Source organism: Zea mays, chromosome 1 (genome assembly GCF_902167145.1).
Source record: "Zea mays cultivar B73 chromosome 1, Zm-B73-REFERENCE-NAM-5.0, whole genome shotgun sequence".
In the NCBI taxonomy this organism is placed as follows: domain Eukaryota; kingdom Viridiplantae; phylum Streptophyta; class Magnoliopsida; order Poales; family Poaceae; genus Zea; species Zea mays.
Genome location: NC_050096.1, coordinates 32956229 through 33027841, shown reverse-complemented (window position 1 = coordinate 33027841; position 71613 = coordinate 32956229). Strand labels below are relative to the sequence as shown.

General features: G+C 47.0%; 2 protein-coding genes across 3 annotated transcripts; one reads left to right on the top strand and one right to left on the bottom strand.

The window, feature by feature from the left end:
- The first annotated feature begins 39852 nt into the window (after positions 1-39852).
- LOC100272940 (26S proteasome non-ATPase regulatory subunit 4-like protein) lies at positions 39853-45116 on the top strand. The gene is made up of 11 exons (NM_001147392.1): positions 39853-39926; positions 40012-40125; positions 40236-40341; positions 40508-40622; positions 40704-40913; positions 40994-41297; positions 42418-42541; positions 43346-43443; positions 43536-43604; positions 44509-44582; positions 44906-45116. Exons 1-10 carry the CDS (start codon positions 39915-39917, stop codon positions 44557-44559), a joined length of 1203 nt encoding a protein of 400 aa, NP_001140864.1. The 5' UTR covers positions 39853-39914; the 3' UTR covers positions 44560-44582; positions 44906-45116.
- A 157-nt stretch (positions 45117-45273) lies between these two features.
- Positions 45274-52423, bottom strand: LOC100304319 (uncharacterized). Of its 2 annotated transcripts, XM_035963204.1 has the most exons (3): positions 51130-52423; positions 46311-46411; positions 45274-46199 (listed from the first exon to the last, which is right to left on the bottom strand). In XM_035963204.1, exons 2-3 carry the CDS (start codon positions 46388-46390, stop codon positions 45875-45877), a joined length of 405 nt encoding a protein of 134 aa, XP_035819097.1. In that variant the 5' UTR covers positions 46391-46411; positions 51130-52423; the 3' UTR covers positions 45274-45874. The 2 variants fall into 2 exon arrangements, 1 of the variants encoding a protein (XP_035819097.1); XR_004853084.1 differs by lacking the exons at positions 45274-46199; positions 46311-46411 and adding an exon at positions 47583-50647.
- Positions 52424-71613: the final 19190 nt, after the last annotated feature.

Below are 71613 nucleotides of genomic sequence, written 5' to 3'. Positions count from 1 at the left end.
CAGCAGAATCCCTCGTTCGAGCGTGAGTTACTTTTCGCGGAAGGTGATGAGTGAGGTATCTGTATCCCGGAGGCGTAGGAGTCCCTCGGCTCGGTCGGCCTTGCCGCTTACGTGTACTCTCGTCGTTTTCAGGGCCCCGCTATCGAAGCAGTCAAAAAGCGCGAAAGACGTTCTGGCAAAAGACTTTTTCGAGGAAAATTTTGACGCAGAGGGGGTTTCCCCCTTCTAGCCCCCGAGGGAGGGTCGGCTTTGCCGAGGCAAGGCTGACCCTTCCTTGACGGTTAGACTTTATTTGTGTATGTGAAGAAAAAACGAGGTATATGAACGACTTGAAACATCTTAAGGGTAGAAGCGACGTAGCTGTTGGATGTTCCAAGCATTGTTGTAGACCTCGCCTTGATCGTTGGCCAGCTTGTATGTTCTGGGCTTCAAAATCTTGGCGATGATGAACGGCCTTTCCCAGGGAGGAGTAATCTTGTGGCGTCCTCGGGTGTCTTGCCGCAGCCAAAGTACCAAGTCTCCCACCTGGAAGCCTCGGGGCCGAACCCCTCAGGCGTGGTAGCGTCACAGAGACTGCTGATACCGCGCCGAGTGTAGTAAGGCCACGTCCCGAGCCTCTTCGAGCTGGTCCAGTGAGTCTTCTCGGCTGGTCTGGTTGCTTCGGTCGTCGTACGCCTTTGTCCTCAGGGAACCATATTCTAAGTCTGTGGGTAAGATAGCCTCGGCCCCATAGACTAGAAAGAACGGCGAGAAACCTGTGGCTCGGCTCGGCGTCGTCCTCAGACTCCAGACCACCGAGGGTAGCTCTTTCATCCACCGCTTGCCGAATTTGTTGAGGTCGTTGTAGATCCTCGGTTTAAGTCCCTGCAGAATCATACCGTTGGCACGCTCCACTTGCCCATTCGTCATGGGGTGAGCTACGACGGCCTAGTCCACACGGATGTGGTGGTCCTCGCAGAAGTCCAGGAACTTCTTCCCAGTGAACTGCGTGCCATTGTCAGTGATGATGGAGTTCGGGACCCCAAAGCGATGGATGATGTTGGTGAAGAACGCCACTGCTTGCTCGGACCTGATGCTGGTTAAGGGTCGGACCTCGATCCACTTGGAGAATTTGTCGATGGCGACCAACAGGTGCGAGAAGCCCCCGGGTGCCTTCTGTAAGGGACCGACGAGGTCCAGACCCCACACTGCAAATGGCTAGGTGATGGGTATTGTCTGCAGGGCATGAGCGGGCAGGTGCGTCTGTCTCGCGTAGAATTGACACCCTTGGCAAGAGCGTACAATCCTAGTGGCGTCAGCCACTGCGGTTGGCCAGTAGAAACCTTGTCGGAAAGCGTTCCCGACGAGGGCCCGAGGTGCTGCATGGTGACCGCAAGCCCCCGAGTGTATTTCTTGCAATAGCTCCTGTCCTTCGGCGACGGATATACATCGTTGGAGGATGCCTAAGGGGCTGCATGGTAGAGCTCCTTTTCATCACCCAGTAAGACGAACGACTTGGCGCGCCGCGCCAGTCGCCGAGCTTCGGCCTTGTTGAGGGGTAGCTCTCCTTGGAGGAGATATTCCAGGTACGGGGCCTGCCAGTTCGGGTCAGGCGTGACCCCATTCCGCTCCCCCTCGATGCGCAAGGCCTCACCCTCGGCGGCCGAGGATACCTTGGGCTGGGCCGAGGCCTCCTCGGGCTGGGCCGAGGCCTCCTCGGGCTCGGGCGTGTCGTTGATCTTGACGGATGGTTGATGTATGTCTCTAGAGAAGACGTCAGGGGAACCGTTGTCCGCCCTGAGGCTATTTTCGCCAGCTCATTCGCAGTCTCGTTGTACCGTCGAGCGATGTGGTTGAGCTCCAGCCCGTAGAACTTGTCTTCCACGCGTCGAACTTCGTCGCAGTAGGCCTCCATCTTCCGGTCACGGCAGTGGGAGTTCTTCATGACTTGGTCAATGACAAGCTGCGAGTCGCCACGAGCGTCGAGGCGCCGAACCCCTAGCTCGGTGACGATGTGCAACCCATTAACCAGAGCCTCGTACTCGACCATGTTGTTTGACGCCGGGAAATGGAGGCGCAACACGTAGCGGAGATGTTTCCCGAGGGGTGAGATGAAGAGCAGGCACGCACCTGCTCCTGTTTTCATCAGCGACCCATCGAAGTACATGGTCCAAAGTTCGGGTTGGATCGGAGCTGTTGGCAATTGGGTGTCGACCCATTCAGCCACGAAGTCCGCCAAGACTAGGGACTTGATGGCCTTCCGAGGAGCGAACGAGATTGTCTCGCCCATGAGCTCCACTGCCCACTTTGTTATCCTACCCGAGGCCTCTCGGCACTGGATGATCTCCCCCAAGGGGAAGGATGACACCACAGTCACCGGATGAGACTCAAAGTAGTGTCGCAACTTTCGCCGCATCAGAATTACTGCGTACAATAGCTTTTGAATTTGCGGGTAGCAGATCTTGGTCTCGGATAGCACTTCACTGATGAAGTAGACCGGCCTCTGGACGAGCAGTGCATGCCCTTCTTCTCGTCTCTCGACTACGATCGCGGCGCTGACCACCTGAGTGGTTGCGGCTACGTAGATCAAGAGGGCTTCTCCCGCAGCGGGGGCACCAAGATGGGCGCATTTGTATGGAGCGCCTTTAAGTTTCCGAGGGCTTCCTCGGCCTCGGGGGTCCAAGTGAAGCGCTCGGCCTTCCTTAAGAGGCGGTACAAGGGTAGGCCTTTTTCACCGAGGCGCGAGATGAAGCGACTCAGAGCTGCAAGGCATCCCATGACCCTTTGTACTCCTTTCAAATCTTTGATAGGCCCCATGTTGGTGATGGCCGCGATTTTCTCTGGGTTGGCCTCGATGCCCCGCTCGGAGACGATGAACCCCAGGAGCATGCCTCGGGGGACTCCGAAGACACACTTCTCGGGATTGAGCTTCACGCCCTTCGCTCTCAAACACTTGAATGTCGTTTCAAGGTCGGAGGCTTTCCTCGTCTTGACAACGATGTCATCGACGTAAGCCTCGACCGTTCGGCCTATGTGCTCTCCGAACACGTGGTTCATGCACCTTTGGTATGTTGCACCTGCATTCCTCAAGCCAAATGGCATAGTAGTATAACAGTACATGCCAAAAGGTGTGATGAAAGAAGTCGCGAGCTGGTCGGACTCTTTCATCTTGATTTGGTGATAACCTGAATAGGCGTCGAGGAATGAAAGGGTTTCGCACCCAGCAGTGGAGTCCACAATTTGATCGATGCAAGGCAGAGGGTAGGGAACCTTTGGACATGCCTTGTTTAGACCAGTGTAGTCTACGCACATCCTCCATTTCTCACCTTTCTTTTTCACAAGCACAGGGTTGGCTAACCATTCGGGATGGAATACCTCTTTGATGAACCCTGCAACCATGAGCTTGTGGATCTCCTCGCCTATGGCTCTGCGCTTTTCTTCGTCGAAACGGCGCAGAGGCTGGTTCACAGGTCGGGCACCGACTCGGATATCCAGTGAGTGCTCGGCGACATCCCTCGGTATGCCGGGCATGTCCGAGGGACTCCACGCAGAAACTTCAGCGTTCGCGCGGAGAAAGTCGACGAGCACTGCTTCCTATTTGGGGTCGAGCTCGGAGCCGATCCGGACTTGCTTACAGGCATCGTTGCTGGGGTCGAGAGGGACGGACTTAAACGCCTCAGCCGGTTCGAAGTTGCTGGTGTATCGCTTCGCATCAGGAACCTCCTTGGAGAGGCACTCCAGGTCGGCGATGAGGGCCTCGGACTCGGCGAGGGCCTCAGCGTACTCCACGCATTCCACGTCGCATTCGTACACGTGGCGGTACGTGGATCCGATGGTGATGACCCCGTTGGGGGCCTGGCATCTTGATCTTGAGGTACGTGCAGTTGGGTACGGCCATGAACTTGGCGTAGCATGGTCTCCCCAGCATCGCGTGGTAGGTCCGTCGGAACCCGACCACCTCGAACGTGAGGGTTTCCCTGCAGAAGTTGGAGGGAGTTTCGAAGCAGACATGCAAATCGAGTTGTCCAAGGGGGAGGACGTGCTTTCCGGGGATGATCTCGTGAAAGGGCGCCGCACCGGCCCGGATTGTGGATAGATCGATCCCCAAGAGCCCGAGGATCTCAGCGTAGATGATGTTGTGGCTGCTGCCCCCGTCCATGAGGACCTTGGTGAGCCTGGCGTTGTCGATGACAGGATCGACAATGAGCGGGTACCTTCCTAGGCTCGGCACGCAATCGAGGTGGTCTCCTTGGTCGAAGGTGATGGGCTTGTCGGACCAGTCTAGGTAGACTGGCGCCGCCACCTTTACCGAGCAGACCTCCCGGCGCTCATGCTTCCGGTGCCGAGCCGAGGCGTTCGCCACTTGCCCACCGTAGATCATGAAGCAGCCATGGACCTCGGGGAACTCCTCTTCCTTGTCGCCCTCTTTCTTGTTGTTGTCTTGGCCTTTGCCATCTCCCGTCGGTGGCCCGGCCTTATGGAAGTAGCGTCGGAGCATGACGCACTCCTCAAGGGTGTGCTTGACGGGACCCTGGTGATAGGGGCACGACTCCTTGAGCATCTTGTCGAACAGGTTGGCCCCTCCGGGACCCTTCGTGGGTTCCTGTGCTCGACAGCAGCGACGAGATCCGCGTCAGCGGCGTCGCGCTTTGCTTGCGCCTTCTTCTTGGCCTTCTTCTTCGTGCCCCATTGGGCGGACGCCTCGGGGACGTCTTCATGCTACCGTCTCTGAGGCTACTTGTCCTTCCGAAAGATGGCTTCGACCACATCCTGACCAGAGGCGAACTTGGTAGCGATGTCCATCAACTCGCTCGCCTTGGTGGGAGTCTTGCGGCCCAGTTTGCTCACCAGGTCGCGGCAAGTGGTGCCGGCGAGGAACACCCCGATGACATCTGAGTCGGTGATGTTGGGCAGCTCGGTGCGCTGCTTTGAAAACCGTCGGATGTACTCTCGCAGGGATTCCCCTGGCTGCTTGTGGCAGCTTCGGAGATCCCAGGAGTTCCCAAGGCGCACGTACATGCCCTGGAAATTTCCAGCGAAAGCCTTGACCAGGTCGTCCCAGTTGGAGATCTACGCAGGAGGTAGATGCTCCAGCCAGGCCCGGGCGGCGTCAGAGAGAAACAGGGGGAGGTTGCGGATGATGAGGTTGTCATCGTCCGTTCCACCCAGCTGGCAGGCCAGCCGGTAGTCCGCAAGCCACAACTCCAGCCTTGTTTCCCCCGAGTACTTGGTGATGGTAGTCGGGGCCCGGAACCGGGTCGGGAACGACGCCCGTCGTATGGCCCGGCTGAAGGCTTGCAGACCCGGTGGTTCGGGCGAGGGGCTCCGATCCTCCTCACTGTCGTAGCGTCCCCCACGCCTGGGGTGGTAGCCTCGGCGCACCTTCTCGTCTAGGCAGGCTCGACGGTCGCGGCGGTGATGCTCATTGCCGAGGCGATCCGGGGCCGCAGGTGTCGCGTCCCGCGTGTGCCCGGTGTGGACCGAGGCCTCCCGCATGAGTCGGGAAGTTGTTGCGCGATGCTCCGGGGGGCACCTTGCCTTCGGGAGGCAGAGCTTTCGGCCCGTCGGACCGCAGCATCCTCCAGGAGATTCTTGAGTTCTCCCTGGATACCCCGCCCCTCGGTGGTGGATGGCTCCGGCATTGCTCGGAGTAGTATTGCCGCTGCAGCCAGATTCTGACCGACCCCGCTGGAGGCTGGGGGCATCCTTGCCCTGGCATCGTCAACGATACGGCGCTGGATGTCCTGGGCCTGATGACGCGCTTCTCCGGCGAGTGCTCGGCCTGCCCACTCCCGCTCGATGTTTTGCCGGAGCTGCACAAGTTGCCCTGCTTCCTCGTCGAGCTTGGCCTGCATCTCGCGAATTTGCTCGAGCTGTGTGTCCTGACCCCCCGCAGGGACTGGGACCACAGCTAGCTCCCGCAGGATGTCAACGCGAGGCGCAGGCCCAGGGGGATCATCATCCTCCGGCATACCGAGGTGGTTGCCTTCGTCGTGACCCCCTAGATCGACGTGGAAACATTCGCGACTTGGGCCACAACCCTCATCGTCAAGGCTGTGGCCATCATCGGAGCAATCAGAGATGCAGTAGTCACATGCGGTCATGAGGTCTCGCATGGCACTAGGATCGCGGAGCCCGGAGAAATCCCAACCGGAGTCGGGACCGTCCTCTTTCTCGGAACCCGGGGGCCCATAGGTTGAGACGGCCGTCAGTTGGTCCCAGGTTGACCACATATGGTACCCCGGAAGGTTAGGATATGCCTTTACAAAAGCGCTCACCGAAGTGGGGTCGCTTGGTGGATCGAAGCTGAATCTAAAAGGCACAGGGTGAAAAACGGACGGTACCTCTTGATCGATGGACGGTGACGAAGTCGCGTCGGGGACGGACTGCACCATTATCTCAGGTACGAGGCTAACAGCCAGCAAGTCCTTCGCGAGTGTGCTGGCTTCATCTGTCCGCTTGGGGTTGGCATATTGCGGGGAAACGACATCTGTCGTTGTCTCAGGTGCGAGGACAACGCCCGACACGTCCCCTGCTAGGGTGCCGGCGTCGCCGACTCGCTCAACAGCCGACGAGGTGCCGCCTCCTGCCTGGCCACGGTTGCCCCGCCTCCTCCTCCTGCGGCGAGGAAGGTGGCGGAACAGACCCGGATGCTGCTCTTCCGCCACGGGGGGAAGCCGTCGTCGAGTTCGCCGCCGCCGAGCGAGCTGACGACCGTCGTGGTTGCTGTCGCGCTGCGGGGGGAGGAGTACCATGTCGTAGCTGCCGTCGAGGGACATGAACTCGAGATTCCTGAAGCGGAGCACCGTCCCGGGCTGAAGAGGTTGCTGAAGACTACCCATTTGGAACTCAACAGGAAGTTGTTCGTTAACACGCAGCAGGCCCCTACCTAGCGCGCCAACTGTCGGCGTTTTGACCCCGGGGGGTCCCTGGACCGACGAGTAAATTTGTCGCTACGTGTCCCAGCCCAGATGGGTTGGCGCGAGATGGAACACAAGGGAGAAAACGTGGCTCGTGTTATCCCGCGCCAGGGGGGTGCTCGTAGTAGGGGTTACAAGCGTTTGCGAGAGAGAGAGAGTGAGCCTGTTCGTTAGCTCGTTCTCCCGCGCGACCTTCCCGCATGAAGGCCCTGGACCTCCCTTTTATAGATGCAAGGAGAGGGTCCAGATGTACAATGGGGGGTGTAGCTAGGCGCTAACGTGTTTGGCAGGGAAGTGCCTGAGCCCTGTGTACATGCCAACGTGACTGTCAGAGAAGTGCTTGAGCCCTGCATAGGCGATAACGTGGCCGTCGGAGAAGTGCCTGAGCCCTGTAGAAGCACAGTTGTTGGTGCTGCTGGGATTTTGCTGACATCTCCTTCCTTCCGTAGGGGGCTAAGAACCACCGTCGTCATGGACGCACGCGGGGAGCCATCATTACCTGTTACCGGGGCGAGCCAGATGGGACGTCGGTCTTGTTCCCCGTAGCCTGAGCTAGCTAGGGGTAGGGTGTATCCCCCGTGGCACGGTCGGTCCGAGCCCAAGGTCGGGCGAGGCGGAGACTTCTCCCGAGGCCGAGGCCGGGGTCGGGCGAGGACGCGATTCCTCCCGAAGCCGAGGTTGAGGCCGAGCCCTAGGGTCGGACGAGGCAGAGACCACCTTCCAAGACCGAGGTTGAGGCCGAGCCCTGTGTCGGGCGAGGCGGAGACCTCCTCCCGAGGCTGAGGCCTAAGGTCGGGCGAGGTGGAGCTTCCTGTTGCGCCTGAGGCTGAACTTGCTGTTGTCAGCCTTGCCCGGGTGCTGGCACAGTAGTCGGAGCGGGGTGAGCGACGCTATTTTCCTGTCAGATCGGTCAGCGAAAGGGCGAAGTGACTGCGGTCACTTCGACCTTGCCGACTGAGGCGCGCGTGTCAGGATAAGGTGTCAGGCGATCCTCGCATTGAATGCGCCTGCGATACGGTCGGTTGGAGAGGCGATTTGGCCAAGGTTGCTTCTCGACGAAGCCCGCCCGAGTTAGGCCTCGGGTGTGCCGAGGGTGCACCCACTGCCTGAGGAGGCCCTCGGGCGAGACGTAACTTCGTGCGGGACTACAGTTCCCGCCCGAGGCTGGGTTCGGGCGAGGCGAGATTGCGTCCCTTGGGTAGACGAAGCCTTGACCTGAATCGTGCCCATTAGTCTCTGTAGCTTGTGCTGATGGTGGTTACCAGTCGTGTTTAGGAGTGTTGGGGGTACCCCTAATTACGGTACCCGACACCAAAATATACTAGAAATGGCCCAAGGGCACATTTCCCTTTCAAGATTAGCATAAGAGCCCCTGGGTTACCACTAAGTCAACCTGCCGTCCACTCTAGTTGTGCTCTGAGTCTTGGGATTGTTACGCAGAGGCCCCTGTGTTTCTGTCTAATATACGCGCAGTTCAAAGACCATTTAAATTGTATAAATGAATTAGAAAATGAATTTTTAATATAAAAACAATTCCTAGAAGTTGTTTTATTCATATAAAAATCATATTGAGTCCAAATTGATCCATTCATGTTTCTATAATTTTGTAATATTATTGTTTATCAAATAGCGCAATTGTTTTGACATGAAAGCCGCATTAAAATTTATATCCCAATTAATCACGTATCAAACACATAAAACCTTTGCAAATTCATAACTTAAAATCTATAAATCCAAAATTAACGATTCATGTTCCTATGATCTTGTTTAAATATGTAGATTATTAATGTGTATTTTGTATATATGTTTGGTGTGATGTTAATTTCTCCTTTATACTATGCTTGTTTGTATTGTGGCGAATAGAAGAGCTAGTGGCTGAGGATCCCGGTGTTCAGCAGATAGAAGTTGCTGAGCAGGAGCTCATTGAAGGCAAGTTGTGCCCTTGACCATTTTATTACCCAATAATGTTCTTTAATATCACTTATCCATGCATAGGTTTAATTTTGATGGGACCCAATAGGTTGCCCTAGTCTATTTATCTTTTATCTTGTTTATCCCTGAATCATTTGGGTAGTTATGCTATTGCTTTACATGGTTTTGGGTTAATATTTCATTTATCCATGTTCCAATTATTCTGTTATTTTATTTATGTTCATGTCAATATCATTATCTTTAATTAGAACATGGAGCTTAACTTGAGAAACACGTGCCACCATGAGGATGGAATGGGACGCCCTTGGCTCACTAATTAGGAAAGATAGTGGAAGACTACCTTACCCGAAGGGGCAAGGACAGTAGGGGAGTAGGCATGTAGGGAGGTTCTCGGGTTGATTTTGCTGTGATGGCGGTCAGACGAGGGATTCCTACAATTGCTCTTCCCATAAACTGTAGCGGGTTTTTGGAAGCTAGTGGAACTTTGTAAAGGCCTCATAGTGTTGCCCTGTCTCGATTTCTTGGTAGAGGTGTATAGGAGTCGCGATCCCTTGACAGATGGGTAACATGACTTGTGTCTTCTTTAGCGCATATATAAGATGCACCCGGCTTTATCCCTTAAATCCGGGTGTGACACATTCTTGTGTGGATGATGAGCGCCAACTTGTTTTCCTGTCTAGCATGCACTGCAAGTCCTGTCTTTCTCAAAGTGCACATTTGTTAGTCCTAAAACGTGTTCCCCTTTAGAAGTTTATTAAGGTTCTTCATCCCAACATGGGCAAGACGATGATGCCAGAGCCAATCCATATTGGTCTTAGCGATCAAGCAAGTGTCAAGTTTAGCCTTGTCATTTGAGAAATTCTAAATATAACATTCCCTTTAACACTTCCTTAAAAGCAACTGAACCATCACTTCTTCTAAATACGGTAACATTGGTAAATAAACAATTGTAGCCCATAGTACAACAATTGGAGACAAAAAGTAAATTGTAGTCTAGGGAATCCAAGACATTGGAAATGAAATGCTCGGTGGTAATAGCAATTTTACCTAGACGTCTTATCTGACCTTGACTCCCATCCCCAAAGTTGATAGCATTTTGAAATTCTTTATTTTTCTCATAGGAGGAGAACTTCTCCCCTGTCAAATGGTTTGTGCATCCACTGTCCATTACCCAACTTGTCCCACCAGATGCATAAACCTACAACACAGATTTAAGCCTTGTTCTTAAGTACCTAAACGGTCTTAGGTCCTTTGACATTAGAAATAAGCACCTTGGGCACCCAGACATAAGTCTTAGGACTATTGTGCCTAGACCCAACATATTTGGCAACTACTTTACCAGATTTGTTAGTCAACATATATGATGCATCAAAAGTCTTAAATAACAAATGAGGTCCAGTTGACGCATCAATAATTTTATTCTTAGGCATTTTGGCAGTTTTAGCATGTGTAGTTGTATGACTAGGATGAGATGCTTAATTTCCATAAATGTAAGCATGATAATAAACATTAGCATTTTTAGCATGAACATTCTTATGATAGTTCTTAGGATAAATAATGTAAGCACTATCATCATTTACAATTGGAGCCATGCCCTTTGCAACCTGAGGAATTCTCTTTCTTTGGGCAATAACTTTGGTGTTTTATTTGCCCTCAGGTTGGAAGCCTACACCATCCTTAATGACAAGGGTCTCCCATTATAGAGCATACTTCTAGCAAATTTAAATTTCTCATTCTCAAGCTCATACTTGTTAATTTTAACATCTAATATTGCAATATGCTCATAATCATAGCAACATTTTCAAGCATAGCATCAACATCAATGTCTCTACATCTAGTGTAAATAGAAACATGTTCAATGGAAGATGTAGATGCGTGTAAAGCATTCAATTTCTCAATCTTAGCAATTAAAACAACACTCTCAGTTTTAATACAAGAATTGAATCATTGCACGATTTTAGCTCATTAGTGAAGTTTTTGCATTTTTCTACTTCATGAGCAAAAGCCTCTTTTAGCTTAAGATTTTCTCATTTTCCCTAACGAGTAGACCTATTGGCTTTCCAAGAGTCCATCCTTCTCGTTAATGGTTTTACTAGTTCATTTATTTTCTCAAATTGTTGGAAGCTAAGGCCTTTAAAGAGCAAAGATAATTAATCATCATCATCACTAGAGTTACCATCATCATCGAAAGTAGTATACTTAGGGGTTTCTCTAGGTTGTACCTTCTTTTTGCTCTCCTTGGCCATGAGGCATTTGTGGCCAACATTGGGGCAGATAAGGCCCTTATTGACGACGATGTTGGCGACGTCTTCGTCGGAGGAGTCGGAGGAGATCTCGTTGGAGTCACATTCCCTCCTGACATGTGCATCGCCGTCCTTATTCTTATAGAAGAATTTCTTCTCCTCTATTCTCTTCTTCCCTTTCTTGTCATTGTCCCTATCATCATCACTAGCATATGGATATTTTGCAATGTAATGACTGAACTTACCACAACGGTAGCAAAACCTCTTGGAGTGTGGCTTGTAGTCCTTGCCCTTACTTTGCTTGAGGATTTGCTGGAAGCTTTTGATAATGAGAGCCATCTCCTCACTATCAAGCTTGAAGGTGTCTATTACAAGCCCCTTGCTTGGAGTGGTCTCCTCCTTCTCTTTTGTTGCCTTGAATGCAACAGGTTGCAGCTCGGGTGTGGAGGAGTTGTCTTGGGCAATGTTTTCCACATGTCTAGAGTCTTTGACCCTAAGCATAAAGTTCACAAACTTCCCAAGCATCTCTTCGGGGGTCATCACCTTGTACCCAGGATTTTCAAGCAATACTTGAACAAGTGTAGCATTGCAAAATATGAGTGACCTTAACATGAGTGTAACAACTTCGTGGTCGGTCCATTTGGTGCTCCCGAGGTTGCGAACTTGGTTCACCATCATCTTGAACCGATTGTACATCTCTTGCAGCCCTTATCCTTTGTTGAGGGAGAACCGTTCAAGCTCTCCTTTGATCACCTCCATCTTGGTGATTGTTGGGGGCCTTCGTCTTCCAAAGGTCCTCAAAAACACAACTAACATGTTTTCCAAGTATAATATAATGTTACAAGAACCTTCGGCTTTGAGATGAAGGTGCGCATGGTATGAAAGGCGTGGTCTGGAAGAAGGATGAATAAGTTTCGAAGTTATGAATGAAGAAGCTTCGGCTTAGCGCAAAGACGGGGATGGAGAATAAAACCGACCTAAAGGGGAAAATACTGCTTAGTCCTCGACAGATTACTCCTTAGTCAATAGTAAATGTCAAGGACGTGGATGTAATTTTACCCAGGCTGCGTCCTGTGTCTATAAATAGATGAACAGTAACACCGTATTGTTCACGTTGACTTGTATTCACTCGCACGTCACTCTTGGATTCTTACCTTCTGTCAAGCCGAAGGTATAAATGTAATTCAATATCGTTAATGTTTATTCATGATTATATAATGAGAATATAGATAATCTAATGATTTGATATGATTATTCATATTCTTTATATGTATCATATGTTCCTACTTTTCATTACATATTGAGATGATGAAGGTATGTCCTTCATAACCTTCGTCTGAAGATAATTATATCCTAAGGGAGATAATGCTTCGAAGGACGAAGGTCTTTAACCATTAACATTTGTGTTGCCTTGTTCTTAACTCGTAGCATTTGAGAACAAGTAACCAACAGTGATCCTATCACCTTCCTGCGTTGGCTTGAGGACATCCCAAATCTCCTTGGTGCTCTTCAACCCTTCTACCTTGTTGTACTCCTCCCTACACAAGGAAACAAGGAGTATTGTGGTTGCTTGTGAGTTGAAGTGCTGAATTTGGGCGACCTCATATGAATCATAGTCATCGTCTCCAACTTGTGGTACCTGCACTTCAAACAATATCTCATATGCTTTCATGGAGTGAGGTTAGGTGGTACCTCATTTTATCACTCCACGTTGAATAATCTTCACCATCGAATTGTTGTGGTTTGCCTAATGGAACTGAAAGTAATTAAGTGCACTGTGGAATGCGAGGACAACGAAAAGGAATCCGGTTACTCTTTTGTTCTCTTGGTGCTTGGGGGAGGTTGATTCAGTGTAGGATATCAAAGGCAATAAAGAATCGAATTCATAGTAGACCACCTTCTTCTTCATCCTTTTCTTGTCGTTCTTCGTGTTGTGCGTCTTGGAGGAGCCGATAGATTCTTCTTTCTGCTCTTTGTGCTTCTCCCTCGAAGACACCTTGATGCTTCTCAATGACATATTTTTTGTGCTTCTCTCTCTCTCGAGTGGGTCTTATCGCTCATGGCGACTTCTCCCGATATCACTTCGAGTGGTTAAACTCTAGATGAAGTGTCGGCTCTAATACCAATTAAAAATCACCTAGAAGGGATGATTAGGCGAAATCTGAAATTAACAACTTTAAAAATGCAACTTTAAACCCCGGGTTAGAGTTAGAACATAAATAAAGACAATAGGAGTGCGGGAGAGATGCTCTTCTTGCTTAGAGTTGCACTAATGATTGTAGAACTACTTGGGTGCAACTTAAATCGATATGAGATTAATCGCAAGCAAGAGAACAAGAGAAAGGAGAGAGGAAGAACCAAATCACAGATGAGGATCAACACAAAGACACGGTGATTTGTTTCTTGAGGTTTGGTTCCAAGAAACCTACTCCATGTTGAGGAGTCCACATAGGACATGTTCGTTTCAACCCTTTCCCTCTCTCAAATGGTCACTTAGACCGATTGATTGTTCTTCTCAATCTCTAGGAACATTTATCCCCTTCAAGGATCACCACACACTTAGGTGGTCTTTCTACCTTTACAACTTTGAGTGAATGGAGTTGAGAATGAGTAAGAGCACAATCAAGAACACCAAGCGAAAAGAGCAAGAAAATCACAAGATCACACTTTCTAGAGTCTCTCCAAAGCACTAATCACTAATGATCTCTGTAACACCCCTGGTGTTACTATAACTAAAACTTGAGCATGACATCATAAGCATTTGCATTGCATATGTTTGACACACCTAGAGTGCATTCACTAGGCAAAAATTTCAAACAAGTTGTATTGTTTTGCAACTAGAACCCTGGTTAAGGACTTAACCTTAAATAGTGGTTAAAGGGGTAAAACTTAACCCAAGTTAAGAAAACCTAAATACTTTAGGGTAAAAGTCATAAAATGACCCTAAGAATAAACTTGAATCACTTTTATACCCTTGGGATACCAGAAACCCTAATTGGAACCCTGGAAAACCCTGAACCCAAGCCCTAGGGGCTTATGTGCAAAATTAGTCCTCTTTTGGACTAAAGTGCAAAAACCAAGCCAAATAAGTATCTTAAGTCCTTTGGTTCACAAATATGTGGACTTGAAAGCAAAACCCTAAGTTTTGGGTTTATTTGCAAAAAGTACCACTTGACCTCTATATAGCCTAAGTCTGAAATCAGTGTTGTGAGCATAACTTTGAGCCTTTGTAACTTTCAAATTATAGGGTTTTTGCCCTAGGTCACCACATCAAGATTGTAGCTCAACTATAGGAGAACAACTTTGCTTAAAGGTGTGAGCATTGTTGTTAAGGAAAAACTGAAGATAATCACTCCTGAAGTTGGACTGTCAGGCTGGTAGAGACTGAACTTCAGTTGGACAGTGACCTTGATCCAACATTAAGGGACATCTAGACTAAGATCCAGTGGGAATCTACCTTGGGTTGTTATAACCAAGTTGTAGAGCTACCATACAAGAACAACTTTGTTGCAGAAAGCAGGCTTAGGTTCCACATAAAAATTGGAGAAAACAGGGCTCCAATTTGATCTGTCAGTCGAGCTTTTTACTGAATCCAAAGCACTGTTCATTGGTTCTCAGTAAAAATCGCCGTGGATATGGATTGGCTCGCCGGCGATAAGGATGCCGCCGTGGCTCGGGTAAGACGTCGGCGGCCACGGCAAAAGTTACCGGCGACGTGTCAAAGTCTCCCTGAGGTGGCAAGCCCCGGTTAAACGGCGGTCACCGCGCTGTCACCGGAATCCGCCGCGCGGGTGTGCTCGCCAGCGCAGTCACAGCTCAGGGATCTCATCCCTCCTCGGCCGGCCGACTATAAATTGGACCCTGGTGTTGCTTCGTCGTTGCATTCCGCGCATCGATAACTAGTCACTCGACTCGAGCTCACCGGAATAACCCCCGAGCCTGTTTCCTCTCTGTTTTAACTCCGCCGCGAAGAACATCTCCGTGGCTAGCCTTCCTCGAGTGAGTACTTGCCCAATTGCTTCATGTTCTTGCTTGCTATTAGTCCCCTATTGTTCCCAGTGCCAACCAATCGAACTTAAGCCTAGAGCTTTCACCGGAACGTGTGCTTGCTCTGAAAAACACCGCCGTGACCCCCTCGCCGTCGACCCGCTCCTCGGGCCTTGTTCTGCCCAAACCAACATGTGTCCATAGAACCTGGTGAACCCGTGAAGCTTTGCCCAGCCCCAATTTGGCCATCCTCATCTCTGTTTGATCGGAACACGTTCATCCCCTTGCCCATCCGCTCGGACACCATGAACCGATTGATCTAATGCCCCCTTGGTGAAATTAATGGAGGGGAAATGCTCGGGCTTGGTTCAATTTGACGTTCGCCGCTCGGGAACCCCAGTCGTTGCCCTAATCGGCCGGCGTGGGTGCTCGCCGGAGCTCTGCTGGACGTGAGCGCAGTCGGGGACTGGGTGTGGTAAAAGATTAGAACGCGAAGGGTCTTTCTGCAAATGTCAGCGACTCACCAAAATAGTGCTCTAACCCGGTTTAAGTTATTCTGTTTGTCAGGGCCTTTTCTGCAAAACCCGCAGCGCGGGCGCGCGCTGGCGCGTTTCTGCGCTAGTTGGGCCGACTTGGGCTGATTTCGGCCCGCGTCTGTTTATTATTTTTCTTTTTCTATTTCTAGCAGGCTTTGGAAATCTGTCATAAATTGTAGAAAAATCCTAAAAATATGAGACCAATTTTCTTAGAACCCTGATTTCCTGTAGTATTTAATAAAAATAAACTCATGATTTTTAGATCAAATAGGGAATTTTAGAGTATTTAAAATAGCCTAAACTACTGGTTCTGGATTTTTAGAAAATAGATAATAATCCCAAAATTGCCCACACTTTTTATGTGAGCTTTTCACAATATTTAGAAGCCTTGGGTAGAGTTTGGCTTGATTTGGACCTTGTTTGATCACCAAACCCCAAAACACCCCCCTGCCCTATGAACTCCTTTACCGACTCCGGAAACCCTAAGTTCCCGGAACTCCGTGAAGGCAAGTTGTATTCAAGACATAAATAATAAGTTTATGTTATCTTTGCATCCTCATGAGCATCCCATGGCATTCATTCTTATACTTATGTATGGTTCTGATTAGAACGAGAAGAGGTAGAAGTAACTGAAGAGGAGACACCACCACCACCTTCGGAGTCTCAGGCTGGGAATCATTTCTACTTTGACATCTGTGGATCTAAGCCCGATTCACCTGTGAACGAAGGCAAGCCCCGGTGCATGCAACCCCTTTCCTTGTGTTTCAAATACTTTTTGCACACTTAAGTCTAGTGAAATGTGCATTAGGTACATAGGAGTTACTTGAAACCCTTTGATGCATTGCTTTTCCTTGATATCCATACCTTTATAGATACTTCGGTGAAGTATCAAAATATGATTTACAAAAATGCTTAGCCTTGCTTAGATCTTGTGGATAGAGGTTGTCCTTAATTTAACTCGAGAAAGGATGGCTTCTACCTGCAAGAATATTTTCATTTGGAGCAATAGTGGGATCTTACTGCAAAGTTCCCCGTGATGCTCTTTCATCCTAAGGAACAGACACATTCCTAAGGATGGAAATATTTAAATTGAAACTTGGGGTAGGAACAGGTGATGTTCTACCCAGGTTGGTTAAGGATTAACGCGTATGTAGGCGTGCTGACCGAGGACCCTTTAACTGGTCACATGCCTCGTCATGGGTAAGCCTTGCCTCGGGCAGACTAAGGCCGGAATAAGATAACACGAAATGGGCGTGGAGCGGTGGCGAGAGTAGCGTGTACCCTCCGTGGCAAGAGGCTGGACGGTGGTGTAGCTGTGCTCTCGGTTTGCGTGAACCTGATCCGGTCTTAAGAACCCCGGTGGCGGGTTGACATATGCAAGGGTTAAGTGCTACATATGTCGTGTGATTGGAGATCCTCAGCTGAGTATAATCGATTCGGATCGTCGTACCTTCGCGGTTATGAAGACTTGGTCACTTTTCTACAACCTAGAGTCAAGATGTGAACACTATGGATAAAACTAATATTGTCTTGATTTGATGTGAAATTAGACTAGATGCAAATAGAGTCTATTAATACTTAAGATGGCATTAAAAGATGGAAAGTAAGGACTCACTTTAGTAAGCTTCTTCTGCAAAACTATAAGTTGATTTTTGCTAAAGCCTCTCCTTGACTCCTATTTATCCAGCATACCCTTGAGAGTCTTTTTCTTAGTCGGGTAAGACTTGCTGAGTAATTCCATACTCAGGGTTTATCCCTTTGTTGTTTTTAGGTGAGGAAGCGACAAATTTTTGTTGCTTTTGCTCCAAAGTGGTACCAAATGAGGAAAAACAAGACTGAAGTGCGGGAGGACTCGGTCCTCCACTTAGGATCTTTTGCTTATAGCTTATCGGGAGGAGTTTGTGCCTCCCTTGGTTTGTATAATATTACTACTCTGCACTCACTTATAGTCTGGTCTGTAATAATATAACTCAAGTTTGCTTATGAAATAAATGTAAGATTATGTAATTCGCTTCCGCATTTCTTCATCCCCGATGTTCTGTAATGTCTACAAGATGGGTGAAACGTTCCTGGTAAGGTAAGGAAAGATACCGAGCTTGTCAAGTAGTTCAGGGGCACCTACAGGGTTGTCTGATGTCTGTGAGACAAGGACAACTGTAGGTGGGCCTAATTACTTGGGAGGTTCTGTCACAGCTGGTATCGGAGGGTAGCCCTTCTTGGCAGATATTATGAGGCATCTTCAAAAGAATTTTCGAAAGTCTTACCTAAAATTCTTTTCTCTTCTTATCTAAGTATTCTGAAGAAGTCTATCTTAAAGACCAGATAGGAAGAGTGCAACATATAGAAGGTTGAATCGACTAAGGTTGATTCTGTAATTATACAATCATGCTAAGCACTATTCTAATAACATTTTCCCCCTTAGAAAAGATGCCGCCACGTACCAGGCTAACGGCCCGCAAGTCTACGGGACCAATTGGGGTGCCTCGGCATCAATTGGCTCCCCGACATGAAAGTAGCAGCAGTGGAAGTAACGACCCTATTGGAGACCTTGAAGCTCGTGTGAGTCGACTTCAAGCAGCGCTGCAACATAGGACTGATGCTTGGGTCGCCGACAGAGATAGAATCAATGAACTACGAAGGGACATCCGACACTTGCAGGATCAACTCGCTGATCGAGACTTAGCACTTGACTGGGCCGTACAGTCTCGTTTGCTAATGTGTGCTAAGGAAGTAAGGGCTCAGGCCCGAGTTAAAGAACTTAGCTCGACTGTTGATAACCTGCAGGTTTACTGCAACACGTTGCACGAGGAAGTCCATACTATACTCACAACTACACCCAAGTGAGCCTGCACAACCTGCTGAGGCGGAAGCTGGACCATCTCACGTTGCGGGACGTGCGCTGGGTGGGGAGTTAGACCTTTTTGAGCCCCCTCCTTCTTTGAGGTTGGTTGATGTCTGGACTCCCACACCTGACGATGAAGCCGCCAAGAGTAACGGCAAGCAGGAATAAAGGTGTAATAGAAGTAGAGTAGTGTATGGTAGGGTATTGTAGGGTGTACTATTGTATAATAGGTTGAACCTTTGTATAATGGGTATTGTATCATGTTATGTAATATCGAGTCTGTATCATTACTTTTTATAGTAATGTAAAATGGAAGGTTTTCTCTGGCACATTATGTTTATTTCAAATGTTTTTGCCACAGATGCCGATCAGGACTCGAGGACAGGATGCAGCAGGAACTTCTGGGGGACGGGATGTTACCCCAAACCCACCTCCGGTTCCTCCCACGTTAGCCGAGGCCATCGCCGCCTTGGTGAATGCCACCGCCGATAATACCCGCTTCCTTAGGGAAATGGCGGGTCAGCAACAATTCCAGCAGCAGGCGGGAAGAGGTTATCCGCAGGGTCCCCGTGTGACCACTTATCTGGATTTCTCGGAAACTCGTCCACCTCTATTCGTCAAGGCAGAAGATCCCCTAGAAGCTGACGAGTGGATTCGGGTTATCGAGCAAAAATTTGGTCTTCTCCGTTGCTCAGAGACGCAAAAGCCGTTGTTCGCCGCACAACAACTCCGTGGTCCTGCCAGTACCTGGTGGGGAAATTTTATGGCTATTCAACCTGACAACCATCAAGTCACCTGGGATGAGTTTAAAGCAGCCTTCCGTGAACACTACATCCCCGAAGGAGTGCTGCATATGAAACAAGAGGAGTTTATGAAGTTACAACAAGGTGGAGATACCGTCAACCAATATCTCAACAAATTCAATCACCTGTCGCAGTATGCCATCGACCAGGTGAATACGGATTTAAAGAAGAAGAACTGTTTTATGCGGGGTCTGAATGATCGGCTACAAAGGAAAATGGCCACATGTATAGATCTCACATATGGAAAGGCTGTCAGCATGGCCTTATCTGTTGAAGCCAAGTACACAAATTCTGGGAAGAATAAGGGATTCGGTGGTGAGAGGCCTAATCAGGGCCAGGCGAACAAACCACGGTTTGTGATTCGACCCTCAAACCAAAATCGCACTTTTTCTCGTCCACCCTCATTTCCCTTCAAACAGCCTATCATTATCCGCCCAATAATACCCCCACTACCCCAAAACAGCCGGGTGCCCCAGGCACTCGATTTCCTGCCTTGCCTAGTTCTTCAACTGGGTGCTTTAATTGCGGCAAGTCGGGACACTTTATCAAAGACTGCCCATATCCTAGGCAAAATCAATCTAATGCTTCGCAAGGATCTGGGAAATCAGCTCAGCCTAAAGGAAATGCTGTGGGGAAGAATACAAAGAAGACAGGGCGTATATATTACACTCAAGTGGCTACTACACCGGAAGGAGAGCCGGTGATGATGGGTACGTTTCCCGTGGCCAGTCACCCAGCAATTATTCTTTTTGATTCTGGTGCTTCACATACATTTATTAGCAAGAAGTTTGTGGAACAACATCATATTGCATACCATGAATCAAAGGAGGGATTTAAAATTCATTCACCTGGGGGACACATTTATACTAAAGAAGTGGCCTATGGAGTGCCAGTAACAATGGCCGAACGGAACTTTCCTGCTAACATGATTGTTCTGAAAGGCCAGGATATAGATGTAATCTTGGGTATGAATTGGTTAACCCAACACAAGGCAATCCTCAACACTGAACTCAGAACCGTCAGGTTGAGCTATAACCAAGAAGAGATTCTTTTGACTCTCCCCGCAACCAATCCAGCCAAAGCTTCTGGTAGAGTCTATGAAGCCATTGTACCGGAGATCAAGAACATTCCGGTAGTACGTGAGTTTCCAGATGTATTTCCGGAAGATTTGCCTGGACTGCCCCCTGAAAGAGATGTAGAATTTGTAATTGAGCTAAAGCCCGGTACGGCTCCCATCTCCCGAAGATCGTACCGCATGCCCCCTAATGAGTTGGCGGAACTGAAGATTCAATTACAAGATCTACTGAATAAGGGATTCATCCGGCCAAGCTCGTCCCCGTGGGGTTGTCCCGCCATTTTTGTTAAGAAGAAGGACCAAACCTTGAGAATGTGCGTGGATTATCGACCCCTAAATGAGGTCACTATCAAGAATAAGTACCCTCTTCCAAGGATCGACATCTTATTTGATCAATTGACTGGGGCGAGGGTATTTTCCAAAATTGATCTCAGGTCGGGCTATCATCAAATCCGTATTCGGCCCGAGGATATACCGAAGACCGCGTTTACTACGCGATATGGATTGTTTGAATACTTGGTAATGTCTTTCGGGCTCACAAATGCTCCTGCCCATTTCACTTATTTAATGAACTCGGTGTTCATGCCCGAATTGGACAAGTTTGTGGTAGTCTTCATCGACGATATCTTGATATATTCCAAGAATGAAGAGGACCATGCTCAGCATTTACGGATTGTATTGACGCGCCTAAGGGAACATCAGCTATATGCCAAGTTTAGTAAGTGCGCATTCTGGCTGGAAGAAATTCAATTTTTGGGGCACGTATTATCAGCTAAAGGAATTGCGGTAGATCCTAGCAAGGTCAAAGATATTCTGGAATGGAAACCTCCAACCACTGTTCACCAAGTCCGGAGTTTTCTTGGACTAGCTGGGTATTATCGCAGATTCATACCAGATTTTTCTAAGCTTGTGAAGCCAATCACAAGTTTGTTGAAGAATGACATTAAGTTCAATTGGTCTTCTAAGTGCAATGAAGCCTTCGAGCAACTGAAGACACTATTGACCACTGCTCCGGTATTAGCTCAACCGGACATCACTAAATCTTTTGATGTATATTGTGATGCATCTGGCAGTGGGCTCGGCTGTGTACTGATGCAAGAGGGCCGAGTGATCGCGTATGCTTCGAGGCAGTTGCGCCGACATGAGGAGCACTATCCAACTCATGATCTGGAGCTAGCTGCTGTGGTTCATGCCCTAAAGATTTGGCGTCACTATCTGCTGGGTAATATCTGTCACATATATACAGATCATAAAAGTCTGAAGTACATCTTTACCCAGTCAGAGTTAAATATGAGACAAAGACGATGGCTTGAGCTCATCAAGGACTATGAACTGGAGATCCATTATCACCCAGGCAAGGCCAATGTGGTGGCAGATGCATTGAGTCGTAAGACTTCCTGCCACTGTCTTATGGCAAAGACCTCCGAGAACACTTTGTGTCAAGAAATGGAAAAGCTAAACCTGGGGATCATCCAACAAGGGACTCTAAATCAACTAAAGCTTGAGTCAATCATTTTGCAAAGAATAATTGATGCTCAAAAGGATAATCTGGGTATGAAGCACATTCGAGAGAAGATAAAGGCTGGAGTAGCCAAGTGTTTCAAGGAAGACGATCAAGGTGTGATATGGTTTAAAAACCGCATAGTAGTGCCAAAGAACGAAGAGCTCCGCCAGCAAATTCTGGATGAAGCACATCTTAGTCGCTATTCTATTCATCCCGGAAGCACTAAGATGTATCAAGACCTAAAACAACATTACTGGTGGACTAAGATGAAGATTGAAATTGCACGCTATGTGGCTAAGTGTGACACTTGTAGACGTGTCAAGGCCATACACATGAAAACCGCTGGTCCATTACAATCTTTGCCAATCCCAACATGGAAATGGGAAGACATCAGTATGGACTTTATTGTGGGATTACCCAGGACGGCCAAAGGGTATGATTCTATTTGGGTTATAGTTGATCGACTCACAAAGATTGCCCACTTCTTACCTGTTAAGGTCACATATACAATCGCCACTTATGCAGCATTATACATTGCCCGTATTCTCAGTCTGCATGGTGTTCCGAAAACCATTGTGTCGGATCGTGGACCTCAATTTGTAGCCAAGTTCTGGGAAGCACTTCACAACTCCTTGGGTACTAAATTACTCCACAGTTCGGCTTATCATCCTCAAACCAGTGGACAGACTGAGAGGGTGAACCAAATACTTGAAGATATGCTGCGGGCATGTGTCCTGGATTTCTCACCAAAATGGGATGAATGTTTGCCCCTAGCGGAGTTTTCATACAATAACAGTTATCAAGAAAGTATCAAGATGGCACCTTTTGAAGCTTTATATGGACGACGGTGTCGAACTCCGCTAAATTGGTCTGAACCTGGAGAAAGATATTTCTTTAGGCCTGATATGGTGAAAGAGGTCGAAGAAAAGGTTCAGAAAATTGTTCATAATATGAAGAAAGCTCAGGCTCGACAAAAGAGTTATGCAGACCGACGACGACAACCCTTATGCTTTCTGGTAGACGATTATGTCTACTTAAAGGTTTCACCAATGAAGGGTATATCGCGTTTCGGGGTTAAAGGGAAACTTGCACCCAGGTACATTGGTCCATTTTTGGTGCTTGAGCAATGTGGACCAGTGGCATACCGACTTCAGCTCCCCGAAACATTGTCTGCTGTGCATAATGTATTCCACGTGTCACAATTGAAGAAGTGTCTTCGGGTTCCTGATCGAACCGTTGAAGTGACTGATGTTGTCCTGGAACCAGATTTAACATACTCGGAACATCATATTCGAGTTCTGGATCAAAAGGACAGGGTCACCCGAAGAAAGACTCTCAAATTCTATAAGATACAGTGGAACCAGCATTCTGAAGACGAGGCTACATGGGAAACCCAAGACTTCTTAGATAAGAATTTCCCAGGCTTTCTAGCCTCATGTAAATTGTAAAGTCTATATAGCTGTGTAATAAAAAAAGTAACCCCCACGTCACCCCTGCCTTGTACCAAAAAATAAAGAAATAAAAATATGATGTGTTTTCTTTACCATTCCCTACTCTAGGATTTTAATCTCGGGACGAGATTCTTTTATGGGGGGAAGGATGTAACACCCCTGGTGTTACTATAACTAAAACTTGAGCATGACATCATAAGCATTTGCATTGCATATGTTTGACACACCTAGAGTGCATTCACTAGGCAAAAATTTCAAACAAGTTGTATTGTTTTGCAACTAGAACCCTGGTTAAGGACTTAACCTTAAATAGTGGTTAAAGGGGTAAAACTTAACCCAAGTTAAGAAAACCTAAATACTTTAGGGTAAAAGTCATAAAATGACCCTAAGAATAAACTTGAATCACTTTTATACCCTTGGGATACCAGAAACCCTAATTGGAACCCTGGAAAACCCTGAACCCAAGCCCTAGGGGCTTATGTGCAAAATTAGTCCTCTTTTGGACTAAAGTGCAAAAACCAAGCCAAATAAGTATCTTAAGTCCTTTGGTTCACAAATATGTGGACTTGAAAGCAAAACCCTAAGTTTTGGGTTTATTTGCAAAAAGTACCACTTGACCTCTATATAGCCTAAGTCTGAAATCAGTGTTGTGAGCACAACTTTGAGCCTTTGTAACTTTCAAATTATAGGGTTTTTGCCCTAGGTCACCACATCAAGATTGTAGCTCAACTATAGGAGAACAACTTTGCTTAAAGGTCTGAGCATTGTTGTTAAGGAAAAACTGAAGATAATCACTCCTGAAGTTGGACTGTCAGGCTGGTAGAGACTGAACTTCAGTTGGACAGTGACCTTGATCCAACATTAAGGGACATCTAGACTAAGATCCAGTGGGAATCTACCTTGGGTTGTTATAACCAAGTTGTAGAGCTACCATACAAGAACAACTTTGTTGCAGAAAGCAGGCTTAGGTTCCACATAAAAATTGGAGAAAACAGGGCTCCAATTTGATCTGTCAGTCGAGCTTTTTACTGAATCCAAAGCACTGTTCATTGGTTCTCAGTAAAAATCGCCGTGGATATGGATTGGCTCGCCGGCGATAAGGATGCCGCCGTGGCTCGGGTAAGACGTCGGCGGCCACGGCAAAAGTTACCGGCGACGTGTCAAAGTCTCCCTGAGGTGGCAAGCCCCGGTTAAACGGCGGTCACCGCGCTGTCACCGGAATCCGCCGCGCGGGTGTGCTCGCCAGCGCAGTCACAGCTCAGGGATCTCATCCCTCCTCGGCCGGCCGACTATAAATTGGACCCTGGCGTTGCTTCGTCGTTGCATTCCGCGCATCGATAACTAGTCACTCGACTCGAGCTCACCGGAATAACCCCCGAGCCTGTTTCCTCTCTGTTTTAACTCCGCCGCGAAGAACATCTCCGTGGCCAGCCTTCCTCGAGTGAGTACTTGCCCAATTGCTTCATGTTCTTGCTTGCTATTAGTCCCCTATTGCTCCCAGTGCCAACCAATCGAACTTAAGCCTAGAGCTTTCACCGGAACGTGTGCTTGCTCTGAAAAACACCGCCGTGACCCCCTCGCCGTTGACCCGCTCCTCGGGCCTTGTTCTGCCCAAACCAACATGTGTCCATAGAACCTGGTGAACCCGTGAAGCTTTGCCCAGCCCCAATTTGGCCATCCTCATCTCTGTTTGATCGGAACACGTTCATCCCCTTGCCCATCCGCTCGGACACCATGAACCGATTGATCCAATGCCCCCTTGGTGAAATTAATGGAGGGGAAATGCTCGGGCTTGGTTCAATTTGACGTCCGCCGCTCGGGAACCCCAGCCGTTGCCCTAATCGGCCGGCGTGGGTGCTCGCCGGAGCTCTGCTGGACGTGAGCGCAGTCGGGGGCTGGGTGTGGTAAAAGATTAGAACGCGAAGGGTCTTTCTGCAAATGTCAGCGACTCACCGAAATAGTGCTCTGACCCCGCTTTAAGTTATTCTGTTTGTCAGGGCCTTTTCTGCAAAACCCGCAGCGCGGGCGCGCGCTGGCGCGTTTCTGCGCTAGTTGGGCCGACTTGGGCTGATTTCGGCCCGCGTCTGTTTATTATTTTTCTTTTTCTATTTCTAGCAGGCTTTGGAAATCTGTCATAAATTGTAGAAAAATCCTAAAAATATGAGACCAATTTTCTTAGAACCCTGATTTCCTGTAGTATTTAATAAAAATAAACTCATGATTTTTAGATCAAATAGGGAATTTTAGAGTATTTAAAATAGCCTAAACTACTGGTTCTGGATTTTTAGAAAATAGATAATAATCCCAAAATTGCCCACACTTTTTATGTGAGCTTTTCACAATATTTAGAAGCCTTGGGTAGAGTTTGGCTTGATTTGGACCTTGTTTGATCACCAAACCCCAAAACACCCCCCTGCCCTATGAACTCCTTTACCGACTCCGGAAACCCTAAGTTCCCGGAACTCCGTGAAGGCAAGTTGTATTCAAGACATAAATAATAAGTTTATGTTATCTTTGCATCCTCATGAGCATCCCATGGCATTCATTCTTATACTTATGTATGGTTCTGATTAGAACGAGAAGAAGAGGTAGAAGTAACTGAAGAGGAGACACCACCACCACCTTCGGAGTCTCAGGCTGGGAATCATTTCTACTTTGACATCTGTGGATCTGAGCCCGATTCACCTGTGAACGAAGGCAAGCCCCGGTGCATGCAACCCCTTTCCTTGTGTTTCAAATACTTTTTGCACACTTAAGTCTAGTGAAATGTGCATTAGGTACATAGGAGTTACTTGAAACCCTTTGATGCATTGCTTTTCCTTGATATCCATACCTTTATAGATACTTCGGTGAAGTATCAAAATATGATTTACAAAAATGCTTAGCCTTGCTTAGATCTTGTGGATAGAGGTTGTCCTTAATTTAACTCGAGAAAGGATGGCTTCTACCTGCAAGAATATTTTCATTTGGAGCAATAGTGGGATCTTACTGCAAAGTTCCCCGTGATGCTCTTTCATCCTAAGGAACAGACACATTCCTAAGGATGGAAATATTTAAATTGAAACTTGGGGTAGGAACAGGTGATGTTCTACCCAGGTTGGTTAAGGATTAACGCGTATGTAGGCGTGCTGACCGAGGACCCTTTAACTGGTCACATGCCTCGTCATGGGTAAGCCTTGCCTCGGGCAGACTAAGGCCGGAATAAGATAACACGAAATGGGCGTGGAGCGGTGGCGAGAGTAGCGTGTACCCTCTGTGGCAAGAGGCTGGACGGTGGTGTAGCTGTGCTCTCGGTTTGCGTGAACCTGATCCGGTCTTAAGAACCCCGGTGGCGGGTTGACATATGCAAGGGTTAAGTGCTACATATGTCGTGTGATTGGAGATCCTCAGCTGAGTATAATCGATTCGGATCGCCGTACCTTCGCGGTTATGAAGACTTGGTCACTTTTCTACAACCTAGAGTCAAGATGTGAACACTATGGATAAAACTAATGTTGTCTTGATTTGATGTGAAATTAGACTAGATGCAAATAGAGTCTATTAATACTTAAGATGGCATTAAAAGATGGAAAGTAAGGACTCACTTTAGTAAGCTTCTTCTGCAAAACTATAAGTTGATTTTTGCTAAAGCCTCTCCTTGACTCCTATTTATCCAGCATACCCTTGAGAGTCTTTTTCTTAGTCGGGTAAGACTTGCTGAGTAATTCCATACTCAGGGTTTATCCCTTTGTTGTTTTTAGGTGAGGAAGCGACAAATTTTTGTTGCTTTTGCTCCAAAGTGGTACCAAATGAGGAAAAACAAGACTGAAGTGCGGGAGGACTCGGTCCTCCACTTAGGATCTTTTGCTTATAGCTTATCGGGAGGAGTTTGTGCATCCCTTGGTTTGTATAATATTACTACTCTGCACTCACTTATAGTCTGGTCTGTAATAATATAACTCAAGTTTGCTTATGAAATAAATGTAAGATTATGTAATTCGCTTCCGCATTTCTTCATCCCCGATGTTTTGTAATGTCTACAAGATGGGTGAAACGTTCCTGGTAAGGTAAGGAAAGATACCGAGCTTGTCAAGTAGTTCAGGGGCACCTACAGGGTTGTCTGATGTCTGTGAGACAAGGACAACTGTAGGTGGGCCTAATTACTTGGGAGGTTCTGTCACAATCTCAAACAAAATTATGACTCTTGGAGGGATCTTTGATGCTTAGGGTGTGGTTGGAGTGAAGTCTTTTTCTTTGCAACGAATGTGAGTGTTGGAAGTTTGGATACCATTGAAGGGGATGGTTGGGGTTGTATTTATATCCTCTAACCACCTCCTAGTACACGCGGACGGTCCACCCTTGCAAGATCAACAACTAGATTGCAACATTTAGTTACAACGCAAATATAAACAGTTATAGTCGCATTAAAATGCATCGTCAGATGTTAGATAAAGCTTGTCATGGATGGTCCAGTCGTGCCTTCAAGCAGTTCGTGAGGATGCTAAAATTCATTTTAGCAAACCTGTTACCTTTGGGTCGGTCTGATCTTGAGCAGGCAGGTGATTTGTGACTGAGGTCGGACATTATGCACACTGTGTCGGACGGTGTTTTCTTTTCCTTCGGACAATCCATAGTAGATTAGTTGAGTTTGACATGGTTCTTGTCCGATATGAGTTTTGGTACTCCAGATGGTTCGGGGCAGCGATCCGAAGGGTCTGTGACACACTAATTTGAGATTTGATTTTCCATGAACTATTCCTTAAGTACCTAATTTCATGACTTAGCAAACCAATTAGCATAAAAGGTTGTGATGGTCGTCAATCACCAAAACAAGAATGGAAATGAATTTTAAACCAATTTCCCTTTTAGTCTCGCATTTATGGTCTTAAATTATAGTGTCTATCTATAGTGACCATCAAATGTGAGCAGTATGCACACTTGTCTATCTATACAAAGAGGAAAGAGAATAGTCAAACAATTTGATGTTGGAGTATGAGCAATGATGTCGCTTTGATTGTGGCAATGTTAGGCTCAGCATGGCAATGCCACTCGTTTATGTTTCAACCTGAAACATTTAATTCCGATTGTCCTGTGTGGGAGATATTTCTTTATACACAAGAAATCCATGACCTTATCTTTCATGCTTGCATTTTATCTCCCTCTCTCTTTCTCTTTCTCTCCTCTCCCTACTATCCTCCTAGCGACAAGGCTAGCCACCCCTTTCCATCACCATGCTGCTCGACTCCTAGGGCTACAACACCCATCACCATCTTCATTGTCAATGGAGGGAGGAACCTATGACAAACCCTTTCCCTCCATCCTCATTCTCAAGGCACATCTCAATCCAAACCCTAACTCTCCAAACCTATGCAAATGGATTCATGTTTTCATAGAATGAGACTCCTAGTGCATGTATATTTTGTATAGAAATAGTTGTGATAATTGAATAGAGTAGATTTGTGGTTCTCAGGTTGAGGTGTTGAACGGTACATGTGGTGGTGGTGTGCTCAGTGCGATAGTGCTAGACCTCAAAAGTGTTGTACATGGAGCAGTATTGTCGCTTGCTATGCAATGCACCTCAAACATAGGATCTCCATTTCTTACTTTATTAAAAACGGACGGGTAAAATCTTGCATTCCTGCTCTTCTTTTCACGAAGAAGGGGAAGTTTTCTATGTGGTTTCATGCCATTTTGGATGTGTTCTTATGCTGCCATGACAACTTAAGAGGCTAAGTTGTAGGTATGTGAGCTAAGACAGTGTGCCAATCTACTTCCACTTGAGACACCTAACACCTACCTTGAGTACAACGATATCTCCAACATGGGATGTGAGGATGAGGATGGGATAGAGGTGCAAGCTGGTCCATCGGCTCGAACAACAACCCATACTTCATGTTACACTAGTGAAAGGGAAATGTGCCCTTGGGCCATTTCTAAGTATTTTGGTGATTGAGTGCCAACACAAGTGCTTAAATGAGAATTTATGCTCATGGATGGACAAAGTGCAAATCAAGAGTAAAGGTATGTTTCTAAGCCTTAGTACATTGTTTTGAAGACTAATGTATTGTGTCTAAGTGCTTGAAACAGGAAAAATCAAATTGAAAATATCTTGGCTCGAGCAGCCAAGAATCTACTGAGTTTGGGAGCACCGGACTGTCCGGTGGTGCACCGGACAATGTCCGGTGCGCCAGGCTGGCTCGAGCGAAGTGGCCACTCTCGGGAATTCGCCGACGGCGTACGGCTAAAATTCACTGGACTGTCCGGTGTGCACCGGACTGTCCGGTGAGCCAACGGTCGGCCGGGCCAACGGTCGGCCGCGGAATCTGCGCGCGACACGTGGCCGGGCCAACGGTCGGAAGGGGGCACCGGACTGTCCGGTGTGCACCGGACATGTCCGGTGCGCCATCTGCTCCAAGTCAGCCAACAGTCGGCTTCGCCATTTAAGGAAGGAAATCGGGCACCGGACAGTGTCTGGTGTGCACCGGACTGTCCGGTGCACCCGACGACAGAAGGCAAGATTGGCCTTCCAGATTTGCTCTCAACGGCTCCTAGCTGCCTTGGGGCTATAAAAGGGACCCCTAGGCGCATGGAGGAGAAGACCAAGCAACCTTAGAGCATTCTTGATCATCCACACTCAGTCTTTGCGCATTCGTTTGTCATTCTCAGTGATTCGAGCTCCGTTCTAGTGAGAACTTTGAGATAGTCTTTTGAACTCGATTCTTGGCCGTGTGTGTGCGCATTTTGCTGTGGATTTGTGTGTGTTGCTTCCCTCCCTTACTCCGTGCTTCTTTGTGAACTTCAAGTGTAAGGGCGAGAGACTCCAAGTTGTGGAGATTCCTCGCAAACGCGATAAGAAAAGAAAAGCATAACACTGTGGTATTCAAGTTGATCATTGGATCACTTGAGAGGAGTTGAGTGCAACTCTCGTCCGTTGGGACGCCACAACGTGGAGTAGGCAAGTTTTGTACTTGGCCGAACCACGGGATAAACCACTGTGTCTTCTCTGTGTTGAACTCCTTGTGGTCATCGTATTGTGCAAGATCTTCTCTCTAGCCACTTGGCATTAACTGTGCTAACGCTTAATCAAAGTTTTGTGGCTTAAGTTTTTAAGTTTTACAGGATCACCTATTCACCCCCCCCTCTAGGTGCTCTCAATTGGTATCGGAGCCGTTCTCTTCACAAAGGGACTAACCGCCCGAAGAGATGGATCCTAAAGGGAAGGGAATCGTGATCAACGACAAGGAGAAGGAGTCCTTCGTCAACGAGCCAAGGGATGACAAGTCCAACGACTCGGGCTCGGGCCACAGACGCAAAGATGGGAAGAAGAAGAAGACAAGACGCATCAAGGAGATCGTCTACTACGACAGCGATGAGTCTACTTCCTCCCAAAAGGACGACGACCACAACGAATACGAGAGAAAGAAACCGGTCAATTCGAACTTTTCTTTTGATTACTCTCGTATTCCTCAAAGTACTAATGCTCATTTATTATCTATTCCACTTGGTAAACCTCCTCATTTTGATGGAGAGGACTACGGATTTTGGAGTCACAAAATGTGTAGTCACTTGTTCTCTCTCCATCCTAGCATATGGGAGATTGTAGAAAGTGGAATGCACTTTGATAGTACGGATAGTCCCATGTTTATTAATGAACAGATTCATAAAAATGCACAAGCTACTACTGTGTTGCTAGCCTCTTTGTGCAGGGACGAGTACCATAAGGTGAGCGGCTTGGACAATGCCAAGCAGATCTGGGACACCCTCAAGATCTCTCATGAGGGGAATGATGTCACCTTGCTCACCAAGATGGAGTTGGTGGAGGGCGAGCTTGGACGGTTCGCAATGATAAGGGGCGAGGAGCCAACTCAAACATACAACCGGCTCAAGACCCTTATCAACAAAATAAGGAGCTACGGAAGCACGCGATGGACGGATCACGACGTCGTCCGCCTAATGCTAAGGTCCTTTACCGTTCTTGATCCTCATTTGGTGAACAATATTCGTGAAAATCCTAGGTACACCAAGATGACGCCCGAAGAAGTTCTGGGGAAGTTCGTAAGCGGGCGAATGATGATCAAGGAGGCAAGATATGTGGACGACGCGTTGAACGGTCCTATTCATGAGCCTCAACCCATTGCTCTCAAGGCAACGAGGAGCAAGGAGGCGCTGCCGAGCAAGGTGGTGCAAGTTGAGGCGGCCGGGCTAAATAATGAGGAGATGGCTCTCATCATTAAGCGCTTCAAGATGGCGCTTAAGGGTCACAAGGGGCAGCCAAGCAAGACCAAGACAAAGGGGAAGCGCTCATGCTTCAAGTGCGGTAAGATTGGTCATTTTATCGCTAACTGCCCCGATAACGATAGTGACCAGGAACAGGGAAACAAGAGGGAAAAGAAGAAGAATTACAAGAAGGCCAAGGGCGAGGCACATATCGGAAAGGAGTGGGATTCAGATTGCTCCTCCTCCGACTCCGACAATGAAGGACTCGCCGCCACCGCCTTCAACAAGTCATCCCTCTTCCCCAACGAGCGTCACACTTGCCTCATGGCAAGGGAGAAGAAAGTAAGCACTCATGATACTAGTACTTATGCTTCTTCAAGTGAGGATGAATCTAGTGCTGAGGATGAAGTAGATTATTCATGTTTGTTTAAGGGCCTAGATAGAACCAAGGTAGACAAAATTAATGAATTGATTGATGCCTTGAATGATAAGAATATGCTTTTAGAAAAGCAAGAGGATTTGTTGTATGAAGAACATGATAAATTTGTAGAAGCACAAAAATCTCATGCTCTAGAAGTTAAAAGAAATGAAATGCTTTCTTGTGAATTATCTTCTTGCCATGAGACAATTTCTAAATTAAGGAGCATTAATGATGATTTGAATGCTAAGCTAGAGATTGCTAGTAAATCTACCTCTTGTGTAGAAAATGTTGTAACGTGTACTAGGTGTAAAGATATTAACATTGATGCTTATAGTGAACACCTAGCTTGCATTTCTAAATTAAATGAAGAGGTAGCTAGTCTTAGTGCCCAACTTGAGACTAGCAAAAGTGATTTTGAGAAATTAAAATTCGCTAGGGATGCCTACACGGTTGGTAGACACCCCTCAATTAAGGATGGGCTTGGCTTCAAGAGGGAAGTCAAGAACTTAACAAGCCATAAGGCTCCCATCTCCGCCAAAGAGAAAGGGAAGGCCCCTATGGCTAGTAGTGCTAAAAAGAACTATGCCTTTTTGTATCATGATAGGAGACAATCTAGAAATGCTTATCGGAGTTATAATGCATATGATGCTTTTGATTCTCATGCCATGTTTGCTTCTAGTTCTTCTTATGTGCATAATAGAAATGTTAGTAGGAGAAATTTTGTTCATAATATGCCTAGGAGAAATGTTGTTAATGTTCCTAGGAAAGTTAATGAACCTTCCACAATATATCATGCTTTAAATGCTTCCTTTGCTATTTGTAGAAAGGATAGGAAGATAGTTGCTAGAAAATTAGGGGCAAGATGCAAGGGAGACAAAACTTGCATTTGGGTCCCTAAGGATATTTGTGCTAACCTTGTAGGACCCAACATGAGTTGGGTACCTAAGACCCAAGCCTAAATCTGCCTTGCAGGTTTATGCATCCGGGGGTTCAAGCTGGATTATCGACAGCGGATGCACAAACCATATGACGGGGGAGAAGAAGATGTTTACCTCCTACGTCAAGAATAAGGATTCCCAAGATTCAATTATATTCGGTGATGGGAATCAAGGCAAGGTAAAAGGGTTAGGTAAAATTGCAATTTCTAATGAGCACTCTATCTCTAATGTGTTTTTAGTAGAGTCTCTTGGATATAATTTGCTTTCGGTTAGTCAATTATGCAATATGGGATATAACTGTCTATTTACAAATGTAGATGTGTTTGTCTTTAGAAGAAGTGATGGTTCACTAGCTTTTAAGGGTGTATTAGACGGCAAACTTTATTTAGTTGATTTTGCAAAAGAAGAGGCTGGTCTAGATGCATGCTTAATAGCTAAGACTAGCATGGGCTGGCTGTGGCATCGCCGCTTAGCACATGTGGGGATGAAAAACCTTCACAAGCTTCTAAAGGGAGAACACGTGATAGGTTTGACTAACGTGCAATTCGAAAAAGATAGACCTTGTGCAGCTTGTCAAGCAGGTAAACAAGTGGGAGGAGCACATCACAGCAAGAATGTGATGACCACCTCAAGACCTCTGGAGCTGCTGCATATGGACCTCTTCGGACCCATCGCCTATCTGAGCATAGGAGGAAGTAAGTATGGTCTAGTTATTGTTGATGACTTTTCCCGCTTCACTTGGGTGTTCTTTTTGCAGGATAAGTCTGAAACCCAAGGGACCCTCAAGCGCTTCCTCAGGAGAGCTCAAAATGAGTTTGAGCTCAAGGTGAAGAAGATAAGGAGCGACAACGGGTCCGAATTCAAGAATCTTCAAGTGGAGGAGTTTCTTGAGGAAGAGGGGATCAAGCACGAGTTCTCCGCTCCCTACACACCACAGCAAAATGGTGTGGTAGAGAGGAAGAACAGGACGCTCATCGATATGGCGAGGACGATGCTTGGAGAGTTCAAGACCTCCGAGTGCTTTTGGTCGGAAGCCGTGAACACGGCTTGCCACGCCATCAACAGGGTCTACCTTCATCGCCTCCTCAAGAAGACCTCGTATGAGCTGCTAACCGGTAACAAACCTAATGTATCGTATTTTCGTGTATTCGGGAGTAAATGCTACATTCTTGTGAAGAAAGGTAGAACTTCTAAATTTGCTCCCAAAGCTGTAGAAGGGTTTTTATTAGGTTATGATTCAAATACAAAGGCGTATAGGGTCTTCAACAAATCATCGGGTTTGGTTGAAGTCTCTAGCGACGTTGTATTTGATGAGACTAATGGCTCTCCAAGAGAGCAAGTTGTTGATCTTGATGATGTAGATGAAGAAGACGTTCCAACGGCCGCAATACGCACCATGGCGATTGGAGAGGTGTGGCCACAGGAACAAAATGAGCGAGATCAACCTTCTTCCTCAACAATGGTGCATCCCCCAACTCAAGACGATGAACAGGTACATCAACAGGAGGCGTGTGATCAAGGGGGAGCACAAGATGATCATGTGATGGAGGAAGAAGCGCAACCGGCACCTCCAACCCAAGTTCGAGCGGTGATTCAAAGGGATCATCCCGTCGACCAAATTCTGGGTGATATTAGCAAGGGAGTAACTACTCGGTCTCGATTAGTTAATTTTTGTGAACATTACTCCTTTGTCTCTTCTATTGAGCCTTTCAGGGTAGAAGAGGCCTTGCTAGATCCGGACTGGGTGTTGGCCATGCAAGAGGAGCTCAACAACTTCAAGAGGAATGAAGTTTGGACGTTGGTGCCTCGTCCTAAGCAAAATGTTGTGGGAACCAAGTGGGTGTTCCGCAACAAACAAGACGAGCACGGAGTGGTGACAAGGAACAAGGCTCGACTTGTGGCAAAAGGTTATGCCCAAGTCGCAGGTTTGGACTTTGAGGAGACTTTTGCTCCCGTGGCTAGGCTAGAGTCCATTCGTATCTTGCTAGCATATGTCGCTCACCATTCTTTCAGGTTGTTCCAAATGGATGTGAAGAGCGCTTTCCTCAATGGGCCAATAAAGGAGGAGGTGTACGTGGAGCAACCCCCTGGCTTCGAGGATGAACGGTACCCCGACCACGTGTGTAAGCTCTCTAAGGCGCTCTATGGACTTAAGCAAGCCCCAAGAGCATGGTATGAATGCCTTAGAGATTTCTTAATTACTAATGCTTTCAAGGTTGGGAAAGCCGATCCAACTCTTTTCACTAAGACATGTGATGGTGATTTGTTTGTATGCCAAATTTATGTCGATGACATAATATTTGGTTCTACTAATAAAAAGTCTTGTGAAGAGTTTAGCAGGGTGATGACGCAGAAATTCGAGATGTCAATGATGGGCGAGTTGAACTACTTCCTTGGGTTCCAAGTGAAGCAACTCAAGGAAGGCACCTTCATCTCTCAAACGAAGTACACGCAAGACCTGCTGAAGCGGTTTGGGATGAAGGACGCCAAGCCCGCAAAGACTCCGATGGGGACCGACGGACACACTGACCTCAACAAAGGAGGTAAGTCCGTTGATCAAAAGGCATACCGGTCAATGATAGGGTCGTTACTTTACTTATGTGCTAGTAGACCGGATATTATGCTTAGCGTATGCATGTGTGCTAGATTTCAATCCGATCCTAAGGAGTGTCACCTAGTGGCAGTGAAGCGAATCCTTAGATATTTAGTTGCTACGCCTTGCTTCGGGCTCTGGTATCCAAAGGGGTCTACCTTTGACTTGATTGGATATTCAGACTCCGACTATGCTGGATGTAAGGTCGATAGGAAGAGTACATCGGGGACGTGCCAATTCTTAGGAAGGTCCCTGGTGTCATGGAACTCTAAGAAACAAACTTCCGTTGCCCTATCCACGGCTGAGGCCGAGTATGTTGCCGCAGGACAGTGTTGCGCGCAACTACTTTGGATGAGGCAAACCCTCAGGGACTTTGGCTACAATCTGAGCAAAGTCCCACTCCTATGTGATAATGAGAGTGCTATCCGCATGGCGGAAAATCCTGTTGAGCACAGCCGCACAAAGCACATAGACATCCGGCATCACTTTTTGAGAGACCACCAGCAAAAGGGAGATATCGAAGTGTTTCATGTTAGCACCGAGAACCAGCTAGCCGATATCTTTACCAAGCCTCTAGATGAGAAGACCTTTTGCAGGCTGCGTAGTGAGTTAAATGTCTTAGATTCGCAGAACTTGGATTGAATTGTAGCATACATATGTTTATGCCTTTGATCATGTTCATTCTGCATCTTGTTGCTTATTGTGGTGCTCAAGTTGTACAAACACTCCCTGGACCTCACAAGTCCTGTTTGCAAGTGATGCACATATTTAGGGGGAGCTGTGCTACAACTTGACCCTTTGAGACTAACCATGTACTTGAGTTTGGTTGTTTTAGTCTCCAAGGATAATTGAAAGGAAAAAAGGTGGACTTGGACCATGCAAGACTTCCACTGCACTCCGATGAAAAGAGTAACTCTTCCAAGTTCATCTTTATACTCTTATTGCCTATTTGCTCTTAGTTGAAGATTTTGGTGAGGCAATGGGGTTATGGGGCCAAGATTGATCCCGTTTTGGTGCTTGATGCCAAAGGGGGAGAAAATAAAGGCCAAAGCAATAAATGGATCAGCTACCACTTGAGAAATTTTGAAAATAGTAAAATAGAGCCTTTTGTTTTGTCAAAACTCTTGCATTGTCTCTTTTGTCAAAAGTTGGCCTCTTGTGGGGAGAAGTGTTGATTATGGGAAATAGGGGGAGTTTTTGAAATCTTTGATCAATCTCTTTTGGAATGACTCTCTTTATGCTTCAACATGTGTGTTTGACTTAGAGATAGAGATTTGAGTTTGATTTGCAAAAACAAACCAAGTGGTGGCAAAGGATGATCCATATATGCCAAAATTGAATCAAAATAAATTTGAGTTTTATTTGAAGTGATATTGCACTTGTTCTAGTTGCTTTATGTTGTGTTGGCATAAATCACCAAAAAGGGGGAGATTGAAAGGGAAATGTGCCCTTGGGCCATTTCTAAGTATTTTGGTGATTGAGTGCCAACACAAGTGCTTAAATGAGAATTTATGCTCATGGATGGACAAAGTGCAAATCAAGAGTAAAGGTATGTTTCTAAGCCTTAGTACATTGTTTTGAAGACTAATGTATTGTGTCTAAGTGCTTGAAACAGGAAAAATCAAATTGAAAATATCTTGGCTCGAGCAGCCAAGAATCTGCTGAGTCTGGGAGCACCGGACTGTCCGGTGGTGCACCGGACAGTGTCCGGTGCGCCAGGCTGGCTCGAGCGAAGTGGCCACTCTCGGGAATTCGCCGACGGCGTACGGCTAAAGTTCACCGGACTGTCCGGTGTGCACCGGACTGTCCGGTGAGCCAACGGTCGGTCGGGCCAACGGTCGGCCGCGGAATCTGCGCGCGACACGTGGCCGGGCCAACGGTCGGAAGGGGGCACCGGACTGTCCGGTGTGCACCGGACATGTCCGGTGCGCCATCTGCTCCAAGTCAGCCAACAGTCGGCTTCGCCATTTAAGGAAGGAAATAGGGCACCGGACAGTGTCCGGTGTGCACCGGACTGTCCGGTGCACCCGACGACAGAAGGCAAGATTGGCCTTCCAGATTTGCTCTCAACGGCTCCTAGCTGCCTTGGGGCTATAAAAGGGACCCCTAGGCGCATGGAGGAGAAGACCAAGCAACCTTAGAGCATTCTTGATCATCCACACTCAGTCTTTGCGCATTCGTTTGTCATTCTCAGTGATTCGAGCTCCGTTCTAGTGAGAACTTTGAGATAGTCTTTTGAACTCGATTCTTGGCCGTGTGTGTGCGCATTTTGCTGTGGATTTGTGTGTGTTGCTTCCCTCCCTTACTCCGTGCTTCTTTGTGAACTTCAAGTGTAAGGGCGAGAGACTCCAAGTTGTGGAGATTCCTCGCAAACGCGATAAGAAAAGAAAAGCATAACACTGTGGTATTCAAGTTGATCATTGGATCACTTGAGAGGAGTTGAGTGCAACTCTCGTCCGTTGGGACGCCACAACGTGGAGTAGGCAAGTTTTGTACTTGGCCGAACCACGGGATAAACCACTGTGTCTTCTCTGTGTTGAACTCCTTGTGGTCATCGTATTGTGCAAGATCTTCTCTCTAGCCACTTGGCATTAACTGTGCTAACGCTTAATCAAAGTTTTGTGGCTTAAGTTTTTAAGTTTTACAGGATCACCTATTCACCCCCCTCTAGGTGCTCTCAACTAGCACCATTCACTGTGGTGGTAGGGTTGTTGTCTTTGATGACGACGACGATGATGGTGGTGATGAGGTTCCATGGGACAAGATTAAGGAGGGGGGATTTAGTGTTTGGGTTCATGTTTGTTCTTTTCTCTTCTTATGTTTTTTGCCGAAGTGAACGGTTTCATCACCACAAACACTTGTGTTAGTTACCTATTTTCTTCAGAGTTGGGAGTGTGTGAGTTAAGCGCATAGTCGTTTTCGCGACTGAAGACTCTATTTATGTAATATTATGCTCACTTACACTCTATATGTTTGATGGACAATGACATGTAATATGTATGTTGTTCTAGCACATCTATACTATTTTAGTATACATACATTAGAATAGCTTTATGTGGTGCCAGGTCTTTTGTTTGTTGCGTTGAATATCTTTGGAGTGTCAATGTTGTGTTGAGTAATTTTTAGATTTTCTGTTTCTATGATTTGCATTCTTGTCATATGAATCATGTATATGTATTTGACACTTATGTAGCACCCTACATTAGTTATTGGACATAGGGAGAGCTCTAACTTCACTCAGCTGTGAATTTTTTTAGCGTTCTATGCATAGTTTGAGCCTTTACTAAAATATCTATCTCTACATCTTTGAAGTAGGAGTTTCGTCGTGCGTCGTCCGCCTCTTCGCGTGTGCCCAGCGGAACAGTAAAAAATGGGGCACACCTAGGGTTCAAACTATGGTTGCAAGGAACGAAGCGCTCATCTTCTAACCACTACAGCTCATGTTCATTTGTGTTATACAAAGGACAAGTATAGTATATATATAAACTAATGTTTTGAAAATAAAAAATATATCGGGTTGGGCTGGGCTAGAAACGCGGTCTGAGAAGACGTCCTAGAAACAACATGGGCACACTTTGAATCATGTCGGGCTAGACCACAACACTATTAAATGTGTCTTATCTGGGGGCTAGACACAACCTATTTGGCTATTTATAATATAATACATCTTCCCTCACCATCCGTGATCTCGTGAGCGTGAAAAAATAGTGAGAGAAAAAACTTTATCTCGTCTCACCCCACACCACATACCTCATCACCTGTTGTCTCCACCTCTCTTCTAGCCACATCACCTCCCGATGACTGTAGGGCGAAATCTTAGGCGCACCACGAGCACAACCAGATCCACGTGATATGACCTAGAAGTGTGGCATCACACGTTCAGTTCTGTGTGAGGCGCACTGCCGAATCCACTGCACCAATAGGGACAGAACTACTGCATGCCTAACTCGACATTGGTTTAGTTCGATCCGGAAGCACGCTGACCATCGATGCGTGTGTTGACTCTGTCCTAGTCCACGACGATCTCCCTTTAGCGCGATATGATAGCCTATGGGTTTGAATTGTGTTACTATCATATTTAAGCAGGGTTTATCCATATGATAATCCATGGTCAACTAATTAGTACTCCCTCCGTCTCAATTTGTAGTCCGTTTAATTTTTTGTCTAAGTTTAACTGGCTCATCTTATTTATTTTTATAAAAATTATAAAAATTAAAACTATACGTAAAATATATTATATGTTAAACGATACCAGAAAAACTAATAACAATAATGTATTTTTAATAATATGTATTGATAAATTTAGTGTAAAATGGTTAAATAAATTATAAATTAGAAATAACCGGAGAATGTATAGAATAGGACAATGGTTGGATAGAGAGCGTGATACACATCCGTCCCTTCTAGTCTCCTAATAACTAGTTTCTATCTTGCTCCCCAAACCAGCGCAAACCCTGCCCTGACACCGGCAGCGACACGTCCACCGGCGGCGCCATGGTGCTCGAGGTACGACATGCGCCCTGCTGCCGTTTCTCGCTCCGAGAACTCCGATCCCTAACTAATCTCCCATCGTGTTGGTTTTCCTTTGCAGGCAACGATGATCTGCATAGACAATTCGGAATGGATGCGGAACGGCGACTACGCTCCGTCGCGGTTCCAGGCGCAGGCCGATGCCGTCAACCTCATCTGCGGCGCCAAGACCCAGGTACCCCCGGCCCCATCCACCGAACCAATCGATCGTACTTTCGCAGTTTCTTGTGAGCTAGGGTTTCTGGGATTCCGGATCTGATTGCTTCTGGTTGTTGGGTGGTGCAGTCAAACCCGGAGAACACGGTAGGCGTGATGACAATGGCCGGGAAGGGTGTTCGCGTGCTTGTCACTCCCACCAGCGACCTCGGGAAGATTCTCGCCTGTATGCACGGTAAGCTCACATCGATCCCAAAACATTTTCTTTACTATTGTGCTGAGAGAATTTTTGCCAATTAGTTTAGGGATTCAGTGCAACTGCTTAATCTGTCGCATAAGTTGTTAGATCATGGTACTTGTAGTTTGCTTAACCAAGTAATGCACAACAATGTACTATATAGGGTTAGAAGTTGGCGCTGAGGCAAACTTGGCTGCGGCAATCCAGGTTGCCCAGCTTGCTCTAAAGCATCGCCAGAACAAGAGGCAGCAGCAGAGGATTATAGCTTTCATTGGAAGGTATGCAGTGGTGGCATAACTTTTATGGCGATCATTAATTCTGTTTGAATTTAAGTTAATGAGTCTTGTCATGTGTATCAGTCCTGTGAAGTACGACAAGAAAGTTTTGGAGACCATTGGGAAGAAGCTGAAAAAGAACAATGTTGCTCTTGACATTGTTGACTTTGGTGAATCCGATGATGAAAAACCTGAGAAACTGGAAGCATTGATTGCTGCTGTTAACAGCAGTGATAGCAGTCACATTGTTCATATCCCTCCTGGTGAAAATGCCCTCTCTGATGTCCTCCTAAGGTAATTGTGTGCCACGTTACCGGGTTCTAAGTTTTCTTATGCTGCATATATGTTAACCTTGTTTTTCTATCTTTACCCAGCACTCCTATATTTACTGGTGAAGAAGGTGGAAGCGGTTTTGCTGCTTCCGCAGCAGCTGCCGCAGCTACTGGAGCATCTGGATTTGAATTTGGTGTGGACCCAAACGTAGATCCAGAATTGGCACTTGCCCTGCGGTTGTCTATGGAAGAAGAGCGGGCAAGGCAAGAGGCTATTGCAAAAAAGGCTGCTGAAGATACTTCTAATACAGAACATAACAATGTCCCAAGCTCAAACAGTGATTCTGTTATGGCTGAAGGAGAACCTGCCTCAAATGCTGCTGCTGGTGACAAAGAACAACCAAAGGTATTATCACTGTCCATAAGTTACAAACTAAAAATGCCCTAACCTGTCTCCAATACTTGAAGTTTTAGCAGTTGCATGTACTCATGAACTCTTCTCTGTGGTTTCATAAAACTGAGTGCATTTGGTCACATACTTTCTGGATTGACCATTAAAACTTAGATGATAATCTGCTAGTGATTGTTGTCAAAGCACACCCTACACTACCATATATTGAAACTTGAACCTTATAGGTAACCCTGTATATGCAAGTGCATTAATTAATTAATTAATGGTAAAGTAGTTTGTTACATGTGCTCCCCCCTCCCTCCCCCTTTCTGATAATTACATATCTATTTTTGTCTGTGCTTGACAAAGAAAAATATGGATGTTATTGGCTATGAGGTGCATCTTTTCTTGGCACATATGTACATAATGTCTAGTGCAGATGTTTGCCAATTATTGAGTGCTCTGCACTGCATATAAATTGCAACTTGCCACTTGCTTCTGACCAAATAAAATGTGCCACAGCTCAATACAGAGTTCCTTTTTGACCTTTTGGTCACTGTAAAAAAATTCGGGCGGTGAGGGAAAGACTGTCCTCCCGGTATTATATTAAAAAGAGACCGAAACAATGGTCCCGGCCGAGAAAATCCCCGAACCTTGGCCTCCCATCACTAACGAGCCGGCGTCAACCGTCCACTCTGAACGGCCCAACCGGAGGGTGGCGCACAGGACATCGTAACCCGAGAGAGGATGAGACACAGCAAGGGATTTTTTTTAACCAAGCCTGAAAATTCGCCCCTGAGGGGATCGAACCGTCATCAACTGTCGATTTGCTGCTGTTCAGCTGATGATAGTGCCACAATTTTGTGCCTTGTCGTTGTTTAAATTTTTTAACTAATAAAGTTTCGAGTTACAAGTTTCACTTAATTTATACAAGTTTAAGCTACGACTACATGCAGTACATTTTGTCTTCTGTTGCAATATTGATTATAAAAGGTTGCAAGTAGCAAAGACCCTTTTCAATTGAAGTGTCTTACTCTGTATCTTCCGTTTCTACTATTTGTATTGTATATTATTTATATTAATAGTTAATGTAATCTAACTGGACATCAGAAGGCTAACATAGCTGTGATCACAGGATGATGACGATCTACTACAGCAGGCACTTGCAATGTCAATGGAGGGTGGTGCTTCAGGATCTGCAGCTGTGACTGACTCTGCTATGGCAGAAGCTGGTGCAGTTGACCCTGACTTGGCATTGGGTGTGTTTTCTCTTATGTTTGCAGCCTCAAAAATTGTAGCACATACAGTATTTATTGCTATCAATTAATTCTAATGAAAAACCACTGCTTTCTAGTGTTTACATGAAAACTTGGATGTTAACACGTCTTGCTCCAATAGGAAACGTATAAACCAACATCTTCGGTAGTTATTCCTCCCAGCATTAACTTAAACATAGTATTGGTCAGTAATTCAGTAGTCATCAGAATCACCAAGTTGAAAAAGCAACCAGCGGATTGGTGATATGTTCCCAGGGCCCACACTTCATCCCAATATCAGATGATCCCCCACTTCTCTCTATTTTTGGCACCAAACTATTTTTCCTTTGTGAGTTCATTTCATTCCTATAGATTTTTAAGTTCTATTAATGTGCACCGTGTGTCTTTTGCCCATAGACAAGCCCTCTTGAACATGTCAACTGTGCATAACTCATTAAGCCTCATGCTTTCTTATATATATTCTGGCTTTCCAACGGATCATTTCATTCAACATCACATCTTCACATTACTCAAAAATGTTGCTCATTGATTTTCTTCATTTCAATTGTTTTCTTTTCTATTGGTACCTATAGTATTTGTTGGAGGGAGAGAAAAAAACCCCTAGCCCAAGAGTGGCTGTGTTGCATATATTAGAATAGATCAATAGAGTTGCATGGGCTGGGCCAAGGCCCATAACATATTAACAGAATACACAAAACAATAGTCTAACAATATTGCTATTACATTCCCATTTCTTTTATGAACCTCATTCTCTAATATTCCCATACTCTGATTGTTTATATGCAGCTCTTCAAATGTCTGTCCAGGATGCAAACATGTCCAGTGACACTGATATGAGTAAGGTGTTTGAAGACAGAACGTTTGTGTCATCTATCCTTAATTCGGTATGTATTATTATTAAACTAATGACATACATGTACATTTTTAGCCGTTGCTTTATTAATTTATTGGACCTTTTTTATGTGTGAAATAATAGCTTCCTGGTGTTGATCCCAATGATCCATCTGTTAAAGATTTGCTGGCATCGTTGCACAGCCAGGGAGAGGTATGTTCTTTTTCGGGTAACACTGAAGGTCCGCCAGTATTTGTGATGCAATGAAATTCATGTTGCCTCTAGATGATAGCATTGATCAGCTTCACCTTGACTAAATAAGAATATATATTATCTGTCAGGAAATCCCATAAAAATATGCACATTTAGTATATACAAGCAATGGCTATACACAAATACAAAAAACCATTGCAAGATTTTTAAGTAACTAAGCCCCCTGTTTGGATCCATAGTGCTAATAGTTAGATGCTAGCTCCTTGGATCCAAACAGGTCTAGCTTATTGTTAGCTGAATACCCAACTAACAACTATTTCACTAGCTGGACGAAACTAGCTAATAGCAGCTAATTTTAGCTATGAACTATTAGTTAGCTAACTATTAACAGCTAATAATGGGATCCAAACAGGGTCTAAGGCCCCGTCCAGCCCCAGCTCTGAGATCCACCTTATCTGGAATTTGTATGCTCTAATGAAGGACCTTGATATGCTGTCTTCTGCATAGAATAGAAAGAAAACAGCTTAGCTGAACAACCAACCCCACATGTAACCACAGCTTTAGGACCCACAGATTTCTGAGCTCTGCCAGTAACGGCTCTGCTGTTTAAGCTAGCATGTGGAGTTCTTTATGTTCCACGAGCACAATCGGTCTTATGAAATGGAAATAATAGCACATTACCCGGTGAGATCACACGAATACCTTAGAAAGCAGGTACTGGGTCAAATTGTCGTGTACCCATTTGTGGTCTGCATACACTGGTTTGGTGAAAATGAAATATGCCCAAAGCAACAAACCACCCAGTTCACATGAACTGTTATCCTGCAATGTTATGAATCTTGACTAGTCTGGTAATACACGTATGTGGAAATTTGAAGGTTTATTTATTTATCTTTTTAAACAGCAAGAGAAGAAGGAAGACACGTCAGACAAAACAGAAGACGATAAGAACTGATATAGCCATGTTCACGCTTCCATGTAAGCGTTCTTTATTCTATACATATTTCTATCTATCCACATCCACTGTTGAAATGCATATTCAAAAGAAGAGCTGGTGTGCCTAGCCATTCTCAGGCTTTATAGATGCTATTTGTTTTGATGTAAGAGTACTTTAGGTAATATACGAATACAAATAGCGTTATTTGTTACACTGTGCAGTGCCACGATTTCCTTCAAGTCTGCAATCTTTGGGTAGTGGAGGCAGTTAACTCTGTTTAGTCATAGTGTGACCAGTGGCTATCATTCCTTTTGCTCTAGCTCCTCTGTAAGCAGGAAATTAACAACCTTTTCTGACTTCGCAGGCGTACAAAGAAATTAAAGACCGGTCTCCATTGACTGCGTTTACTCTCTTGGTCGTGGAGTTTGTTTATCCTCATATAACGGTGCTTTGATTATAACTTACCGCCGAGGGAATTTGTATTATGACACTGCAACAATCTTCTCTCCATATATGTTCAAGGGATTTTCGTGTTTCAATGCTCTCCATATATGTTCAATTGATTTCCGTGTTACAAGTTCTCTTTGCACTGTTTAATTTGAAGCGACACACTATATATTATTTTATTTTGAAGCGACAAACAGGAAATTCGCTCTCGTGTAAGCCGATCTGGTTAGTTATTGTAAGCTGTTGCCCTACAATTTTACAGCGACCGGCGACCAGAGAGGCGGCTGGCAAATATCTGGAATTTACGCGCACTTCGTAGAAGATGCTAGATGTCTACGAGCATGTCCAGCGTTTCTATATTATGAAAGCAGAACGAAAACGGCGTCAGCTAGGCCATCCGTCGTCTAAAATTCAGGTGGCTCGGCGTCTCCATATGTCGTGAAGGTTCGAGAACCATCGTATGTTCACAAATCGATTTCCTGTCACACACAGGCTCTCTACGATACGGGAAGTCAGGAACCTTCCGGATGGACTCCTTCCTCAGCCATTGTAGCTTGCCTCGCGGCACTGGCGGCGGCTCCGCCCGGCCAGCACAACCGCAGTCCCAGTCTTCTAGACGAAGCGAACGTGCGACAGGAAAAACACGGCCGCTGTTGGTCGAATCCACGCCGGCGATGTCCCCTGCCGCCGCCCAACTGAGTGGTACAGGTACATCGTACACCAATCCATCCGATCTCTAGGCCTAATACCTTGGAACAAGCAAAGGGGAGCGATGCACGACGTCAATGGAAGACTCCGCCGGCCAGGAGGTCTGCGTCGTTCTTGGCATTGGGGACAACATCAAGGGCCTCTTGGCCACGCTGTCGCGCGTTGACGCCATCATCTCCTATGATTCGTCCCCTCGCTCAACCTGCATCCTATCATACCCTATCCCGTGCCAAGTCCCCGATTCACGGTGGCTGTGTGGTAGTCGGTAATGCTGCATATGAACTTGGGCGACATTAAGTGTGAGGTGTTCTGCAACCAGGTGCCCCGCACGGCGGAGAACTTCTTGGCCCTCTGCGCTAGCGGCTACTACGACAGCACTGTGTTCCACCGCAACATCAAGGGCTTCATGGTATAAGGCGGCGACCCCATCGGTTCCGGCAATGCAGGGCCTCCATCTGGGCACCAAGTTCGCCGACGAGTTCAGGGAGTCCCAAGGTTGGTTGCTTGCTTGGTTCCTTTCTAGATTGCTTGCTTGCTTTGTCTGTTGTTTGATATTTATCCTCTGATAAGAGCACGAACGAACTCTCGCTTGCTGATTACTGCTGATTTATTACTGGAATTGGTTGGTAGGTAGCACACTATGCAGTGCAGGAGCTAACAGCAGACCCAACGCCAACGGCAGCCGATTCTTCATCACCTACGCCAAGCAGCCGTTCTGAAAAAAAATTGAACAGAGTCACCCAAGAATGTGCATGTATGGAATGACAGCTTCAGATTAACGACAACCACAATTTTCCAATTGTGTGGTTTTGATGGAGTCATGTATGGGTAACCAGGAGGCCATCTAAATAAATCCGTATGCACTTCAATCATGTGCTAATGTTGATTGTACAGTACATACATATTAATATAGTGATTCATGATGTCTCAACATTTTTAGATGGTAATCGGTGCCTGCAAGTGTGAGAGTAAACTTAGCTTATAATACCATTACTATCGTACTACGGTATCATGATTTATGTTTATTCTGTCTAGAATATCTGATATAGATATAAGTTTTTTTCTCTCGAAAACGCAGGAGAACTACGACTCATTATATTAAGAAGATAGGAAAAAAAGGCTTGAGAATTACGCCTCATGATTCATCGCATTTTTCTTGGTCGTTGTTGCTTCAAGGATAACAGGTATATTTACTGCAACTACTCAGCATGTTAGGTAATATCAATTTTTTAAGTTGTTGCATCATCATATCTTATTTTAAGTTGTTGTCTCACCACATGTACTACTTTATAACATGATTACTAAGTTGAGTGCATAATTATTTTGTGACCACTAAAACCAATATTTTGTATGTTCAGTACATGTATATATATCCATTTAGCAATCTAATAACTAGACTGCTCATGAGTCTGTATTTGTACACCGAACTGTTCCACTTCAAACGATTTTTTATTTAGGTAATTCTGTTATTTCTATGTGTATGTGTATGTATCTATATATACTCTTTTAACACCATAAACACAACGATCAAATTAACACTCGCGGGAGGCGCGAGTAAGTTACTAGTCTCCAATTAGTTCTGATAATGAGTCGAAATATACCCTAAACCATCGCAAAAGAGTCATTTCCCTCAACCTAGCCCAATAATTAAACTAAATAATCTACCCTAACCCGCTCCATAGCTAGTGGGTTAAACCCATAGCTAGTGGATTCGTTAGCGTGTTCAGATTAAAATATTTCACTAGAGAGCAGCGGAGCTGATTTGTGATGAGCTCAGCATGATAATCTGCCAAATTTTATAGATATCTAAAGTTAGATCCACATGGGCCCATCTCAAAAGTCAGACCCTAAAATTAGTCTCACATACACACCTTAATTTTTTTCACGATATTAATTGAATTTTGTTGAAAACAGTTAAGAATAATACTATGCTAGCTTATCAACTGTTTCTCTATTAAAGACTATGCTTTGCATGATCTCTTGAGCGGTTGAGTCCGATGATCAAAGAATCACTCATACGTCAATTCCACCGGTGTCACTTTTCACCGCTCTAGTGAGACAAGCACAAGCCTCTCACAATCACCACCATGACCTCTCACAATCATACCTTCAAAAGTAACAAGTCGATGACGATTGCTTGATGAACTTTCTAGTGCCTCAAGAATCAACAATGTGATGCAATGCACTAGAGCTCTCTCCAACTCACTAGAATGCAATCTCTAGCAATGTGTGTGAGTGGGATAGATTGGAAGGCTTGAATGTGCTCAATACATGGTTCAAATAGCCAAGAGGGATGTTCAACACACACACACCAACTATTTATAGCACATCTCCAACCAACTAGTCGTTATGGGCCACATGTCCCTTTTCTGCCCATACATATAACTACTTTTTATTTAGAAACTTGTCAAAGTTGTTAGATAAAGTGACGCGCGGACGGTCCACCAACCACGACCTTGAGGCACATAGAAACCTAGAACCCTGGCTTTGCATACTCATGAACAGTCCGGCACCTAGGCACGGACGATCCATCACCTAGGAAAGTGGATTGACTTTGACCTAGGCACGAGCTGTCATCAAACCACCACCCAAAAGTCACATAGTCCCTACGCAAATCCATCAAAGGTATTGCAGACCGTCTGCGTCCCCCGGCCGGACGGTCCACAATAGGCATATAAAACCTACCAGGGACATAGCCAAACTCGGAGGCTCCTTTGACCTCTACTGTAGATGGTCCGCCCGAAATCACGAACGATCTGTACTACAAAGACTACGCACCACACAAAAACTCAACATTTTTGCACACATCTCCGTTAGCCCCGCAGATGGTCCGACCACCTGGAACGGACGATCCACAATACCCAATTTAGCTCCCTTTTCAGAATCCGCTTTTGAATAGGTTTTTCTTTCACAATTGAAAGCACCGTCGGCCCTTATGCAAATGCATAAACTATATGAGCTTATGAGGCACTTAAGAACCTGTCAAGAAAACATCATTGACCCCTCTTGATAGTATGACTATTTAGCCTACTAACTTGGTCAATAAGCTTCTTTAATCCCATCTTGATCGGCAAAGCGAAAAATCTATCGTTTACCTTTGCATTGAGTTATCCAACGGTTTCCATCAAAGTCCTTCAAGACTTTATGTTGCTCACATGTGCATGGATCAACTTGCATTCTTATTTTCTCTAAGAAATAGTTAGTCCACACATAATTGTCATTAATTACCAAAACACTACTTAGAGGCCTAGATACTCACAACAACCCGACGTGGCTGGCCCTTGCTATTGAGGACGTCACCAGTTCATGACCTTGTTGTCCCCATAGCCACAATGTGATGCTTGATCTACACCTTAGGGAGACTTGGTTGGTCGTCAATGCTCGCTCTGTGATGGTCGCCAGATATCCGTGCTACACTAGAGTCGGGCCCAAGATCCTGACTATCCTATTCCTATGCGACTGAGACCACACAAAGGACAGAGGAGTACGTGGTTGGAGAAGGAAGACCGTTGGAGAAAAAGGAAAGGAAAAATATTAATATCTAATAAGAGGGTTCTATATATCGAGGATGTTTTTGGAGTATTGTTGTAACATCTTTCCCAATATTTAGGCGGTCTTCAGCAGCTTGCTCATCTTACATTCCATCACATATCCTATTCCAAACTTAATTATGTGAACAATATATTCTACAATGCAAACCGATGTTTTACACGACCATATACAAGATCTGCTGGAGACCGCCTTGGAAAAGCACGCGATCACCAATATCATCTTATGGGAGATGAATGGGTGAGGTGCAGGTGAGAGCACCCAGAGGAGGGGTTGAATAGGCGATCCTACAAATTTCGCTCAAAACAACACAAACTTGGTCTATAATATGAATTAGAGGAAATAAAACCAAGTTTGAGAGTATAGGAGAGAAAGAAAGACTCTCCACTTCATTGCTCTCTTGAGATGTGAATTAAACTAGGAGCAATATGAAAGTGAAGTATAACCTCAAACGAAGACTCAAATTGCAGTAAAGTAAAGAGACCAGAGACACGACAATTTTTATCCCGTGGTTCGGTCAAGCGTGCATCCCAATGGATGAGGGTTGCACTCAACCCCTCTCAAGTGATCCGAAGATCAAACTTGAGTACCACAGTTCTTCCTTATATCATGAATATCATTTTGTGAGGAATCTCCACAATTTGGAGCCTCTCATACCTTACACAAGACGATCACAATCCAAATTAGAGTAAGGGAGGGAGTAGAGTACGCACACAAGAGCACAGCGCAACAACAACACGCACAAATGCAAAGAAGAGAGTGCAACAACAAAATGATAGAGTAACGACTCAAAAAGCGCCCAAATCTCTCTCAAACACTTCGAAGGCATTGTTGCAGAGTCTCGGAGTTGTAGTGTGCTCTTAGAATGCTTGGTGTGCTGGTTGAGGCGCCTAGGGGCATCTTTTATAGCCTCAAGGGGCCAAGGAGTCATTGCTCCTTTCTTTGGAAAGCGCATATTGGCTTCTATCCATGGGTGCACCGAACTGTCCGGTGGCACACCAGACACTCTGTCTGCAACGACCACCGAATCGTCTGATTGGCCACCTTCCTTTTCGGGTGGGCACAGGACTGTCCGGTGGCACACCAAACATGTACGTGACCCTCCTGACCGCTGGCGTGCTGACGTGGCTGGCGTCGATCACGCGGCCGACCATTGATGCGAGCGAAGAGCCGTTGGCCGCGTAGCCTACCGGACATGTCCGGTGCACACCAGACTATCCAGTGAATTATATCCAGTGCGCCCAAGAAAAACCCAAGAGCGGCTAGTTGGGGTCAGCCGACCAGGCCAGCACCGAACATATGCGGTGCACACCGGACTGTCCGGTGATGCCGAGTCTGACCCAACTTTGGCTCTTTTGATCCAAACTACTTTACTTCTTTTTGGCTCTCTTTGTGATGATTCCTATAAATATACTCAAACTAAGTCCAAATGCCACTTTACTTGCACAAAGAAGTTAATAGCCAAATAACATCGCAAGAAACATAACATAAAGTAAGTGCAACTTATCTGAACACTTAAACCTCATGTTTTGTGGTTTGGCCCACAGTTGCACGTTTTGGTCTTTTAATCCACTCATTTGGACTTTGCATCTTCAATTTGCTTTAATATAACTTGTGCTCATGCTCATGCTCATACCAAGATGGTGAGATCAAAGTGGTGTCTTGGGCAGTTAATCACCAAAATAACTCAGAAATGCCCCAAAGGCACACTTCCCTTTCAGCCGGAGATGCTCTAAGAGCATGTTTAGTTGAGTCATAGCTTTTAAAAGGACTTTTGTGAGATTAAAGTTATGAGAGAAACTGAAAGCTATTTGATTAGGGCCTGTACAACGCCATTCATTACGACGTCTATAGAGGAAGCACTGAGAGTAAATAGAAAATTACTTTGCAGCCACTGCTTCACGAAGAGACGTCTCTGGCCTCTTCCCCTAGCTTGAATCGCACCTCCTCCTATTGGAGAGACGTCTTTGGATTATTCCCCTAGTTGGAATGAAAGCTTGCCCCATTGCACACATCGCCTTGTCGATTGCTTGTCTGGTGGTGTGCTTCATGGCATGAAATCAATCGGTGCGTGTTCCTCCCTCCTATTCACCATAAAATGCTCCTTGAAATCTCACTTCCTTTTGGCTCTACTAAACGACAGCAACCATGAAGAAGGGAACACCAACGACCGTCGGTCTGCCTTTACAACGTTGAGCTCGACCACCAAAATATGGGATAACTCAAAGCATATCGCGCTTAAGTATGATTTAATTGAACATATATTTTATTGATAGGATCACCAATTTCAAGCTCAACTGTGATATAGTCAAAAAATTACCTTCAATATGATATATCATATGATATATTTAATGTAAGTGGTATAATTTTGAAAGACAACATGTATATGGATACACACTCAATTAAGACTGCACTTATAGAAACTTCATTATATGGTAGAGTCTATTAGTTGTTTGTTACACTTGGAAAACCATTCCAGTGTATCTTCATTATACATGCCCTTAGAGTAGCTATAAATTATAGGTTGTGTAAAAAACATATAATGCCTCTCGGGGCATAAGGTAATGTTCATATGCAAATTGAACGTAAGTGACTATTATGTTCACTTATTCACATGTAAATAACTATTTTGGAAAGAAAATAAAACAAAACTTTCTAAGTTTTTCATGCATCAAAGCAATATGACCTACATAAATATAATAATAGCATTTTACAAATTGATAAAAGGCTTATACCATGATGACATCCTTCAACATAACTATCTTTCTCTCGCAATATCCAAATCATACAATGAAAGAACAATGTATACTTTTAGGAGGGCAGAAAATAGAGAGAAAATTGCAAACACATGATTCTTATATCCTTTATAATTGTTAGAAACATAGATTTTAGTTGAAAAAAATCCTCTATCAACTTATCTAATTAGAAATCTAAATATAACCTTACTCTATTTTGGTTTTTTCGCTAGCAAAAGATGGACAATGATGTTAACAACGAAGATGTAGAAAAGCTACTCAAAGAGTAGAAAGATATCGACATTTTTTATTTGAATTAATCTAAATAATAGTTTAGCAAATTAGTTTTAAAAAGACTTGAAGATATGAAGGAAACGGGTGACGCCTAAGAGGGGGGGGGGGTGAATTAGGACTTCTAAAACTTTTACTAAACTTGGCCACAATTAAATCCCTAGAGCAAAACCTATGCAAGAATCAAAACTAGAATGTGCAAACTAGGTTTTGTCTAAGTGTTGCTATCTCTACCGCAAAGGCTAAGTTTCAATCTACACTAAATAAGTATGACAACAAGATTGAAACTTAAATGCTTAATATAAATGCGGAATGTAAAGAGCTAAGTAGAGAAGCAAACTCTCGTGGATGACGCCGGTATTTTTACCGAGGTATCCGGAACCGCGCAAGGTCCCGACTAATCCTCGTTGGTGCCCCTACGCAAAGGGAAGCCCACGCGAGGGCCAAGCACCTCGGTCGAGTAACTCCGTAGAGAGCCGCGGGCCTTCTCCACGCGCAAGTGGTGCTCCGCTTCCGGCTCCTCTCGGACGCTCCCCGCCGTCTCCACTATCGAGCTTCCGGCCGAAACGCCGCGGGCCTCGTTCCCTCCGGTACACGGTGGCGGCCGTGACACAAACACGGTTGTCACGGTCTCGCAAGACTCTCGCCCCACTCGGTACAATTACAACGGCTCGCGCAAGAGCCGAGGGGTTGTGAGGTTTATCTAAACTCACTCAACTAACTAGGATTCACCTAGAGCAAGCGCTAAAGCGGTCTAACTAACCTAAGCACTTCGCAAAGCACCTACGCTAATCACCGAGTGATTCTATTAAGCACTTGGGTGTTTGAGCACTTGGAAATATGCACTATGTGTATTGGAATGTTGCTTGGGCTCTCACACTTGAGAATGGCCGGTTGGGGTGTTATTTATAGCCTCCACACCCTCAACTAGCCGTTGGACAGAAAGCAGCAGCTTTCTGTCGTCGGGTGCACCGGACAGTCCGGTGCACCACCGGACACTGAACAGTAGATGTCCGGTGCGCCTATGTCAGCCGACCGTTGGCGTCTGTAGCAGTCGACCGTTGGATCCGACCGTTGGATTCGACCGTTGGATTCGACCGTTGCCGTCTGCCCGTTGGCACACCGGACAGTCCGGTGCACACCGGACAGTCCGGTGCTACAGCCCGAGAGCGCCTGCCTGCGGCCTCTCTGCGCAGACCATCCGGTTGTCCCACCGGACAGTCCGGTGCACACCGGACAGGTACTGTGCACTGTCCGGTGCGCCACCAGGCGCTGGCTGACAGCCCTCTTCTCAGGTTTCTTTGCTGATTTCTATGGGCTTCTTTTGTTCTTGAGTCTTGGACTTCTATGCATCTTTTTATGTCTTCATTTGAGGTGTTGCATCCTTATTGCCTTGGTCCAATCCTCTTCGCATCCTGTGAACTACAAACACAAACACTAGAAGCCTTATTAGTTCACGGATTGTGTTGTTCATCAAACACCAAAACTCAATTAGCCAAAAGGCCCGGGGTCCATTTTCCTTACAAGATACCTAAGCTGCAGTATCGAGCCTAATTTAGGTTAGGACATGGTCAACTATGGCGCGTAGCAGCCACACACCTAGCATTAGCCCATTAGATGGTAACCTCGCGCATTTCTTCCCGGGAGTTGTCAGCTTCTCAGCAGCTTCTGGCTGTTGCTGACCGCAAAATACCAAGTTTTTAGGTAGTTTTTATAAGAATCACTTTGGTGATAACCATGTAAAATTATATGAACAAAAAAATCAGTCGAGTCATTACAAAAGTAGGAATCCGTCATTTTCTAAATCATAAACCCTATAAACACCTTCATCTCACTCCACACATAATCCTCACGGTACTTAGATTCTTTCTACAGCTAGATTCTTTTAACAGCTAGATTCTCAAGCCGAAACAAACATGTCCATATACCTTCGATTCCCTTCTGATCGCGGGCACGGCTACGCCACTGACAGAAAGGCTTGCCGCATATCCCTTGTCATTTTGTCAAGATTATAGCCTCCTCCCGCGCGAATCCACGCAACGATACGATGTGTTGTGCCTGTCTGCCTCCCTCTCTTCCATCGCTTTCTGGTGCGTGGTGCCGGTCGGTCCACTGGTCTTGTGATCCTCGTCGACTCGTGTGTGCAGACGGGCGTGGCGTGTTGCCCCATGAAGCCATGGAAGTGGGGAATCCCGAATCCAGCCTCTCATCGTTGGCGCAGAGCGGGAACTGGTCGAGTGGTTGGTGGGGTTTCCTGGTCCACAGATATAGATGTGCAAATACGCTGGGACCATGACTGATGAACCGGGGGTTCAACGTGGCGGCGTAACATAGCATGATACAATTGGACCGTGCCAAATAGTGTCAAAATCGAACGAGAATCGGATCGTCCGGTAGTTTAGACCGTGCCAAATAAACGCTAGAATCAGACCACACGTCGTCCGCTGATCACCGTGCAATGCACTGCTGCCGATAAAAATATTCAAAGGATACACCGTGTCTGCGTCCTTGCTGACGTACCCTCATTTTTTGCGCCAGATGTGGACGTCGTCGTTGTGTAGATAATGGGACCTACTCCCCCGGCAGGCGACACCTCTTGAGTCGTTGAAGGGACGCGGCGCTCTGTTTGCGTGGAAGGAGTGTACGGTCTTCGCTCAATCATTGCGAAACTGAACCCACCAAATTGCAGAGGGGAGTTATGATAGCCAATTATTAGTTGTGAGCAAGACGGAGAGAAAAGAGTTTTGGTTTATGTCAATCTACATCTTCCATATCTAATACTCCATCTATTTCTTTTTAGTTGTCGCTGGATAATTCAATTTTGCACTATCCAGCAACAACTAAAACAAAACGGAGGGAATATTAAATAATCATCTTTATCGTTTATCTTATAATCTTTCGATTTATTATGACACATATTATACACAGGATCTTAAAGATAATCTAGACATATTAAACAGATTTTAATAAATCTCTACTACTTATTAAGGCTGCAAGAGTAGTCGGCCATTCCCCATGTTTTCTCATGTTCTATCTTTCCCATTCCCCCCTCCCTGCAAAGCCCATTCCCATTCTCATTCCCCCGTACAACCCACGTCTAGCTAAAATTAAAAAAGCACACATGTCCTCAAAGGGATTTGAACTCATGACCTCTCAAGCAAAGGCCAAGAGTAGCTACCGTTACACCACATGTGTGTTTATGTCTACATTTATGACAGGAAACACATCTACTACATCTCTCACCAAGCTCACTTGCTACCATTGCACAATGCGTAGTAGTAAATAAGTATCACCGAGATTCTTGAATTATATTTTTGGATGGAGGTAATATTATTTAAAGAAGAGCTTTGCATGCAATTTCTTTTGTTTGAATAATGTTTTATACTTAAATTCCTTTTTTTGCATGCGTGACATTTTTTCTTCGTAATATTTTTTCCATGGATCAGACTTGTGAGTCATTTTCATAAACCAACGCCAAGCATGAATCCATGTTTCTTACATGAAACCCCGAACAAACATCATGAGCAGGAGACACTCGCGTTGGCGTCGCTCATCGATGACGAGAAGAAGCTTGGCGACTGTCAGTTCGACCTCTAGAAGCAGTCCTACATGTCGCATGCGTCGCTGTGTACGACAAGCTCCCGCGAAGCCACCGCTTGGACGCGGTCCAGAGCAGCTGCACCGCGCTGTCCATCGTTAAGCAGGGGGTCTCATGGTTGTAGCCAACGTCAACGACTCACGGGTTGTTCTAGACACCGCATCCGATGACGAAGCCATCACGCCGTCCAGCTCATCGTCCACCTGAAGCCCAGCCTGCCACATAAGTCGCTACTGACCAGACATGAATTCTTGTGCGCTGAGATGATGGACGTTGCTGACGTTGTGTGAGTATCCTCGAACATGATGTATGTTAGTGGAGTAGCGTATCCAGTGGTGCAACGGCCAGGGGTACTACCTCGCTGATGAGCCCGGGGTGCACTTCGTTTGGTAGCCCAACCAAGAGTCATCGGTACTCTCGTCATGTCGCGCGCGTTCGACGACTACTATATCGAGGATTGTGGCGTCATCTTGGCACCGGAGCCTGGAGGTGACGTAGAGGAGGATCGACAACAGTGACCAGTTCGTCATCCTCGCCACCGTCATGGTAGCTTTTGTGCCGGTCTGCCTTTAATTCTCTTCGCAAACACACACTTACCTTTTTGTTTAAGTAAGAGCGTATGGTGGTGCGTGTCTGATTACTAACGATGTACGAGGAAATTTCTTCCGGCATGTGTGGAATATGCTCTCCAATGATGAGACCATACAGATCGTGGCATATATCGAAGTCTGCATGATACTGATGGTTGCAATGTAGTGGTGAAACAACTAAATTAAAATAACAAAGTTTATATATGGCTAGGATCACAAATTAATTATGAAACATTTTCTCATAATAGTATAACACATATTTTGTATATAAGTTATCGTAATATACTGGTATTATATATTTTCGTCGCAACGCACGGGCACTCAGCTAGTAAATAATAATAATTAAATAGGTCCCTCCTGATTAGAATTATTTTTTAAAATTAATTAAATAGGTCCCTCCTGAATAGAAAATTCTAATCAAATAAAACAATATACGTGCAAATAGTAGTTTTATCTAAGTATAAATCCAGAACATTTTCTATCCGTTTCATCCGTCGGTCAGTGTCGGGCCTTTCCTTTTTTTGGGATTTTTACATTCGCGGCCTAGTTGAGGTGCACACCTCATTTCTATACCTGTTTTTTGTTCATACTCAGTTTTAGCCTCGAGATCGAAAGTTTACTCCATTTAGTGCTCGAATGCCGTCTCCGTTAAAGAACGGGACTGGAGGCCGTAACTGACATGTGGCCCTGGAGGCCGTAACTGACATGTGGCCCCCTGTCCGTCCCCTTAGAAGGGATTTTTCCCCAATCGATTGCGAATCGACCGTCCGCCGCCGCTCACAGCCCGTCCGCCGCCGCCCCGCTCACAGCCACTCGTCCGCCGCCGCTCACAGCCCACCGCCGGATCTGGAGGAGCCGGGAGGAGCCGGTCAGGAAGACGCCGCGACGCTCGCTGTGGAGGAGCCGCAAGTAGCAGCCGCGCTCCCAGAGGGCACATCCTGCTCCTGCGCGGAGCTCCCAGGTCCGGCGCGCGTCTCCAGCTAGCCGCTCTCCCCACTCCAGCGCCGGATTTGCAGATCCAGCGTGTCAACAGCTCCAGCACGCCTCCAGGTCCCCTCCAGCTTGTGGCTCCAGCTTTCTTCAAGAAGGTGAGGCTCTAATTGACAGGGGCATTGTGGCTGTGGTCCTGATGAATTGTGGAGTAGATAGTGCGGCTCTCTGATCCATATGGAGTAGCCGAGTAGTCCCTAGATAGTGCGGCTCTGGTCCATGTCACTTTATTGATTGTAGTATCCCTATTTAAGTAGTGCTCCACTTGCCCATGTCACTTTCTCCATAAACCATGTCCAGCTCTCCCCACCCCATGTAGGTAGTGGAGGCTCCTTTGTTTGTACTTTTTGTCTTGTATTGTTGGTAATTGGTGCTTGAGACAAATGCTCTAATTACAAACAATTATCTCTTTTTTGTCAACTAGGATGTGTCGGTGTTCCGAGACCGGGGGGGTCCCTGAGCCGACGAGTGAATGTCGCCGCGTGCCCCAGCCTAGATGGGTCGAGCGCGAGGGCGAGCACGAAGGGGGGAAAAGCGAGGCGGGCGAAGACCGACGTGAGAGAGGTGGGAATCCCGCGGCCTTCGTGTTCGTCCCGCGCCTAGGTCGGGTGCGCTTGCAGTAGGGGGTTACAAGCGTCCACGCGGGAGAGGGAGCGAGCGGCTTCAGGCGAGCGCCTGTCTCGTCCTCGTCCCCGCGCGGCCGACCCTCTCTAAGAGGGCCCTGGTCCTTCCTTTTATAGGTGTAAGGAGAGGATCCAGGTGTACAATGGGGGGGGTGTAGCAGAGTGCTACGTGTCTAGCGGAGGAGAGCTAGCGCCCTAAGTACATGCCGTTGTGGCAGCCGGAGAGATTTGGCGCCCAGCTGGTGTGATGTTGTGGCCGTCGGAGGAGCGATGGAGCCTGGCGGAGGGACAGCTGTCGGAGCGGTTGAGTCCTTGCTGACGTCCTCTTGCTTCCGTAAGGGGGTTGAGAGCCGCCGTCGTCACAGAGTATGCGGGGCGCCATCATTGCCTATCTAGCGGAGCGAGCCAGATGGGACGCCGGTCCTATTCCCTGCGGCCCGAGTCAGCTCGGGGTAGGGTGATGATGGCACCTCCTGTTGACGTGGCTGGTCTGCGCCCTAGGTTGGGCGACGTGGAAGCTCCTCTGAAGCCGAGGTCGAGTCTGTCTTCCGTGGCCGAGGTCGAGTCCGAGCCCCTGGGTCGGGCGAGGCAGAGGCCGTCGGCTGAGGCCAGGGCGGAGTCCGAGCCCTGGGGTCGGGCGGAGCGGAGTTCGCCGTCTTCTGGGGTTGAGCCCAAGTCTGAGCCCTGGGTCGGGCGGAGCGGAGTTCGCCGTCTTTCGGGACTTAGCCCGAGTCCGAGCCCTGGGTCGGGCGGAGCGGAGTTCATCGTCTTCCGGGACTTAGCCTGAGTCAGAGCCCTAGGTCGGGCGGAGCGGAGTTCGCCGTCTTCCGGGACTTAGCCCGAGTCCGAGCCCTGGGTCGGGCGGAGCGGAGTTTGCCGTCTTCCGGGACTTAGCCCGAGTCCGAGCCCTGGGTCGGGCGGAGCGGAGTTCGCCGTCTTTCGGGACTTAGCCCGAGTCCGAGCCCTGGGTCGGGCGGAGCGGAGTTTCCTATGGTGCCTTCGGCCGGGCCTGACTGCCTGTCAGTCTCACTCTGTCAGGTGGCACCGCAGTCGGAGTGGCGCAGGCGGCGCTGTCCTTCTGTTAGGCCGGTCAGTGAAGCGGCGAAGTGACGGCGGTCACTTCGGCTCTGCCGGCTGGGGGGCGCGCGTTAGGATAAAGGTGTCAGGCCACCTTTGCATTAAATGCTCCTGCGATTTGGTCGGTCGGTGCGGCGATTTGGTCAGGGTTGCTTCTTGGCGAAGACAGGGCCTCGGGCGAGCCGAAATATGTTCGCCGCTGGAGGGGGGCCTCGGGCGAGACGGAAATCCTCCGGGGTCGGCTGCCCTTGTCCGAGGCTAGGCTCGGGCGAGGCGTGATCGAATCCCTCGAATGGACTGATCCCTGACTTAGTCGCGCCCATCAGGCCTTTGCAGCTTTGTGCTGATGGGGGTTACCAGCTGAGAATTAGGAGCCTTGAGGGTACCCCTAATTATGGTCCCCGACAGTAGCCCCCGAGCCTCGAAGGGAGTGTTAGCACTCGCTTGGAGGCTTTCGTCGCACTTTTTTGCAAGGGGACCAGCTTTTCTCGGTTGCGTTTTGTTCCGGTGGGTGCGCGCGAGCGCACCCGCCGGGTGTAGCCCCCGAGGCCTCGGAGGAGTGGTTTCACTCCTTCGAGGTCTTAATGCCTCGCGCAATGCTTCGGCTGGTCTGGTCGTTCCCTCATGCGAGCTGGCCGTAGCCCGGGTGTACGGTCGGGTCCCAAGTTCTCGGGCTGGTATGTTGACGCTATCAACGGTTCGGCCGGAGCCGGGTTTGCGAGAGCAGCCCCCGAGCCTCCGCACAGGGCGAGAGGGCGATCAGGGACAGACTCGGCTTTTTTACATACGCCCATGCGTCGCCTTTCCGCAAGGAGGAGGGGGGGGGGGGGGGAAGCGCCATGTTGCCCTCGATGGGCGCCGAACATGGTGTCTCCGGTGAGCTGCAAGCGGGTAATCCGAGTGGACGTCCGTGCCCCGTTCGTTAGGGGTCGGCTAGGGGCCCAGAGGCACGCCCAAAAGTACCTGCGGGTGATCTGCCGGACCCGGTCCCCTAGCGACGGGGTCCGAGGGCTCGATGCCTCCCTCCGATGGGATTCCGTTACAAGATCGTTCCCGCTGGTCTCGGAAATGTCCTAGGGTACCTCGGGAGCGCAGCCCGAGCCTTGGTTATGTATCGAACGTACCCATGGTCATCCCACGCTCTGTGTCTAAGGCGGCTGTGAACCCTTCAGGGGCCAGCCTTCGAACCCCTGATCAGTAGTGGGCGCGGAGCCCGAGTAGCCTGAGGCGGCCGTGGAACCCTTCCGAGGGGCCGGCCTTCGAACCTCTGACCAGTAGTGGGTGTAGGGCCCATGCGATCTGAGGCGGCTGTCGAACCCTTCCGGGGGGCCAGCCTTCGAACCTCTGATCAGTAGGGGGGCTCGGAGCCTGGTTCCTTCACGGGGAAGGATCCTTTTCGGGGTATCCCCCTTTCCCGGTCCCTGTTGCAAGAGAGAGAAAGAGGAAAAAAGGAAAAGGATATGAAATCGAACGACGCGGCGTACCTTTTTCGACGCGGTCATTATGGCGAAGGCGAAGCGTCGCCCGCTTCTCCTGCCAGAGGCGCCACCTGTCCCGCCGTGGAGTTAATGCAACGGGGCGAGTGGTTGGTGGGGCGGCCGTTGCGCGTGCGCGAGCCATTCGGGGAACGACTGTTTCGCTTTGCGTTTTCGAATCCCGCGTCCGGTCCGGGCGGGACGTTTGAACCGGTCTCGCCTTGGTCTTTATATACTCGGGAGAGGGTCTGGAGATGGTTCTTTGCTCCGCTTCCTGCCTCCCTCTTAGGTTTTCGCAACCCGAGAGACTTAGCCAGAGGAGAGGAAACCGCCCTCCCTGTCCCTTGCGCCGCCACCCCTTCCGCTCGGTGATGGCTGACCGGGTGACCATCATCTCGTCGCGCAACCCATGGCCTTTTTCCACGGTGACGGCTAGTGATCTGGAGGATCTTGTTGGCGAGGGTTTACTTCGTCCTCTCGCCGACGAGCAGCGGCCGGAATGGATTCCCCCCGTGGGCGGAGCCGCTCCGTCCCCACCACCGGGGTACATCGTGAGCTTCGTCTCCTTCCACGAGCGGGGATTTGGTGTGCCAGCGAGCCACTTCATGCGGGCGATCCTGCACCACTACGGGGTGGAGTTGCACAACCTCAGCCCCAACTCCATCTCGCAGGCCGCCATCTTCGTAGCGGTGTGCGAGGGGTACTTGGGGATCGCCCCCCATTGGGATTTGTGGACCCATCTCTTTTTCGCGGAGCTCTTTGCTTCGCCGACGGGGGAGAGGAAGGTCCGCGCAGCAGTGCGGACCGGCGGCTGCACCCTCCTGCTGAGGCAGTCGCGGTCGTCGCTGTATATTCCTGCCGTCCTCGCGTCCTCGAACAAGGGGTGGCAGCGCCGGTGGTTCTACCTCCGAAATGACGGCGAGTTGCTCCCGCCGTTCTCTCAACGAGTAGTCACCACCGCCGCCGATGCTTGGCGCCATGGGACCCCGCACGAAAGACAGAAGAACCTCGAACCCCTTATCAAGGCCTTGGAGGCGTTGCGAAAGGGGGGACTCACCGCTGCGGGAGTGATTGCCGCCATCCACCGCCGGAGGGTGCTTCCCTTGGCGGAGCGACGACTGCCGCTTTGGGAGATGACACCGGAGGCTGACTTGGAGGGCTCGCGGATGTCCTCTGATCCTCTTCCCTTCGACGTCCTCCACGGGCGGGTGTCCGTTGCGTTGGGGAAGCCAGACCCCAGCGCCTTCTCCCAGCCTTTAATGCGCCCTGACCAAGGGTGCGTGACTCTGGTGAGTGTCCACTCCTTCTTTCTTCTTGCGTCGGATTGCCCCTGGTTTTTACGGTCGGGATTTCCATCCGTCTCTAGGAGGTAGGGTGGCACAAGTCTTCCCTGCCACGGGTCCCGCAGGATGCGGCGGACCGATCAGCGCGGCGGGTTGCCGCGGAGAAGAAGAAGAAAAAGAAGGACACGGAGAAGGCCCGGGCTCGCGAGCGGAGGCGGGCTCGAGACGCCTTGGAAAAGCTTCATCGCCGGCAGGAGAGGGAGGGGCTCTCTGAAAGCTCTCTTGTGAGTTTTGGTGTTTGGATGACAACTCAATTAAAGGACTAACAAGTGTACTAAGTGTTGAACAGGTGCTTAAGGTAAAGCCTACAGGGTTCAACACAAGTGAACAAATGTGATAGTCCAAGAACTGGATTATGGATACATGATGGACATCGCATAAAGTGAGACTCGGGTGCGTAGCTCGGAGACAACTGATCAAGCCAAGGACGGAGGCAAGAAGAGCTTCGAGGTACCAAGTGCACGGGAGAAGGTCAAGGAGGCTGAGGAACCCAAAGCCAAGGGTGAAGAAGGAGGCTTGCAAAGTCAAGGGTGATCGAGTTGAGAACAGCTACGGCACATCAAGGATCACTACATAAGGACATGACTTACAGCCAATGAGGTAACAGCTACAAGTATGTGGTGTAAGTCATAAGGCTCAAGATCAAGCTCTAAGGAGGAGATCAAGGTCACTAGAAGGAGAACAAGTGTCAAAACCAGAACTGGAAGCAGCCCAAAAGAGTTAAGTTCACCTTGATCTTTAGTTTGGGTTGTTCCTATGTTTGGAGATGTTCTATGTGACCTTTACAGGATGTTGGAGCCAAGTGATGTCAATCTAGATCAAGTCAAGCCGACTTGATGATTTATGAGTCCAACATCAAAGCTCAAGCATGTGAAATGCTATAGATGTAATGATTAAGAGAAGGTATGTTTCTATACTTAGAACATTGGTTTTGTGGACTAATATACTTGTCTAAGTGTTAGAAACAGAAAGAAGAAGAAAAGGAGAGAGGTGCAAAGGGCTTGGCTATGTACAGCCAAGACAGCTTAGTCTGGCACACCGGACTGTCCGGTGGTGCACCGGACAGTGTCCGGTGCGCCAGGCTGAACTCTGGTGAACTGGCCACACTCGGGAATTCACCGGCGACGTACGGCTATAATTCACCGGACTGTCCGGTGTGCACCGGACTGTCCGGTGTGCACCGGACTGTCCGGTGAGCCAACGGTCGGCCGGGCCAACGGTCGGCCGCACGATCTGCGCGGGACACGTGGCCGAGCCAACGGCTAGATGGAGGCACCGGACTGTCCGGTGTGCACCGGACATGTCCGGTGCGCCAACGGCTCCAAGACTGCCAACGGTCGGCTTCACCATAAAAGGAAAGAAATCGGGCACCGGACAGTGTCCGGTGTGCACCGGACTGTCCGGTGCGCCACACGACAGAAGGCAAGATTTGCCTTCCTGGATTGCTTCCAACGGCTCCTAGGCTCCTTGTGCCTATAAAAGGGACCCCTAGGCGCCTCCAGCGAAGTACAAGTGCAGCCAACAAGTGTAGACTTCACTGAATCAATTCTCGCTCTCCCTCTTGTGTGTAACTCTATAGTTTGTGTAGAAGGCACAGCTATAAGCCTTTAGAGAGAGGAGTAGTGCTGCTAAGAGCTAGAGCAAGGTCTTGAGCGTATCGTTACTCTGCCAGGGTGCTGCCAAGAAGTTTGTAAGCAGCCACGGTTCTGTTGTAACCCCACTCAATAGTGAAAGGCTCTATCTGTCATACTGACAGATCTGAGTAAACGGAGGAAGGAGTTGAAATAGACTCCAAGCCCAGGTGTGGCTAACTCCAACGAGGACTAGGCAAGCATTTCAGGCTTGGCCGAACCTCGGGATAAATCCTTGCGTCTGTGTGCTCTGTTCTGTATTGTATCCTGACTCTCTGTCTTACTCGTCTTTATATCTGCACTTCAATACTTATCTGTGGTATAAGCTTTATTTGAAGTGCAGGACTTTTTGAGACAGGATCTTCTATTCCGCTGCAACCTACTCGAAGAGTCTTCTCAATCCACTGCGTACTAAGTCTTCGAGTAGAGTAAGAATTTAAGTTTTAAAGTAATAAGTTTTTATTCGCCTATTCACCCCCCCTCTAGGCGACATCCAGATCCTATTCCCGGGTCAAAGGGAACTTTCAATTGGTATCGGAGCTAGGCCTCTCCAGTGTGGGCTTAGCCGTCCGGAGATAACGATGTCGTCACAAGAGGTAACTGTAGAACTTCTTTTAGGCGATGGCTCTAATTACAAATCTTGGTCTGTCTCTATTTATAATGCTTTCATGAGTGTTGATCCTGATTTGAGACAGATCTTTAGGAGAAGTATTTTTCCATCTGATATTAGTAAAAATCCCTCTAATGATGAACTAAGATGTTTTTCTCTCAATCACCGTGCGTGCAGCATCTTAGTTGATTCTCTTTCTAGAGGTGCTTATTTTGCCATCATGAGTAGTGGTAATGATTTAATTGTTGATGCTCATGATTTATGGAATAGAATTAAAGTAAAATATTGTGTGGCAAATTGTACTGCTTCTACTCCCCATATTGCTTGTGATACTAACCTTTCAAAAGGAGAAGATCAAGAACGATGGGCACCCAACGATGAATCCACCTCATCGACAGGTTTGTCTTCCACTAGTTATAAATGTCTTATTGCTAACAATGATGATGGAGACGAAAGCGATAATGAGGAAGAATATGAGGATGATAGCGAGGATGAGTCTTCATCACCACAAGGTACATTTTCCTGTACTGCTTCCACTAATAATAATGACAGGGAAAATAAGACCGGTGATGTGGAAGAAGAGGAGATTCACCGGTTCTACACCCATCTCAACAAAGAAGACAAAGTGCTCTTGGTTAAATTGTTGAGGAGGAACAAGGAACAAGGCGAGACGCTTCTCAGGCTAGAGGAGACTCTCATCAAAACCAACGATAGCCTGGAGAAGATGACCAAAGAACATGAGGAGCTAAAGTGCTCTCATGATAATTTGGTCCAACGGTATGAATTTATTTTATTTGAGCAAAGAAATAATCATGATGTATTATCTGATGTTGCTCAACTTAAAACTGAAAGTTCTATGCTTAAGAGTCAAGTAGAAATGATAAATTTAGAAAAACTTGCTCTAAGTGAAAAATATGATATGCTATCTTATTCTCATAATGAATTAGTTGATAACCATATCATGCTTAACATTGCTCATGAGGTTGTAATTTCAAACTTAAATTCATGTGAACCCCATTCTCGCACGTGTGCGCATTTGAATTGTATATCATCATGTGCTAACCCCTGTTGCTCAAAAGAAAGCCAATCATTGATTGAGCAACAAGTTTTAGGGTCACAAAAGAAATTCTGTGGGAATAAGAAGCAACGACAACTGAGGAGAAGACGCTTAGCTCAACTCTCTCAAGATATCCACGGGCGCGTGGTGAAGAAGCTTGAGAAAGGAAAAACTGCAGCAAGTGTTAAGCTCAATAAGAAGAATGTTCCCAAAGCTATAAATGAAGAAATCAACATGAACGAGGAAAAAGGTAAAAATTCAATTAGTCATGTTGTTTGTACTAATCATCTCTCCATGACCTTCAAGCACAAAAAGGGAAGAGGAAAAAGGAGGTGTTTCAAATGCAAGGAGATAGGCCACCTCATCGCATCCTGTCCGTACAAGGACAAGGATGAAGGGACAAGAAGTTGCCTTGGATGCAAAAATAAGGACCACATTATCACTTCATGTCCGGTCATGAAGAATCAAGGATGTGCATCCTCCAAGATGACCCTCACCAAAGAAAATGATGAACAGCAAGTGTCATGTCAGGTTGAGCGACGCTTCTGCTACAAATGTGGTGAGCAGGGTCATATATCAAAGGTATGTTATAAAGGTAAGATTCCTAAAGAAGTGAATGTGTGTCAATCTCATTCGCTTAGGAGACCCAAATCATACACTTGTGCTAGATCTATAATGAGATCACCTAGAACTAGCACAAAGGCCATTTGGGTACCAAAGGCACATTTAGATGATCATTATGGACCCATCTCGAGATGGGAACCAAACTGCGCTAACTAGACCATGCAGGTGCCTTGAGATGGACTGGAGGCCATGGGAGAGATTAAGACGGTTATCTAAAACTCTATGCTTAAGCTGTTAATTGTTTTGGTGTTTATTGACCCCAGGTTGAATTATTGTGAAACACTAATCCCATGTTCATCTCAAGTGAAATAAAGTGTATAGGTCATGAATCATTATTGGTGAATCAAGTAAAGGACCTTGATGAGAATCTACAACATGCTCTCCAAAGGACGGTACCCCGTGTATTTTAAGTACATAATTGCAATTTAGTATTGCTCTTAAGTTGGCTTGTTGTGCTACCTGTCTTTGGAGCAGTTATGCTTTATGATTGCCTGTGTAAATGAATCATAATGATGTTTGCTTAATCATGACTAGTGCTATATAGGATATATCTTTTGAATCATTCATGGGTAGCTATTTCATTTGTTATATCCACAATTAACTCTCTTGGTGTATATGGATAAACCTGTAACTTTTTGCAAGTCATGCTATGTGCAACTATGACATTTTGTTTAGTCCATGTTCACATGATTACTCTAGTTTAGTATTGTGTGAATTTCAAATCCATGAGCTATGAGGTGCGCTCTCATAAAGGCAAAGGTATGGAAAATGGAGCTATACAATTTCATTAAATATTCTTGAAATTCCATTCATTGTGATCATAGCTATGTTCGTGTCTTTCAATTGGCAATATCTTGATTTAGGTAATTTATGCCTTTAAAATGTTGTTTCTTTTGTGCACCTAAGAAACCTTCTTAATTATGACATGCTTAGATATTTCGCTTTATATACATGATTGTGTTGATCTTCAATTGGTACATGTGGTACAATGATTGTCATGTATGAAGCATGTCTAGATTGCGTGTAAATGTTATACTTCCTATGAGTATTCAATTGGGTTAAGTGCCACTGAGGCATGCATTGTTGAATTTAGTCAACCTTTCATTTAGCCTTAAATTGGTGTTAAGTGGTTTTACAATTGATATTCAAATTGGCATCCTTGTGTGATGAAAGTGATAGAGTATGCCTTGACCAAGGTATGTTGTGATCCCCTCTAGTTCTAAGGAAGCTAGAATGTGCAAAGTGCAAGTCATTCAAATACTTGATGCACAACTTGAGGGGGAGCACACATAACTTGTGTCCTTTGAGACTAACTGTTTCTTGAGCGATCTTGTATAGTCTCTAGGTGGAAAAGAGAAGATAAGCAGGAAATGGAGCAATCTGGACTTGGGTACCTCTGTAAGTCAAGAAATTGGTATCTCAAGTTGTGAGTAAGTGCATATCTTTAGATTGCTCATGCTCTATAATATCTGGTGATAATAGATGCTTAAATATCATGGAGCCATGATAATAAATGAACTTTGAAATTGGTATCTTTCAATTGGTAGCCATAATAGTTCGCTTCAATTGACATCTGTTGATAATCATGAGAATAGAAGTTTCTTCTTGTGCCCAATACTATAACCTGTTCTAAGTTTAATGTCTTAGCAACAAGAAAAAGTAAGGATAAAGAATCAGGCACAAGTGTGAAGAAGCTCTTGAGAGATTAGATACTTTCAAGATGAGAAGTACACTACAACATGGTAAAGGTACAAAGGGAGTATTAATCTTTTTGCATATATGTATCTTGCCTAAATGTTGATCGGGCATATGCTCAATAAGTAAGGGGGAGTTTTGATAGTCGTTTTCCTCCTTAACACCCTGTTGTCCCTTGACATCATCATATGTTCTTGCTTGAGTATGTTTTTTTTGGTGTTTGATGTCAAAGGGGGAGAATTTGTGTATTAAAGCTTATCTCAACCTTAGAGGAAAGCTTATCCTAATGGGTGATGTGTTAGTTTGAGCTTTGCCAAGTGTGATATTCATATGTTTCTTGCAGTATTATACGTGTTGATCATATGGACTAGACTAGTGTTTCCGCTGTGATGAATTATTTTGGCTTCTATAGTGAAATAGATAGTCATGTGGTTAATGGTGTTTTAAGATTGCTTTAAATTGATATCTTAGTTTAAATTGGTATCTTAATGGTGAATAGTGGTAGGTTGATATTCCTGTGATATATCCACTAATTTGAATGGTGTTTAACTCTGATTATGTGCATTTGTGTGGTATAGCATCATGGTTTGATTCTTGACACAATGCATACTAAAAAGTGCTAAGGTGTAGAAATGTTTCGATTTGCCTAAGTATGTGCAAATTGGCATCTGAGGCCAAAATTATGTTTTTGAAGTAAGCACTTATTTAGGGGGAGCATTCTATAATCTTAGTATTCAAATTTGTGCTTCAAATCTTATTCTTATGTAAGCTTTAATTGTGTTGCCATCAATCACCAAAAAGGGGGAGATTGAAAGCTCTCTTGTGAGTTTTGGTGTTTGGATGACAACTCAATTAAAGGACTAACAAGTGTACTAAGTGTTGAACAGGTGCTTAAGGTAAAGCCTACAGGGTTCAACACAAGTGAACAAATGTGATAGTCCAAGAACTGGATTATGGATACATGATGGACATCGCATAAAGTGAGACTCGGGTGCGTAGCTCGGAGACAACTGATCAAGCCAAGGACGGAGGCAAGAAGAGCTTCGAGGTACCAAGTGCACGGGAGAAGGTCAAGGAGGCTGAGGAACCCAAAGCCAAGGGTGAAGAAGGAGGCTTGCAAAGTCAAGGGTGATCGAGTTGAGAACAGCTACGGCACATCAAGGATCACTACATAAGGACGTGACTTACAGCCAATGAGGTAACAGCTACAAGTATGTGGTGTAAGTCATAAGGCTCAAGATCAAGCTCTAAGGAGGAGATCAAGGTCACTAGAAGGAGAACAAGTGTCAAAACCAGAACTGGAAGCAGCCCAAAAGAGTTAAGTTCACCTTGATCTTTAGTTTGGGTTGTTCCTATGTTTGGAGATGTTCTATGTGACCTTTACAGGATGTTGGAGCCAAGTGATGTCAATCTAGATCAAGTCAAGCCGACTTGATGATTTATGAGTCCAACATCAAAGCTCAAGCATGTGAAATGCTATAGATGTAATGATTAAGAGAAGGTATGTTTCTATACTTAGAACATTGGTTTTGTGGACTAATATACTTGTCTAAGTGTTAGAAACAGAAAGAAGAAGAAAAGGAGAGAGGTGCAAAGGGCTTGGCTATGTACAGCCAAGACAGCTTAGTCTGGCACACCGGACTGTCCGGTGGTGCACCGGACAGTGTCCGGTGCGCCAGGCTGAACTCTGGTGAACTGGCCACACTCGGGAATTCACCGGCGACGTACGGCTATAATTCACCGGACTGTCCGGTGTGCACCGGACTGTCCGGTGAGCCAACGGTCGGCCGGGCCAACGGTCGGCCGCACGATCTGTGCGGGACACGTGGCCGAGCCAACGGCTAGATGGAGGCACCGGACTGTCCGGTGTGCACCGGACATGTCCGGTGCGCCAACGGCTCCAAGACTGCCAACGGTCGGCTTCACCATAAAAGGAAAGAAATCGGGCACCGGACAGTGTCCGGTGTGCACCGGACTGTCCGGTGCGCCACACGACAGAAGGCAAGATTTGCCTTCCTGGATTGCTTCCAACGGCTCCTAGGCTCCTTGTGCCTATAAAAGGGACCCCTAGGCGCCTCCAGCGAAGTACAAGTGCAGCCAACAAGTGTAGACTTCACTGAATCAATTCTCGCTCTCCCTCTTGTGTGTAACTCTATAGTTTGTGTAGAAGGCACAGCTATAAGCCTTTAGAGAGAGGAGTAGTGCTGCTAAGAGCTAGAGCAAGGTCTTGAGCGTATCGTTACTCTGCCAGGGTGCTGCCAAGAAGTTTGTAAGCAGCCACGGTTCTGTTGTAACCCCACTCAATAGTGAAAGGCTCTATCTGTCATACTGACAGATCTGAGTAAACGGAGGAAGGAGTTGAAATAGACTCCAAGCCCAGGTGTGGCTAACTCCAACGAGGACTAGGCAAGCATTTCAGGCTTGGCCGAACCTCGGGATAAATCCTTGCGTCTGTGTGCTCTGTTCTGTATTGTATCCTGACTCTCTGTCTTACTCGTCTTTATATCTGCACTTCAATACTTATCTGTGGTATAAGCTTTATTTGAAGTGCAGGACTTTTTGAGACAGGATCTTCTATTCCGCTGCAACCTACTCGAAGAGTCTTCTCAATCCACTGCGTACTAAGTCTTCGAGTAGAGTAAGAATTTAAGTTTTAAAGTAATAAGTTTTTATTCGCCTATTCACCCCCCCTCTAGGCGACATCCAGATCCTATTCCCGGGTCAAAGGGAACTTTCACTCTCGAGGGAGCCGTTGCCGGAAACGCCCGACGACGACGACGATGATGAAGATGATGACGAGGAAGACGACATGGCTGCCCGCCTTGGCCTCAGCCCCGGCTTGGGGTTAGGCCAGGAGCTGTCAAGCCAGCCCCCGAGCGGTCTGATGCCGTCAGTCCCCGGAGTCGGGACGCCGGGGTCCCGGCCCGAGGAGCGGGGGCAATCCGAGAGGGTACTTGACCCCTCGGCTGGAGGAGCTGAGGCGACCCCGGGGAGCCAGGCCGAGGCGTCTGCTCCCCGAGAGCCGCCGCCCACGCCGACAGCGCAGGGGAGCGACCCTCAGGTCGCCGTGGCAGTGCCTAGGCAGTCTGCCCCCCGGGCGTCCAGGGCGCCCAAAGCAAGGGTGGTGCCGAAGCTACCGGCGAAGCGGACCTCGGCGGCGGCTCCGGGGGTCGAGATCTGAGAGACCTCCCCCCAAGCATGGTTGATCATGGCCCGGAGCGGGTAAGTATCTTGGAATGTCTTCGTCCTGGCTTTTCATTCATATATCTCGGCCGTGATTTTTCTTTTTCCCTCAGCAAGTGAAGCCATGACCTGACTGACCTGGCACCCCGGAAGGCCCTTAAGACGGCGCCGGCTTGCGCGGCCAGCGCCGCTCCGGGCCTTGCCGTTCAGCTGACCTTCTCGCAAGGTGCTCCACAGCAGGGGGCTCAGGCGGCACCAGTCGCCGTGGAGCGGGTTCCCGAGGCTGGCTCTTCTGCTGAGGCGGCCATTGTGATAGGGGAGGCGGCTGACGTGGACGTGGCCCCGTGCCCACCGGACGTGCCAGCGATGCCGACACCTGTCGCTACTGAAGTCGCCGCCGCCGCAGTCGGGGAGCGACCGGTCACTACCGACGTTGAGACGGCTGAGGCGTCGGCGCTCGGTGCCTCGGAAGAGGGGGGCATGGAGACGCGATCCGTCCCACCGGGCGGCAGCCTCGTCGCTGTGCGGCGGAGCTCCGAGGGCCGTCGCCAGTTGCTTCGGTTCCGGACCCGTGAGGCCTCGGATCCCGTCTTCGTTCTCGACGATGAACGGGAGGACCAGTCCTGGGACGAGCTCCGCGAGTGTGCCGAAGCAACGGTGGGGTCGCTCCGGTCGTCGCTGGAGGTTTTCTGCAGGGACGTCCCCAAAATCCTCCAGGTAACGGTTTCAGGCATACCTTTTCTCTTTTGTGACCAAGGCGTCTTTCGTGACGCCCCGCTTCCTTCCCTCAGGATCTGACGGATCGGAGCGCCGCCAAGTCGTCGTTCATCCGCCGCGAGGTCGACG

Bases quoted from the DNA above. Each gene is read 5' to 3' on its own strand.
- LOC100304319 (XM_035963204.1), bottom strand. From the start codon at position 46,390: ATGAAGAATCGGCTGCCGTTGGCGTTGGGTCTGCTGTTAGCTCCTGCA. The intron at 46,200-46,310 runs GTAATAAATCAG...GAACCAAGCAAG, and splicing joins CTACCTACCAACCAATTCCA to CAACCAACCTTGGGACTCCC.
- LOC100272940 (NM_001147392.1), top strand. The intron at 40,126-40,235 runs GTACCCCCGGCC...TGGGTGGTGCAG, and splicing joins TCTGCGGCGCCAAGACCCAG to TCAAACCCGGAGAACACGGT. The intron at 41,298-42,417 runs GTATTATCACTG...CTGTGATCACAG, and splicing joins GTGACAAAGAACAACCAAAG to GATGATGACGATCTACTACA.